Source organism: Girardinichthys multiradiatus, chromosome 19, assembly GCF_021462225.1.
Source record: "Girardinichthys multiradiatus isolate DD_20200921_A chromosome 19, DD_fGirMul_XY1, whole genome shotgun sequence".
NCBI classification, from domain to species: Eukaryota; Metazoa; Chordata; class Actinopteri; order Cyprinodontiformes; family Goodeidae; genus Girardinichthys; species Girardinichthys multiradiatus.
The window spans coordinates 17,759,606-17,831,694 of NC_061811.1; the positions used below are offsets into that span (position 1 = coordinate 17,759,606).

Below are 72,089 nucleotides of genomic sequence, written 5' to 3' on the forward strand. Positions count from 1 at the left end.
GATGTTTACCTCTTATGTTATGATACAATTTATCCTCCAGCAGATTAATGTCTGGATGCTCTGCAAGAGTAAACAGTAATTACTTTAGTCCAGATAGTTCAAACATTAAGCACGGCGTGACTCTGTTAAATGTTGTCATTCTTACAATTTTTCCTCACATTTTAATGCTGGTGGATGTTTACGGCGACCCTAAAAAACACCATGAAATAAACTAGAAGCTGCTAGAAATGCAGAGGAAGATAGTTTCACATTCCATGGAGGTTTGATAAGATAATAAGGAGGAACAGTTTAACAGGTCACATTACATAGTTACGGTTCTGTAAACAACTCTTTGCCAAATAGGTTTCTTTTTGAGTCTAACAGGTTGCTGGCATCATGTGATGTCAACAAGATGTGTTGAAACAATTGCCTTATGCTTTTAGTTGCTGAAGAACTGCAAGACAAGAAAATGTAAAGGATGGTTCTTGAATAGCTATGTTAATGATGCAACAATCAGATTTTTCAGCTGATCTTTGAGGTATTCTGTGGTGATTTCAATTTCGACTGATTTCGACAGATTTATTTTTTTGTTTTAGAAATAAAGGTGCTCCAGGTTCTTTTATTCAGGTTGACATTTTTTATCTTACAGAGAATAAAAGAATAGTGCTTAATTGGGAAGTGAAAGGCATATTATTTTTTATTATTTTTTTACAAATGAAAATCAGAAAAGCATAGGGTGGATCTATATCTCTTGCCCCACGAGTCCAACTTTTGCTGGACTTTTGATGGGGCCAATCAAACACATAAGTTTATATTGATCTGAAACCATTCGATTGTAGCACTGGATGTATGTTTAATGTTGTTATCCTGATGGAAGGTGAACCTCCTCCCCAGTCTCAAGTCTTTCGCAGCATCTAAAAGATTTTCTTACTGTAATATCTAATCTGTCCCACTAAAAAACCCTTATAACCACAGAATGATGCTCCCACCACAATGTTTCCTGATGTGGATAGTAAGTTCAGCATGTTAGTTTTAAACCACACATAATTTTAAATGGTGTTATTTTGTTAAAATGTGTTATTTTGTTCAAAACTGACCACAGCACCTTCTTCTACATATTTGCTGTGTCCCCTCATTGCTTGTGACAAACTCCAAATGGCTTATGGCTTCCAAATTAAAAATTTTCCACTCCATCATAAAGGCCAAATTTGTGAAATCCACAACTAACAAATGTCCAGTCAATTGATACTCCCACCTGAGCTGTGGATCTCTGCAGCTCCTCCAGGAGTACAATGGGCCTCTTGGCTGCTTCTGTGATTAATGCATGGCTTACCTGGAATGTCACTTTCAGTGGACAGCCAAGTGTGGATAGGACTGCGGCTGTGCAATAGTCTATTCTTTTTCAGATGATGGATTGAACAGAGAGACATTCAGAACATGGGATATTGTTTTATTTCTTAACGCTTCTTTAAACTTCTCCGCAACTTTATCCCTTGGGTAGTTCCTCTGTTTTCATGATGCTGTTTTATCTCTAATAGTCTTTAAAAACATTTCTGAGGTTTGTACAGAACAGCTGCATTTATACTAGTATTAGATTACACGTAACTGGACTCTATTTACTAATAAGGTGATGTTTAAAGGCACTTTGGGATTTTATTTAGTGACGCCAAAGTAAACGGGCCAAATATATATATATATATATATATATATATATATATATATATATGCATACAGTATATGTATATATATAAAGCCACACAATTTCAAAAAGGTGTATCTTTTTTTCCATGTTTGTTTTTCCAATTCTTTGTTAGTGTCATGATTTTTACACCCGACTTAACCCACATGCAGAGACTCTCAGAGAACTTTGTAAAAGGAATATGTTTTTATTGAAAGATTGATCAGGAACAACAGGAGCGACGAGTCTAATCTTCCTTACTGTGAAAACACAAAGAGAAAAGATAAATAGCTGAACCTCAGAAACATGAACCAACATAAACGTATCTTACTGGAGATTCCGGAATAACCTGCCAGGGAGAGAATAAATGTCAGGAAAGGAGTTCAGCTTGCCATGCACAGACCAGATCAGGAAGTAGCCTTAGCCACTACGGAGGACTGGAACAGATCAGGTAGGATTCACACCTGGAACAGGTAACAAAGCAAGTTAGAGTTCGCAACAACAGATCCTTCAAAAGATATCCAAGGGAAAAATCATGCAAACATTTCAGAGCTGGCCAGAAATTACCACGGAGGCAAAAACACTCAGGCGCCGAGGTGTTGGCAACCTTCCTCTATATGCTTCCCAGCTGATGAGTAGATGCACAACACCTGTCACCTCAGGTACACTCCTACTGGCGGCACCTAGTGTCGAAAAGGTGTAAGCAGCAGGCAGCAGAACTCCAAATCCTGACACCACCTCCCCCTCAACAGCCGCCTCCTGGCGGCCCAGAAGACGCTGCTTGGTGGGCCCGGAAATCCCGGATCAAAGAGGGATCAACAATGAAGGAACCCGGAACCCAGGAGCGATCCTCCGGACCATACCCCTCCCAGTCAACGAGGTACTGATGTCCACGTCCCCGTCGTCGAGAGGCCACAATGCGGCGAACAGAGTAGACAGGGTGGCCCTGAAAGTCCCAGGCAGGTGGAGGGGGCAAGGCCGGAGGGCAGAGCGTGCTGGTCTGAACAGGTTTCAACTGAGAAACGTGAAAAACAGGGTGAACACAGAGACTAGGAGGCAGACGAAGGCGAACAGATGCAGGACCCACGAGAGAATCAATTACATAGGGTTCAATGAACCTGGGAGAGAGCTTTCTGGACAGGGACTTGAGTGGAATGTCCCGTGCGGCGAGCCAAACCTTCTGACCAGGGAGGTAACTAGAAGCAGGCAGTCTTCGATGGTCTGCATAGCGCTTGTTTCGGGCAGCTGTCTGGTGAAGCGCCCGACTGGCGGCGTTCCAAACCCGTTTACATCTCCGTATGTGGTGTTGTACAGTAGGAACCGTGATGTCCTTCTCCTCCGACGGGAACAACAGAGGTTGGTATCCAAACGAAACCTCAAAAGGTGAATAACCGGTGACTGAGGAGACATGAGAGTTGTGGGCGTATTCGATCCACCCCAAGTGGTCACTCCATTCCGCGGGGAAGGTGGACGTCACGCACCAACTCCTGGTTAAGGCGCTCCACCTGGCCGTTAGTTTGGGGACGATGACCGGAAGTTAGCACCACCTTCGCCCCTAGGGCTTCACAGAAATGTCTCCAGACACGAGAAGTAAACTGAGGGCCCCTGTCGGACAACAGGCAACAGGGGATGCCATGCAGGCGAAAAACATGTTTGACCATCAATTTAGCAGTTTGGAGGGCCGATGGCAGCTTTCTGAGAGGAACCAGGTGGCAGGCCTTGGAGAATCGGTCAATAATGGTCATAATAACAGTCATTCCGTGAGAACATGATAGACCCGTGACATAGTCCAAGGCCACATGGGACCAGGGTCAACCAGGGATGCTGAGAGGTTGAAGTAAGCCTGCAGAGGGTCGATTAGAAGACTTACTTCTAGCGCATGTGGCGCAGGCCGTCACGTACTCCTTGACGTCTTTGTGAAGGGACGGCCACCAATAGCGTCTGGTGATTGCAGCAATAGTCCTACTGACACCAGGGTGAGCGAAGAACTTGGACGAATGAAACCAGCCAATCACTCTGGATCGCACTGATGCTGGAACATAGGTCCTTCCAGGAGGTCCAGTTCCTGGCCCAGGATCATCAGGGAGAGCTCGCCGCACCAAATCCTCTATCTCCCAGGTTAAAGAGCCCACGGTACAGCTAGGCATCAGGATAGACTCGCTATGTTTCTCTGTATCTTCAGGTTCAAATTGGCGGGATAGAGCGTCTGGTTTGATGTTCTTGGAACCTGGTCTAAAAGAAATAGACAGATAAAATCAAGAAAAGAAAAGAGACCAACGTGATTGACGTGCATTGAGACGCTTAGCTGACTGACTGTATGACAGATTTTTATGGTCTGTCCAGACCAACACAGGATGTTTAGCGCCCTCCAGCCAATGCCTCCACTCCTCTAGGGCCAACTTAATGGCCAGCAACTCTCTGTCTCCAACCTGGTAGTTTTGTTCAGCCGGGGTCAATCGACGGGAGAAAAAGGCGCATGGATGAAGCCTTCCATCCTGATCAGAAAGCTGGGAGAGCACCGCTCCCACCCCAGTATCCGAGGCATCTACTTCCAGGGTAAACTGTTTTGTAGAATCTGGATGGATCAGAACAGGCACTTGGGAGAACAGTCTTTTCAGCCGGGTGAAGGCGGTCTCAGCCTCCAAACCCCAGCTGAAGGTCGTCTTTGTGGAAGTTAGCGCATTCAATGGGGCCGCCACCTGGCTGTAATTCCTAATAAATCTTCGGTAGAAGTTGGCGAACCCCAAGAACTGCTGCAACGTCTTCCTTGAGTCAGGTACTGGCCAGTCCATTACTGCTCAGACCTTTCCTGGGTCTGCACGAACCTGTCCCTCCTCCAGAACAAAACCCAGGAAACTGATGGTTGACTGATGGAAGTCGCACTTTTCCATCTTAACAAACAGTCTGTTTTCAAGGAGACGCTGTAGAACCTGTCTCACATGGTGGCGGTGGTCCTCTAGACTCCTGAAAAAAATTAAATATCGTCCAGGTACACAAATACAAAAATATTCAAAAAATCTCTCAACACGTCGTTGACGAGAGCTTGAAAAACTGCTGGGGCATTACTTAGGCCAAAAGGCATCACCAAGTACTCGAAATGCCCCAGAGGAGTCTTAAATGCTGTCTTCCACTCGTCTCCCTGGTGGATTCTGACTAAGTGGTAGGCATTTCTGAGGTCCAGCTTAGAGAAAGCAACAGCGCCATGTACAGGCTCAAACGCAGAAACTAGCAGAGGAAGAGGATATTTGTTTTTAACAGTAATTGCGTTCAAACCCCTGTAATCTATACAAGGGCGTAAACCTCCATCTTTTTTCCCCACAAAGAAGAAACCTGCCCCTAAAGGAGACGAAGAGGGACGAATAACCCCAGCAGCTAAAGACTCAGCAATATATTTTTCCATTACTTTTCTTTCCGGCCCGGAGATGCTGTAGAGTCGGCTGGAGGGTAAAGGGGCACTAGGAAGAAGATTAATGGCACAGTCATATGGTCGATGAGGCGGTAGAGACAGGGCCTGAGACTTGCTAAAGACCATCTTAAGATCATGATACTCGGGGGGAACTCTGGTTAAGTCTGAGAGTTCCTCCTCCATACCTTCCTCACCAGGGGTTGAAGGACAGATGGCTGACTGTAAACATGAATTGAGACATCCCTCAGACCACGCTTCTACCCGTAATTCTGCCCAATTTATGTGGGGAGTATGGTGCTGGAGCCAGGGAAAACCAAGTACTAACGTACTCTGAGCTATGGAAAAAACAAAAAAAGATACTTCTTCTCTGTGATTACCGGACAAAACAAGCTCTAGAGGCAGTGATTATGGGTGATCTCATGAAGAGATAAACCATCCAAGGCCAAAACCCGACGTGGCTGGGTCAATCTTTCTGTGGAAATCCCTTTCTTTGAAACAAAATCAAAATCAATCAAGTTCAGATCACAACCTGAGTCAGCTAGGGCAGATAAAACCTCAGAGTGATGGTTAACAAACAAAGTAGCCGGTAACGTGAAGTGTGGGGTCTTACTACTGGAGGATCGGTCCGTCGGTTGCCCCATCACAGCCGACGGACCCGCCTTTTTGGCTGAACCGGACAACCGGAAATTAAATGATCAGAAGCACCACAATAGAAGCACTGGTTGGCCTCTCGACGTCGTTGTTGTTCTCCAGGCAGAAAGCTAGCTCTCCCAATCTGCATACGTTCGGTCTCGGGGTGGCTGATTTGAGGCCCTAATGACACTGGTAACGGGGATGGAGGAAACGGAGAGGTTCGCTCCAACGCTCTCTCGGAGCGATTCCTCCTCCTTTCCCGTAGGCGAGAATCAATGAAGATAGCTAAATCAATGTACTTATCTAATTCTTCTGGTTCATCTACTTGGACTAGTTCGTCCTTTATGGGCTCGTTCAAAGACTGAAAAAACGCCACCTTTAACGCGCTTGCGTTCCAGCCTGAGGATACAGCTAATGTATGAAAATCGATAGAAAAGTCCACTAAAGGACGATTCTGCTGTTTCAACGCCCACAATTTGCGGGCAATACAGGACTGATCTGAAGCTACATCCAACGTCTGTTTAAACTCCTTAATGAAATCCTCATATGACAACCCGAAACCAGTGCAGTTGGAAAACCTTGCCTCGGCCCATCGGAGCGCCCTTCCAGTTAACAAACTCAAAACATAAGAAATCTTACCCTCATCATGCGAAAAAGCTCGAGGTGACCGGTTAAACACCAACCTACACTGAAGTAAAAAACCACGACATCCACCCATCTCTCCGGAAAACCTCTCAGGATGAGGAGAAGAAACATCTCGAAAAGGTGGTGGATGTTGGGCCTCCAGTGGCTCAGCAACACCCCCAATGGGTGCAGCAGACTCAGAACTACAAGCACCTTGAAACAGTGATGCCAAATGCTCCAGCTGCTGGTTTGTTTGCAGCTGTCTATCTAGGAGGGTTTGAAGAGTAGAACTGTGCGTAGGAATTTGCTGACTATGTTCAGCAAAAGTTCTCTGAAGGTTCTCCGCTGGGTTAGGCTGGCCTGAGTGTTCTGTCATGATTTTTACAGCCAACTTAACCCACATGCAGAGACTCTCGGAGAACTTTGTAAAAGGAATAAGTTTTTATTGAAAGATTGATCAGGAAAAACAGGAGCGACGAGTCTAATCTTCCTTACTGTGAAAACACAAAGAGAAAAGATAAATAGCTGAACCTCAGAAACATGAACCAACATAAACATAAAGACGCTGCTTGGTGGGCCCGGAAATCCCGGATCAAAGAGGGATCAACAATGAAGGAACCCGGAACCCAGGAGCGATCCTCCGGACCATACCCCTCCCAGTCAACGAGGTACTGATGTCCACGTCCCCGTCGTCGAGAGGCCACAATGCGGCGAACAGAGTAGACAGGGTGGCCCTGAAAGTCCCAGGCAGGTGGAGGGGGCAAGGCCGGAGGGCAGAGCGTGCTGGTCTGAACAGGTTTCAATTGAGAAACGTGAAAAACAGGGTGAACACAGAGACTAGGAGGCAGACGAAGGCGAACAGATGCAGGACCCACGAGAGAATCAATTACATAGGGTCCAATGAACCTGGGAGAGAGCTTTCTGGACAGGGACTTGAGTGGAATGTCCCATGCGGCGAGCCAAACCTTCTGACCAGGGAGGTAACTAGAAGCAGGCAGTCTTCGATGGTCTGCATAGCGCTTGTTTCGGGCAGCTGTCTGGTGAAGCGCCCGACTGGCGGCTTTCGAAACCCGTTTACATCTCCGTATGTGGTGTTGTACAGTAGGAACCGTGATGTCCTTCTCCTCCGACGGGAACAACAGAGGTTGGTATCCCAACGTGAAAACACAAAGAGAAAAGATAAATAGCTGAACCTCAGAAACATGTACCAACATAAACGTATCTTACTGGAGATTCCGGAATAACCCGCCAGGGAGAGAATAAATGTCAGGAAAGGAGTTCAGCTTGCCATGCACAGACCAAATCAGGAAGTAGCCTTAGCCACTACGGAAGACTGGAACAGATCAGGTAGGATTCACACCTGGAACAGGTAACAAAGCAAGTTAGAGTTCACAACAACAGATCCTTCAAAAGATATCCATGGTAAAAATCATGCAAAGATTTCAGAGCTGGCCAGAAATTACCACGGAGGCAAAAACACTCAGGCGCCGAGGTGTTGGCAACCTTCCTCTATATGCTTCCCAGCTGATGAGTAGATGCACAACACCTGTCGCCTCAGGTACACTCCTACTGGCGGCACCTAGTGTCGAAAAGGTGTAAGCAGCAGGCAGCAGAACTCCAAATCCTGACAGTTAGGCTTTGGTTTGTGTTGGTCTATAACAAAAAGTCCAATCCAAGTCCAAGTATACAGGAATGTGTGGTCTTTACATGACAAATATGGAAAGATTCAAGCGGTCGTAGTACTTTTGAAAGACACTGTATAGCACCCACCCAGAAAATAATTACCAAAAAATTTTAAAATATATATTTTTCTTCTTGTAATGGTTTAACTGATTTTGTAAAGTGCTAGATTGGACCTTTTTTAAAAACAGAAAAATGAACAAATTTTTTAAATTATGTTAAATGGTCGCGACTTCTTAGCTTCTTCATACTTTTAGCATCCTCTTTCTCTAAGCCATAATTAATGCCATATCTATTTAAATTCAAATTCCCCACCATGCTTGGAGCCTGCTTTTTCTCTGTATGTAATAAGAAAATTTAAGACTCGCCATCTATGTCTGCCTTAGCTAATGTCCGAGTGCCCTGACACCTTGACAGGATGTCTGAAATCGGGTACGTGCTAGAAAATTACTAAAAAAAACTGAGACAGAACTTGACAAATATCATCCATGCTATTAAAATGACCCCTATTGTCATTATGAGCAAAGAGATTAAATTCAACTCATCAGACGTAAGTGTGACAGGTGCCTCAATAGGCTGATGGCAAGCGGCAAGCATAGGAGATTAGCAGGGTACTGATATCATTATTTCCGCCTATCAGGGATTCAGCAGGGAGGCAATTGTAATTTCTAGGCTTATTAGTCCACACTCGGAAAAAGAGAATGCACAGTGATAAAGCTGACTGTGACAGCGGCGCGTTTCACTCGCAAGTGCTGCTACTGTGACACTGACCAAATGCCAGTGTGCCTCTGTCCCTGTAATCCTGCCTAATGGAGGTTAACGCACAATACAGAAAAGGTGATCACCGATAATCACAACAATCCACACATTTGCATTTTTAAGTTGTAAGAGCGGTCACAGAGAAAATAAAAATTAGAGAGGCGTGAATGTGTGGAAATGAGGAGGTGGAAATGAGGAGGTGGAGGGAGGTGGGCTCAGGGCGCACACATACACATGTATTTTAAAGCTGTGTGGAGAAGTAGCACAGCAGTTTTGAAGGTGGCAGGCAGGCAGATCCTCTCCCAGCAATTTCAGACATCTGCCTCTCCTTGGGCAGCCTGTGCCAGCTCCCGGCCCTGAAGAGAGCCTTGTTCCCAGCACACTAAAGCCCAGAAGTGTTTGTCGAGCCTAATAAATATTGCACGGCGCTTCCTCTTAATCTCATTAATGTTTGTGCATGTCTGTTGGTGTCTGTAGATATAAACAAGGGATGAGCATTAAGCCCTTACAAAAAAAAAGAAAAGACAGCTGCCGTCGACGGCACCGGTCTCCTTCCTGGATATACAACTCTTGTCACCTTTCCTCTAAGCCAAAGAGACAGGGAATGGAAACCATTCAGGCATTACTATCTGCTCACCAACACCACAGGTTATCCTCAACTCCATTTGTCTCTGTAAATGCAGGCACGGGGAGCTGTCATATTTGGGCCAGATGAAGATATCTGGCTCTGTTTGGCAACACCTCTCCTTAATTATGCCTAATTTGTAGACCAAATAGTCGCTTATCACTCCCACTGTCTGTGACAGCTTAATAATCTGTAACCCCAGTGTGGGTGAGTGAGAAGGGAGAGCCGGCAGAGCGTGACCGAGACCTTAATATGATTTGTGTGTTTTGGTGTCATGGTTTAACAGTTTTATAAGCCAGCCTGGTGATAAGTATCATGTTATTAGGGAGTTACATATTTGCCTTTATTTTTCTCAAAGGGGAGGCACACTTTGACCAATTGCATTACCACAATGACAATAATCAGGGTCTCTGGGGAGGACAGCAAAGGTAATTTGCATGGAAGCAGCTGACAGCTCTGTAATAAACTTGTGTGAATAGAAGACTTTGTATACATTTCAGAAAAAGAGCACTGGTAAAAAATTAGGCTAGCTAAAAGGCTTAGAGAGCCTCCCAGAAACTGTTAAATAGTTGGTGCTTTGAATATAACACCACTTTCACTGGTTTCAAATGATCTGGAATAGAATTATGGAACATTTCGGTTTTTCTGAAGACCTGTTATGTGACGTTCCTATAAGTAATTGTTCTTGTAGTAGAAAGATTTCTTATTCACAATAAATCATTGCTGTTTGGCACTGTTTTCTCAGCTGAAGAAGGTCTATGTTACTACGCAAAGTAATGTTGCTTGAGGATTTCTTACGATTTCAAGAAAATAACTGTGATATGACATCTGTCTGCTACAGATAAATAAATTATTATTGATAAAGATTTTTTACGGAGCAATGCAGGTACAACAAACTCATATTGGCTGGTTAATTCAATGACCTTTCTGCCAGGGTAGCCAGCTTGCAGTCCACTGCTTTACAGATATTTTGCTCTTATTCTAAAGACTGTATTACCTTAATAAAAGTGATGGTCGGAGACCTTTTAGTTTCCATACTATGACTTTCTGACTTTTGTATAATCAGAAATATTTCAAAACAGCAAATTGTTTCTTTATTGTAAATGTAGGACCCTTTATCAGATAGCTGACAAGCAGTGTGTGGCAACAGGTGGGGGTGGGGCCCAGTGCCCTTACTCTAATCTTTAGTTTCAGTTTCAGTTTATTTATATAGCGCCAATTCACAACACATGTTGTCTCAAGGCACTTCACAAAAGTCAGGTATTTACACTGGTCCCATTCTCTGGGATCTCAGTAAAACTACTTTATGCTGCAGGAACGGTATGTTTAAGTATTTTAATGGTTTTGAAACTGCAACTTCATAAAACCTTGGCACTGGTAAGCAGCTTGAGCCTACTCCTGGTACGTTCCTTCATTCTCAGATATATTTTCTTCATGTGTATTTTTTTCTGTGTAACATAAGGAGGGAGTATAGGAATGGAAGTAGAGTGGGCGAGAAGGCCCTGATGGCCCCGCAATGAAATCTGCCTCAGCTTGCCTCTACCAGCTGCAATTATCATTAAGCCTCCAATGGAACCGGTCCACTCCAGAGACACCTAAAAGCCACCGTAGACCCACACATAATATTGTATTAAATGAGACCAAAAAAATCAATACACAATGCAAATGAAAAGCATGGGAGTAGGATCCACTCAGTATGCATATTTCCTGTCAAGTACACTTTCTGACCCATTGAGCGCTGCTCGCGGCGGAACTCAGTACTTTTGAAAATTACTGATGATCTGTTGTTATGAGCCCCTATCTGCCTGTCTTGCACTATTTGTGATACGTTTGTCTGGCTGTGCCTGGTGAAAAACGGGCTCCCTTCCTCGCCATATTAAAAGAGTTTGTCCATGAACTGAGGAGAATGTGCTGCTTATGTCCTTTTAGTACACGGTAAATGGAAATGTTGATAAATACAGCCTGGCGTGAAGCACTTGTTTTCTAGCGGCTGTGTGCAATGCACAACAAAACGAGAGAGCTAATTTTAAGAAAAATGAGCCTGTGTGAGAAGCAGGGTGAGCAGCTACTTATTTTGTTGCCTCTCTTTCTATTGTGCTAAGATATTATTCCTACGATTAACACTTTTGTGTGTGTGTGTGTGTTCTTGTACTTGGTGCTGAGTGAGAACCATTTTTCGTATTTTTATCGCAATGTGAGGACATTTTCCTGGTCCTCACTTTTCAAATTCCGTTCTTGGGAAAGGGGTTAGGTTTAGGACTAGGGTATGAATTGAGTTATTGTTAGGGTTAGGTATTAACTGGTTAGTGTTAGGGTTAGTGTTAGGGTCAGGGTTAGGCACTAAAAATCAAGGAAAATGAATGGAAGTCAATGGAAGTAACCGAAAAGCCCTCATAAAGATAGTAAAACACGGATGTGTGTGTGTGTGTGTGTGTGTGTGTGTGTGTGTGTGTTCCTGTCTTGGCATCACAGTGAGAACCATTTTCCCGATTTCACCATCAAATTGAGGACCGTTTGTACCAAAGTGAGGACATTTTGCTGGTCCTCACGACCTATTTTGCAATCGGTTAGGTTTAGGACTAAGGTATGAATTGACTTTAGGTTAAGGTTAGGGTTAGGCATGCACTGGTAATGGTTAGGTTTAGGGTTATTGTCAGGGTTAGGGCATAGAAAGGGTTGAAAATGACTGAAAATCAATGGAAGTCAATTGGAGTCAACACATGGTCCTCACTACATATAGCAAAACAAGAGTGTGTGTGTGTGTGTGTGTGTGTTTTCTTGTGCATAAGCAGGGAGTTTGCATCGTTGGGGGTTGCAGAGCGTGTTTTGAGGAAAAAAGCAGAACTCTGAATGCATATGTACGTTTAGTGCACACAGATAAGTGCTTATCATACACCTGTAGCCAGGAGGCCAAATCCAGTATATCTGTGCAGTCCCTGCAAGCGTACCTCGCCGTAGTTCAATCTGCAATCTTAACCGGTAGAGCTACTCCTTCTTTTATAAACTGTGTACCAGAGGGTTGTCAAGGTGGTCCATCAGAGGTCCTTTACACACAAAACAATACACAGTGTAAAATGTTATATAGAGTTTAAGTAACATAATATAATAGTTTCTTTTTCTACATCCCACACATCCTGGGCACAAACTGTTTAGACTTTTACCTTCGGATTGGAGCTACAGAGCGCTATTTGCAAAAACCAGCCACCACAGAGGCAGTTTCTGTCCTCTGGCTGTCTCTCTGATGAACACTTAACAGTCAAAGTGCTCAGATCAATGCCATGCATACGTGTATATATACTGCTCACAAAATTAAAGGGAACACTAAAATAACACATCCTAGATCCGATTAATTAAATATTCTCATTGAAAAACTTTTTTATTAACACAGTGGAATTGATTGAGAAGAAAAAAATACAAAAATTATCAATGTGAATCAAAATCATTACACCATGGAGATCTGGATTTGGGTTCATACTCAATATGAAAGTGGAAAATAACATGACAGGCTGATTCAACATCAGTGAATATTCCTCAATACAAGTCTAAATGAGGCTCAGTGGTGTGTGTGGTCTCCACTTGCCTGTATATAGCCTGGGCATGCTCCTGAGGGATCTCTTCCCAGACCTGGATTAGAGCATCAGTTAGCTCCTGAACAGTCTGTAGTGCAACGTGGCGTTGGTGGATTGACCGAGAAATGTTGTCCTAGATGTGCTCAATTGGATTCAGGTCCGGCGAACAGGCAGGCCAGTCCATTACATCAGTGCCCTCATCATGCAGAAACTGCTGACACACTTCAGCCACACGAGGCCTAGCTTTGTCATGCATAAGAGGGAACGTAGGGCCCACTGCACCAGCATATGCTCTCACAATGGGTCTGAGGATCTCATCCCGATACCTTATGGCAGTCAGGGCACCTCTGGCTAGCACATGGAGGGATGTGCAGCCATCCAAAGAAATGTCTCCCCATACCATGACTGACCCACCACCATACCAGTCATGCTGGAGGATGTTGCGGGCAGCATAACGTTCTCCATGGTGTCTCCAGACTCTGTCACGTCTCAGTGTGAACCTGCTTTCATCCGTGAAGAGCACAGGGTGCCAATGGCAATCTGCCAATTTTGGTGTTTTCTAGCAAACGTCAGTCGTCTTGCATGGTGTTGGGCTGTAAGCACAGGCCTTATATGTGGACATTGGGCCCCCATACTACCCTCATGGAGTCTGTTTCTGACAGCTTGAGTAGAAACATGCACATTAGTGGCCTGCTGCAGGTCATTTTGTAGGGCCCTGGCAGTGGATCTCCTGTTCCTCTTTGCACAAAGGATGAGGTAGCGGTCCTGCTGCTGGGTTGTAGCCCTCCTACGGCCCCCTCCATGTCTCCTGGTGTTCTGACCTGTCTCCTGATACCTATTCCATGCTCTGGACACTGTCCTGAGAGACAACCCTAACCCTAACACTACCCCTAACCCTAAAGGTAAAAGCCTAAACTGTTTGCGTGCAGCATGTGTGGGGTTTGCAGAGATTTTAGCTGCCCTTTTCATGGCCCTAGATCTGTATAAGACCTGGACAGAGAGATGATTCTCTCTGCAACCCTGATTATTCATTGCAGTCTGAACCAGTCCTGTTGTGTGGATGAGTCAAACCACACTGAGATGGACAAAGACAGGACAGACTGAATTATGACAGTGTAGAAGATGACCAGCAGCTCCTGTGAAAGGTTGTGTTTCTTAGGTTGCCTCAGGAAGTACAGTCTCTGCTGGGCCTTCTTCCAGATATTGTCTATGTGTGAGGACCATCTCAGGCTTCAAGAAATGGTGGTTCCTAGGAACCTGAAGTGGTCCACAACCAACACAGTGTTGTTGAGGATGGTGAGAGGGGTATGTGGGGTATGGTGTTCTCGGAATGTCCACCTTCACCTCCACAGTCTTGAGTGGGGTAAGTTCCAGGTGGTTCTGACCACACCAGTGTACCAGCCGATTCACCTCCTGTCTGTATGCAGACTCATCATTGTCTTGGACCAGTCCAATAACAGTGGTGTCATCTGCAAACTTCAGGAGTTCCACAGAGGTGTGTCTACATTGAGAGCAAAGTGGAACAGAAGTCAAATTCCTTGTTTGTGTGCACAAACATGGCAAATAAAGCTGATTCTGATTTTAGCAAACCATTCTCGCTATCCACAATAAAATCCAACAAAAACCAATAAAGATTGTAATTAATTAAAGTTGATTTAAGTAAGGTTTCAGCATAGAGAATGCATAATCACGCTGATCTATTTTATACAGATGAACTTGGACGATTTTCAGTTAGATCAGCCCTGACCGGTGAATGATAAGATACTTAAACATCCTATTTTTCTTACAATCAAACAGGGGCTCTCAGGTCATGCTAACAACCAATGTTAAATTTTCAGCATAGTTTTTTTAAGTAACTTTAATTTCTGTCAAAACTAGATGAAACGGATATAAAATGTCATGTTGAATGACAAAAATAATGACAATTTCTTTTTTTTGTTACATAGTAAAAACAAGGTATGCATGTTGGAGGGAGATGAAATGTAATTTTAATTGTTTGGAATGGTGGAACATGTTTGAAAAATAGCCAAATACACCTAAATCTCTTGCAGGTTTGGACAATAAAATTACATATTTAGCAACTACATGGTGGCTATCCAAAAAGTGTCAAATTATTTCATATATACATTTCATTTATGCATTTTTACAGTACAATGTCTAATGCCAGTGTGACATATCTGATCATTATAGTTTTTGAAACGATAACTTGGAGTTTCAGATATGCAACAATCTGCTGGCTCTGATTTCACAATGTTTCATTCAGAATGTTATGTGAAGTTTGTATATGTTAGAATGCATTCTAACTAGGATTTTTTTTTACTCAGTCAGTCATTTTCTACCGCTTATTCCATAGTGGGTCACAGGGAAGCTGGTGCCTATCTCCAGCAGTCTATGGGTGAGGCGGGGTACACCCTGGACAAGTCGCCAGTCCGTCGCAGGGCAACACACAAACAACCACGCACACACTCATTCATACACCTAAGGGCAATTTAGAGCAACCAATTAACCTAACAGGCATGTCTTTGGACTGTGGGAGGAAGCCGGAGTACCCAGTGAGAACCCACACATGCACAGGGAGAACATGCAAACTCCATGAAGAAAGACCCCCGGCCGGGAATCGAACCCAGGACTTTCTTGCTGCAAGGCAACAGTTCTACCAACTGCGGCACAGTGCAGCCCATTTTTTTTGACTCAAAAAAGGTAATTCAATTAAAGCATAAAAAAACTTTTATATCTAGACCTCACCTATGTATAAAGAAATTATTTTCCTTAAAGAGGTAAGAGGCCCTAAAATCGTTATATTTAGTCGGCTAAGCTTGAAATAAATTCAGTAAAATAAAATGTGGTAAGATTCACTCTAAGAAAATTAAACTAAAATTAAAACTGAAACTACTACAGGTGACTAGAATGTAGTTAAAAACTAGTTAGAATTTGGTCAAAGTACAGTACATCAAATATGGAAGAAAATAACTAAAATATGCTAAATAAACAGTGCTAACACCAACAATATTTAGTGTTAAGCTTGTTACTGTGGGAAGAACTAGCTGTTTTGAGGAAGTTGTTTAAAAATTAAGTCAGTGAAAGCACAACAGTTGTAAGACGCTATTTAAAAAGCAACTATTTTCTACAGATACATGTAGGCTGTTCTCTTCTGAGTACAGAAAGGGGCCATCTGTCACAGTATGTCAATTTCTAGCAGCCTTGGGGATGTTTTGTTAAATGGCAAAGCAGCAAATTAACATTTAGCCAACTTTGCAGATAACAAGAGGGCTGTGCATATTGCAACATTCCTTTGTTTTATCCTTACGAGCTTTCAACTTCTGTCTGTCATGAGATATGCTGGGTTTGGAGATCTCACAGTTGAGGTAAAGTCCTGCATTCTCTAGGAAATACACAATGAGTATGACGTGTACAGTTATCAATGCTAAGTGCGCTAATTGTGCTAATCACTCATATAAGACCTTTAGTTCAAAAATATAACCTCAGTTCAAAACTTGAACTATCTATTTAATAATAATCTTAAATAATCCAGATGATATTTATTTTAAAGCCAAAAATGATCCAGCATCCATGATGTCCCACAAAAATTTAGAGTTTTGATTCAGACCACAAAACAGTTTGTGGTCTGGGGGCCAGTTATCGCTAAACCTTCTTACCGCAATCTTTCTGTATATGTTTATATTTTTATTGCAGATTCAGACAGGAGCAAACATTTTTGTTACTTTTTTATCCTGTCTTATTTAAACAAGAAATTGGCACAAATATTGCAATAAACTATTTTTCCTGTCAGTTAAATATCAAGTTTTAACATCTTGCTTGTTATTCACTTGTCTATTTTTATTTATTTTAGTTAGTCAATTGATGTTGGCACTGTTTTATGTGTGCGGCAGCAAGCATTACATGTAAATCTGAGGATCTCTATCACACAGCTCTTTCATCATCACATAACAGAGATAGGCTGTTTTCTAATTAGCGACCAGCTAAAATGCTTGTAAAGTGAGACTTTAGGTAGGAAGAATACCACTCCCACTCATCGATGTGGTCCCTCACTGTGTGATTCTCCCATTTCCTGCCTTCTTGCTCACACTTTCTCTTTTTTCCAACTGAATATCAGCAGTGGAAAACATTTTGTGGAATTTGTTTTAGGTCAATGGTTATGACGCAAACTCGTTATAGGAAAGGTCAGAGCCAAACACAAACGAATTCTAGGCTGCCACAAGAGCGACCTGTCTCAGAGAAGGATACTTAAAGGACCTTGCCCTGGAAACAGTGAAGGGCAGACCTCACAAGAGGTTCACAGGAGCTCACTGTCAATGTTTACCAGTCAGCCAATCGTATGTCTCACTTCACTGATTATGCACACTTCCCACACTGTGCAGGAGAACCTCCAGTGGGAGGGGAGCAAAGAAGCAGTTTTCTTCTGCACTGTCTAAATAATGATGTCGGAGCAATAAGCAGGGGAGCACACTATTCCCCTTGGAGTTTTGGTTCATGGCCTGGCGCATCTTTGTTAAAGGCTTCTACCTCTAATGATCCATGTCAAACACTACCCTGCTGTAATGGCATATCTCACTTCATCACTTAGACCCCAGAGTGACAATTATAATCACATATATAGCTTTTCCTACTGGATAAGACCACTATTATGACAAAGTGATGCTGTGATGAGCAAAGTGGAGATGGATGAGACAAGGAGAACAAGAGTACAGACAGACAGCACAGCACTGCAAGAACTGAAGTATCAATGTTCCTAACACAGAGTTTAATTCTTCATCCAACTTATTGTTCATTCACCCTATGGCTCCTCTAAGAGTCATATCCTATCCTGTTTAGCTATAGAACACACCATGCCTGTATGGGTGCTGTCATCCCCTACTTGTTTTCAAACAATGGTGGGTTTTAAGTTGTCACACTAGATGTGTAAAACCCTTCTCTCCCACTGATGCGTCTGGGGCGAGGACCACCAACATACTTGGCCTCTTCACCCCATGATGCACCCAAAACAAAAGTCCATTGAGAGCTTCCCAGTTTTTGTTCTTTGACCTTGAGGTAGCAACACCCACAAGACACTGGACACACTTCCTGTGCAGCACTGTGCTGTACATTTATCACCATTTACTTCTGGAGGCATGTCATCTAAGCTCAGAGATAGATGTTGGCTGAATTAGTTGCCCTTTGTGTGCAATTGTGTGGAATTTAGATGCCTTTTTGCCTTCTCCCTGTGTTTTCTGTAAGGACCGAGGTGGCATGAGAGAAGTCAATCCGATATCAGTTGATTTACATGGGAGTGAGTCAGCTCTAGAGTGTGATGAAGCATTTACAAACAGTCTGTGATACTAGATAACCAGTGTGTATAAAAATGCTCTGGGACAACTGTTGTCATAGTATAACGCATTTCACTTCTTGCCATAACCACACACTGGATGGGTCTTTGCAGTGTGCCAAGAAAGAACGACGACTGGAAGAGACTGGAAGAGATATTTCTTCAGTTGAGATGAGGCCATAAAGCAGAACTTATAAGGCGTCATAACCAACAATTTCGAGAGTAGAATAGAAGTTTTCTGACACTTTATTTGGTATACCTGTTAAAATATTTGTTGTTTCAACCGGAAATATAGCCAATCACATGACAGCAAATCAATGCATCTTGCAATGTCGTACTCGTACACATACTCGTCGTCTTCCGCTTTATCCGGGACCGGGTCGCGGGGGCAGCAGACTCAGCAGAGACGCCCAGACGTCCCTCTCCCCAGACACCTCCTCCAGCTCCTCCGGGGGGAGCCCAAGGCGTTCCAAGGCCAGCCAAGAGACATAGTCCCTCCAGCGTGTCCAGGGCCGTCCCCTGGGCCTCCTCCCAGTGAGACGTGCCTGGAACACCTCCCGAGGAAGGCGTCCAGGAGGCATCCGACATAGATGCCCGAGCCACCTCAACTGGCTCCTCTCGATGTGGAGGAGCAGCGGCTCTACTCCGAGCCCCTTCTAGATGGCCGAGCTCCTCATCCTATCTCTAAGGGAGTGCAACCCTATGGAGGAAGCTCATTTCAACCGCTTGTATCCAGGATCTGGTTCTTTCGGTCATGACATAGAGTTCATGGCCATTGGTGAGAGTAGGAACGTAGACCGACTGGTAAATTGAGAGCTTCCCTTTCGGCTCAGCTCTCTCTTCACCACAACGGACCAGCAGAGTGCCTCTCCATCCACCGATCCATCTGTCAATCTGTCAAACCCGCTCCATTCTTCCCTCACTCGTGAACAAGACCCTGAGATACTTGAATTCCTCCACTTGAGGCAGGAATTCCCCTCCAAACTGAAGAGGACAAGCCACCCTTTTCCAGTCGAGAACCATGGCCTCTGACTTTTAGGAACTGATCTTCATCCCAGCCGCTTCACACTCGGCTGCGAATCGCCCCAGCGCATGCTGTAGGTCTTGGCCAGAGGGGGCCAGCAGGACCACGTCATCCACAAAAAGAAGAGACGAAATCCACTGGCCCACAAACAAGACCCCCTCCGGCCCTTGGCTGCACCTAGAAATCCTGTCCATAAAAGTTATGAACAGGACCAGTGACATAGGGCAGCTCTGCCGGAGTCCAACATGCACCGGGAACAGGTTCGACTTAGTGCCGGCAATGCGGACCAAACTCCTGCTCCGCTTGTACAGAGACCGGATGGCCCTTAACAAAGGGCCCCCGATTCCATACTCCTGGAGCACCCCCCACAGGGCATCACGAGGGACACAGTCGAATGCCTTCTCCAGGTCTACAAAACACATGTGGGGGCAAACTCCCATGAACCCTCGAGTACCATGTAGAGAGTACAGAGCTGGTCCAGTGTTCCACGGCCGGGACAAAAACCACACTGCTCCTCCTGAATCTGGGGTTCGACTATCGGCCAAACTCTCCTCTCCAATACCCTGACATAGGCCTTACTAAGGAGGCTGAGGAGTGTGATCCCCCTGTAGTTGGAACACATCCTCCGGTCACCCTTCTTATGAAGGGGGACCACCAACCCAGTCTGCCAGTCCAGAGGCACTGTCCCCGACCGCCATGCAATGTTGAAGAGGCGTGTCAACCATGACAGCCCCACAACATCCAGAGATTTGAGGTACTCAGGGCGGATCTCATCCAACCCCGAAGCCTTGCCACCACGGAGCTTTTTAACCACCTCGGTGACTTCAGCCTGGGTGATGAAAGAGTCCAACCCCAAGTCCCCAGTCTCTGTTTCCACCAGGGAATGCGTGATGGCAGGATTGAGGAGATCCTCGAAGTACTCCTTCCACTGCCCGATAATGTCCTCAGTCGAGGTCAGCAGCCTCCTACCCCCACTATAAACAGTGTTGGCGAAGCACTGCTTCCCCCTCCTGAGGCGCCGGAGGTTTTGCCAGAATCGCTTCGAGGTCAAGCGGTAGTCCTTCTCCATGGCCTCGCCGAACTCCTCCCAGGCCCGCGTTTTTGCCTCTGCCACAGCCCGGACCGCAGCACGCTTGGCCTCACGGTACCCGTCAGCCGCCTCAGGAGTCCCATAAGCCAACCACAGCCAATAGGACTCCTTCTTCAGCTTGACAGCATCCCTTATTGCCGGTGTCCACCACCGGGTTCTGGGATTGCCACCGCAACAGGCACCGCAGACCTTACGGCTGCAGCTAGCATTGACAATAGATGCGGAGAACATAGTCCACTCGGACTCTATGTCTCCAACATCCCCTGGAATCTGGTAAAAGCTCTCCCGGAGGTGGGAGTTGAATACATCCCTGGCCGAGGGCTCTGCCAGGCGTTCCCAGCAGACCCTCACTATGTGCTTGGGCCTGCCAAGTCTGTCCGGCTTTCTCCTCCTTTCTCCTCCTCCAGCGGATCCAACTCACCAAGTGGTGATCATTGGACAGCTCAGCCCCTCTCTTCACCCGAGTGTCCAAAACATGCGGCCGAAGGTCTGATGATACGACAACAAAGTCGATCATTGACCTCCTGCCAGGGTGTGCTGGTGTCAAGTGCACTGATGGACACCCTTATGCTTGAACATGGTGTTCATTATCGACTATCCATGACTAGCACAGAAGTCCAATAACGAAACACCACTCGGATTCAGATCGGGGAGGCCATTCCTCCCGATCACGCCTCTCCAGGTGTCATTGTCCTTTCCCACGTGGGCGTTGAAGTCCCCCAGCAGAATAATGGAGTCCCCGGGAGGGGCACTATCCAGCACCCCGACAGGGAGTGTTATGATTTGGGGTTGTTTGGTTTTTGGTTTCTGTTTTTTTCTTGTTTTTCACAGTTAAGGTTTTGACTCGTTCTTTTGTTATTATTCTTCTTAGATTTTGAATTATGCTTCTTTTATTTTCCTGATCATGCTTTTGTTTATTATTTTTCTGGTCATGTTTTAGTCTTGTTCATGTTTTGTCAAGTTTTGTTTGTATATTAGAGTCTCTGTTTTTGCAGCAGCCACGTTTTGTTCTGTCAGCCAATTAAGTTTATTTGGTTCACCTGCACCATGTTAATCAGTTTTCCACCTGTACAATGCTCCATTTATACACACCTGTTCAGTTAGTAGTCGCGGAAACATTTCTCATGTCTTGCTCTCATGCTCATGTCTAGTTTTCATGCTCAAGTCTTGTTTTTTGATCATGCCATGCCTGTCTTGCCTGCCCGTTAGTTTTGTTCCTGCCTCCTGTAGTGAGTGAGTTTTTTGTTATTAAATCTTTTGCACTTACCGTCACGCTGCCTGCTCATCTGCCTTCTGGGGTCCTATATCTCACAAACCGTAACAGGGACGCCAAGAAGGCCGGGTACTCTACACTGCCACCTGGACTGTAGGCCGAAATGAAGCTCAGGTTCCTTCCCACGCCCAGTGAGGTGACATTTCACGTCCCTAGAGCCAGCCTAAGCATCCAGAAATCGGGCCACTGAGGTCTCCACCTTCGTCTGCCGCCCAATCATCTTTGCACCGGCCCCTGCAGGTGGTGGGCCCACTAGGGGATGGCCTCGCATCTCTCCTTCGGGCTTTGCCCAGCCGGGTCCTGTGAGGAGCAACCCAGCTACCCCTCTCTTACGCGTCCTGGCCCAAGGCCTGGCTCCAGGGTGGGACCCCGGCTCCGCCATACCGGGCAATTTCACGTGCCTCGATCGTGTAGTCCTCATGAGGGTGTCTTGAACCGCTCTTTGTCTGACCCATCACCTAAAGCCTATTTGCCATGGGAGACCCTACCAGGGGCATTTAAGCCCCAGACAACATAGCCTCTAGGATCATTCAGGCAATCAAACCCCTCCACCACATTAAGGTGGCGGTTCAAGGAGGGGCATCTTGCAATCTGAGCATCAGAATGAGGAAGAAAGGGGATTTAAGTGGCTTTGACCGTGGCAGGGTTGTTGGTGCCAGATGGTCTGAGTATTTCAGAAATTAATGATCTACTTAGATCTGAACACACAACAATCTGTCAGGTTTATAGCAAATGGTCTGAGAAAGGAAAAATATCCAGTGAGCAGCACTTGTGTGGATGAAAATGCCTTGTTCATACTTTCTCTTCTTTTATGGGTCAGAAGAGAGAGGGGGTAACAAGGGGTAACAACCAAGACATACAGAATACCATCTATAAAGGTACAACACATTAAACCTCGAAGCAGATAGACTACGGCACCACAGAACCACACTTGGTGCCAATTTTGTCAGCTAAGAACAGGAAACAATTTACACAGGTTCACCAAAAAGAACCTGAAAAGAAGAATGGTAAAGTCTGTATTTAGCCTAAACATGAAAACATGGATCCATCCTGCCTTTTATAAATAATTCAGGCTGGTGGCAGTAATGTATTGGTATAGGGATTATCGTCTCATTTTAGGTCCTTTAATACCACTTTTGTATCACTCAACTGCCACACCCTACCTAAGTATTTTTGCTGAACATATCTGTCCTTTAGTGAGCACAGTGTACCGTTCTTTTAATTGCTAATCCCAAAAGGATAATGCACCATGTCACAAAGCTCGACACTTCTCACACAGGTTTCTTGAATATTACTGGACTCTGGTAGCCTCCACAATCACCACATCCCAATCTATGACAATGGGATATGCTGTGACAGGACATTTGCATCATGGGTGTGTACCCTGCAAATCTCCGGCAACTGCTTGATGCTGTCTCTCAGTAATGACATTTTTGATAGTTGAATGTACAACATAGTACTAGCAGGATACAACTAATAGGGTGGCTGGTGAGTGCACAGTTCCTCTCCACACCTCCTTCGGTTCCACAATGTTAGCTTGATTTTTGAAAGTTTGCATGTGAGCAGGATATCATTGGCTTGATTGGTGATATATGAATGGTTCGATGCAGCTCATCTTTGCGGGTTTCTGAGTTACCTATTTTGTGAAAGAGGCTTTTGAGAGTAGCTGTTGGTGGTCTTACCTTTTAGAAACTGGCTCAGCCAAAAAATGCCTTTTTTGTGTATTTTACTCTGTGATTTTTTAATCTAAAAAAGAAACTAAAAGGAAGCTTTTAACTGAACATCTTTTTGCTGCACCATTTTTATCTCACTTCAGTTTAGACATATTTTCTTTCCTCAACACCAGCCTTGCCTGTCCTGTAGCAGATTTGGCTTTTGTTGCCTGGTGTTAATAGGATTAAAATGGGTTACGAGCTCAATCACAGAGAGCTTCAAACCATCCCTAAATGTAAGTATCTCATGGGCGTCGGGGGGCATTGTGATTCTGCCTTTCTCCCCTTTGGCAGCCCTCCTGGATTGGGGTAGAAGCCCCCGGCCTGGTGGGGGCGGTGAAGGCTTGGCCTGCAGGAAAATCCGCAGGATTATGTCAGCACTCATTACAATGTACACAAAGACCACAGGATCAGTAGGAGCACAAACGGAGCAGTTAAGTCAAATAGGGTGGGCCAGGGGATTCTCCGCTTCCATCATGACATTGATTAGCCTTTGTGCTCTGGTACTCCCCACATTAAGGATACAGCCACCGGGTTACTGATTGGCAACAACTAAACTGAGCACCATATCAGGCATTTTTACTAACTTGAATCTCTATTTTTAGATTTGATCTTACGTTTCAGGTATGATTGGACCTGTAACGATTACCTGTAGCATGTAGGGCAATGATAGATTTTGTTAAACATTCACAAATAGGATAAAATCAATTCAACTTGGCAACACAAATTTGTCGGGGTATGATTCATTGTGCACAACACCCCTGCATAATTAAACAGTGGGTGAGAATGGTCCGGGATCTATTGTGATAATTTGAGGCCACATCACTCTTGAACATTCATGATAATGACTACATCCAATGAAGTTGTATCCATTAGGTAGGCTGAAGTGTCCAGTCCCATATTCACACACACATGAGATTCGCATATGTAACAATTTGCATGATGCTTAAGCAAAAACTGGAAAATTGATAATTAAAAATTATTTTTAAAAATGAGTAAACAGGAAGCAAGTATTATTTTTCTGCTCGCCATTAAAACACCACAGACACATCATGGGTGAAGCGTGTGCATAACAGTGTCACCCTCCAAGGTTGGAAACACAAGGGGCTGCCCAGCAATTGATGTTCTCATTTAAATGGGCTCTCAGGGGCGGTGTTCCACCCTACATTCACATTTTCATAGGAGATGATAGCGTACTCATCCACTCACAGACAGATTCACATTTAAAAACAGAAACACACTTTGCTCATCCATGCACACATAAATGCTTTATTATAAAGCATGCAAATGCATTTGTTGATCAGTGTGCAGACTCATTTTTAGCAGTGGAGAATTGCAGCTATATGCTAGTGCTTATGCATACTAAAAAGGGATGAAAACACCAACAATCATCCTGCTTCGTTGCTGAATCTACTAAATACATGGATTCATTTTACTAACCAGTGAATGTGCAACAGGGAAAATAAGTACTGATCATGTCAACATTTATCTCAGAAAAATGCTGCCACTGACATGAAATTCACACCAACCCAAGTAATCCACATATGCAAAGAAATCAAAACAAATACTGCCATAAATTTGGTTATGTGCAATAAATTGAATGTCACATGGAATCAGTTTTTAGCACATGACGTAAAGAAGCTGTAAAATAGCACAGAAGGCCAAATATATACATAATCATACTTCCAATCAATGTCAATTAATATTGCCTGGTTTGGTCCTAATTGATGTTCAATATAAAGGTTTCTCATTATCAAGGTATTACAGGAGATTCATGTCTTGATGGGTGAAAGCAATTCTGTCATAACCCTCACACCTTATTGTTGTAAAACACACCGATGGCTTTGGTTGCAGATGTATTTCTGGACATCTGAATAGTGTAACATAGAAAGTACTCCTGGACCACTGCGTCCATGTTTTCTCTTTTTTATGTGTCTCAAACCACAGATTGTTGGTGGCAGATAGCTTTAGGTTCTTCTGGAGCTTTATTCCTCTTAAAAGTGAATTACTCCCCTCAACCATCTTCATATATTCAATCATTATAAGGAATCTATAAAGAACAAGGCAGTCTAAGGGTTTCTATAGATAGATTTTTTTTCCAATAGGTGAAATAAACTGAATATCAAAGCATTGTATTTTAACTAGGATTAAATTAGAATGTGTGTAGCTGAATGAATTCTGAATTTTAATCAGTCTCTATGATTGAATTGATTTGATTATAGATATTTTTGTACATAAATTGGTTCTGTTTGTCTTTTAAAATGCATTGAGATGACATGTTGTTTTGAATTGTTGCTATATAAATAAATTGAACTGAACTGAATTTCACAGTGCGCTCTGTTGGGTATTAATCTAGAAGTGGAAAGAATGTAATTTCACCATAAACTGGCCATGGCTAGGTGCTCCTTGCAAGACTTTTAATATTAAAGTAGGCCAAAGTATAATCAGAAGAGTTTGTGTGAAAGGATGGATGAAAATCACGCATCAGCAATACATGGAACTAGTTTTTTCATATAGGACAACTCTTGAAGCTGTCATTACCAAAAAAAGGCATTTCTATGAAGTATTCAATTTGGTGATTGTTTCATATCATTAACCTCACTAGAAATAAATTTACTAAGACAAACATACTGAGAAAAACATTATAATCATGCTTCGCACATCATAGCCATTGCATAGACGTCACAATGGCAGTATGCCCACGCTTAACATCAGTAGCCATGAATAGGGATTTGTCATCCATTTCTGCTGCATTAGGTTAAAAAACAATGTAAATGGTCAACATATGGAATTCATAGTGATCCCTGTTAAAGTAGTTTCTCACTACGGATGTCTGAGGTCCTCTAAGAATGTTACAGCCATATGAGTTTTTCCTCCGTACATATCTGTTTATTCATTTCCCTAGATTGGATCATAAAATCGTGAAATTACTCTAAAATTGCTTTTTTGAGAATGTGCAGAGCATATATATCTATATGTATTTTGCCACCCATCGTCTCCTGTCAGCGTATTCATAAATGTTGCTGGAAATTTTCTTATTTTAGCAATCCTCCAGATAGCCAGAGCCTATTTCCATAGCTTTAAATAATGTCAATCTGGGCAAACCCCGGATTGAAGCCCCTGAGCCGGAAGGCACAATTTCTCCTTTGCCTACAGTCTGATAATTTTCTGAGCTATTGGCAACTTGGGAATTTTGCAGCCTTATCACTTGGGCTCAGCGAAGTTCACTGCCACTAATCGGCAAAGGGATCACTCATTCAAGGATTGCACGATCATGTTTTTTTTCGCAGGGCACTGACAGCTGTCTACTCCACAGCATTAGCAATGCAGATGAATCAACCTAATAGGTTAATGTGTAACACAGGAAAATTAGGTTTAATCCCCACGCGAAATAATCTATCATTTTTAAATTCCTTGATGTTAGAATAGAGGCATTGCCTGTGACTCAATTAGGTGCAATGCGGATCAAAGCAAATTTACCTAGAGCATGTGCCCAACATCCCTAGTATGTGTGCAAGTGAGTGTGGATTTGACAGTGAGGGATATGGCAGTGTGCCTGTCCTCATAATGCTGCAGGCAAACCCTGGGCGGTAATAACACCATCATGACAGGACCTCTGCCTGCTTATTTATTCCCTTTACTTACCTCACTGCTCAAATAATGTCAATGAACATGGACATACGCATGCTGAGACATACACACACACACGCCTGCATATGGAAAAAGAGTAGGTACCTGCAGAGAAGTGATAACTGAGATGGTGTGAGCAACCTCTGTCACAGTGCCTGTGTTTTCAGCCTAATTGGAACTAAGTACCAGACATGTGGGAGCAAATATATGTGGTGATTCATATGCATGCAGTCAGGCTGGGATGCATTTCTTATTCTGAACCAAATTGACTGTGAGTTGGCCGAATCTATTCCAAATCCTTCATCATGCTGTATGATTACTATTAATAAACTGTAAATTTGCAGACCTTACACAGTGTCCTGGAAGGGAAAAGGCTCTTGTAGGTGTGTGTGTGTGTGTGTGTGTGTGTGTGTGTGTGTGTGTGTGTGTGGGTGGGTGGGTCATTAACAGGGTGCAGCTGGCCATTAGGGTCCTAGGGTGGGTGTCGTTTTGCCCTTCTCTCTCACCATAGTCTTGTCAGTTATTCTCTAATGTTTTACTCTGACCACCGGCACTTTGTTAGAGGACAAAAACATTTCCTCATTGCCTCCGCGCCAAGTGTGTGCGAGTGAGGTCGAGACTGATTTCTTAAAGCAGGTAGCGGGTAATGAAAGACACACTCTAAGCCTCCCTGAATTGGCAATTGAGAGACAAGAGAAGACTTCAGAAATAAGCACTGTTTGGGAATGGAAAGCGTCAAAACGAACCAATTACAATCCCCAGACAGTTACGCATGGGGAAAAAATAACCTGCTGAAATCAATGAGGGGACCAACTGAACAATCAGCTGCAACTAGCTATCAACAATGGAGTGGAATATGCAAAAATGCCAATTAAATGTGTTAGCATACACACACTTTTTTCTGTGTGATATCCCAACATCTGTGGCATTAGCCGTGGCTCTCTTTATGTAAAACAGAGATGGGGAAATGAATACTCAATCTACCACTGTGTTTTCATCATTAGTCCGCTCCAACTCGCGGCAGCGGCTGCCTTCCAAGCCGCCTGAGTGGGGAGCGAGAGGAACATTTGTGTGCCCTCGCATGCCAAATTAATTCTTGTCTTGACATCTTAATTCTCAGTTCTTGTGTGTGGTCAAATCAGCCTACTATAGAAAAGCAATCAAGCAATTATTCCCAAATTATATTTGCCCAACACACACTGATTGGTTATTCTTTTCTTATTGAGTAAGCTCATTAATTCTGAGCAGCTTGCTTGTTATGCCTCTGCCATTACTCCTTTCCCCTCTTATCCCCTCTCTCCCTCTCGCTGCCTCTCACACCCCCTGCTCCTCATCATGCACACTCACTCCCAGCTCTCACTCCCACACCCCAACACCCCTCCACCCCCCACTCACGCTCCTCTTTCCTTCTCCCCCCAGCAGATGCACCCTATCTTCCAGCCCCAGCCTGCTGATGTTTTGGAGATGACATACACTACAAAAGCCCCATGATCTGTGGCATTGTCTAGTCGGCCAATTACTATTCCCATCACTGATTAACTTTGATGTGGAACCTAATGAGATAAGGCAGCTTATCAAGGCGGACGCTGATAGTGGTCTCATTTATTCCTGCGCCTGGCACCCTAGCTGAGGGACAAAAACTAATGAGGAGGTGTTTGTCTGCAAGCTCATGTCTTAAGCGAAGTGCGAAATTGTTCATCTGCAGTTCATCAGCTCCAGCTCGAAATGGCCCCGACTTCGCCGGCGTGCAGCTCCGAGACACTCCTCATAACAGCACTGTGGTCGCACTGTGGAACAAGAGCCACCAAGTTTTCTCTCTGTTTCTGACACTCTCACTCCCTCTCCTCCTCTTTCCAGTGTGTTTCTCTTAACAGCTCCTTTCCCCTTCTCCAGGCTCTAATGGTGCAGCTAATTGCTCAGGTTGTTTAGTTGTGAGGAATGCAGGAGTGTCTGTACAAAGTTATTCTCTTTGCCTGATCTTCAAGCGGTGAAACCTTAATTTTCCACTTTGGCCTTCTGTGTCTATTTAGATTATATCATACATTTTTTTTCTTCACACTAGAAAATAAAACATCAGCAATAAAGCCTACTAATATTAAAGCAATAATATGATTTGGTTTTTTTAAGATTCCATCGACATTAAAACAAAATAGTCTGTGTTCAAAGAATGCTTTATGTTATATTTCAAAACAATAATAGACAATTGATTGTAAAACTGACCACCCCAAGACACTAATTATTGTCTTTAATAATTGTTCTCACCAAGAATGACATTACATTGTAACTAAACAATCCTTTTAAATAATTAATTTGCTGCAACCTTGCAGCATTTTCTTATACACTGATAAAATAAACTGGTAGTATTTATCCAATAAAAGAAAAATAGGAAGAATAATTTGAGATGCACCAATCAATCGACTGGAGATTGGCACCAGCCAATTTCTTCCTTTTAAATTTTTTATATTCTGCTGGACTCAAAACAAAACAAAAGCAACTCCATTACAAAAACTTCAGCAGGTGCACAATTTTATTTTCTTTTTTGTGTTCTAGTCCATAAAATGTGTCCTTAAAACATTGGAATTAGCAAAAATCGGCCCGACCTAAAAGAAAACCAGACTGTATTGATAATAATAAGTGGAAATGTTTTTGTATCTTTTCTAAAATGGTGGTATGCAAACATTTTCCCACACAGCTAAGCTGTGCTGTTCCTTAGCAACAACTGACTCAGTTTTAGGTAGCTTAACTTGCTAGCAAGATTGACTTAAACATTAGCTCTGTCACTAAACTAGGCAAAGCTGGGTTTAAACTTAAATTCTCTCTTCAACACAGCAAGCTCTATCAACAATGACAGATCTTTAATGTTAGTATGCTGATATCTTTATTCATAATACAACCCACATCATTTATCAATCTTACTGTTCTGTGCTGGGCACCGCACATGACGAATAAGAATAGCTCACAGTTTCGTAAAATATTATTCAAAATGTTGGAGAGATTTGTCACCAAATAAATGGCCAATGTAATTTTAATTGGTACTGTATTTAGAATTTAGAATAGTATTTAGAACCAAACATGCTTGGTTAAAAATTTAATAATTTTAATTAATTCCCTCTAAAATACTTTTTCTTAGTGTGGCAAGGGGTCAACAGTGATTGGTAGGGGATTAAAAATACTACCCCGACATGAATTAAATTGTGAATTCTTCTGCGTGGACTGTGCAAAGAGAGACAGGAAGTGTGTGCCTTTTGATTTGGAGTATAAAAGTAAATAATATTTGTACATCTAACACATACTCGAAGTGAATGAGCAGCCCCTGAATGTGTTTCTATGAGCAAGTGGAGAGCTCTACAGACTTTAAAGCCGGAGCCCAATTAAGCCTCGCCTCATCGGGAGAGGGAGAGGAGCTGAAAGCTGAATACATAAGATAATGTAGCCGCACTAAAGCAGCCGGCTCGCTCAGTGTAAAATTAGACAGGGAAGGGAAAATCTTGATAAAGGGAGAAGAAGAAAAAGACAGACAGTACGAGAAATAAGAGGAAAAGAAGTTCCTTTGGGCCAATTTCCTTTGAAACTGGTTTACCAAATACAGTTATTCATATTCAACACAATTAATAGTGTTTATTTCTTGTTCAGACAGCACATCATAATGAGCAAAAGGGAACGAGAGAGAAGAGGATTCCTTTCTCCTTCCAAATTGTAGCCTATTTAAGGACAAAGCGTTACCCTTTTAGTTTCCCAAAATGGGAGTCGCACTCGTAAAGAAAACTGTCGACATCCAAATCTTATTCACGGACGCAGTCTCCAAATGCTAATCATAATCTGCAGATGTTGACCACTGATACATCTATTTATTTATTTATTTTTGAAAGCATGTCTGCGCCCATTTGGACAGCCTGTGAAATTTGAAACAAAGAGGGAAAATCCCTTCTTTTTGAGGGATGCTGAACAAGCCGCTGCACCGACATCTGCACCATTCTCACATTAGTTGCCTAAAACCAGTCATTGCACACACATGGGTGCACAGACACACAATGCTCGTGCACAGAAGGGAATAAATACAGACGAGCACACATCACACCCCTCTCTTTTACTTTTTGCTCACCTGTTCTGTCTGGGTTGTTTTAGAAAACCTCTGATGTGTCATCAGACATTGGTTTCCATCTGAACAGGAAGGGAAAAAAAGAAATACTTGACAGAGAGTTATATAAAAAGAGGGCACTCTGAATTTTTGACATTCTTTGCACAGCTGCTTCAGAATGAGTAGGATGGAGAGGCAAGGAAAAGCAACTCCAAGATGTGTTTTTTGTTTACTTGCTGCCTTTTCTCCCCGTCCTCTTTCAGGGAGATGGAGGCTAGCGCGAGGCCACAACTCACTCATCCTTGTATAGAGCGACTCAGTGCAGGGGCAAGCAAAAAAAAGAAAAATGAAAGAAATTGGCATGGATAAATGAATTGTGGGATGTGTTCTATTCATCTAACCTCAAAAAGGATAACCCCGTTTTTCCATTTAGAGACCAAATGCAAGGTGAAACTCTTCTCAGCTTGTCAGCAGGTGACATTAAATGTGGCGCATCATTTAATAGATAAATAGATACTGCTGGAACTGCACGGCCAATTTATATTTATTCAAATTCATCTGTGTTTATTTTTGTGTCACACTCTAATTTTTAAGCTACAAGTCAAACTTTGATGTTAAATTCATCAAACTCACATTAGAGTTCAGTGTGGCACCTACACAACATGCAATAGTCAGTTTTTCTATTTGCCTTATTATTTTGTTGAAAAATGTTATTTAATTTAGATTAACTCTACTATGCCGAAACAGGCTCCCTTGTGCACATGTCTCTTGTGACATCACATCAAGCAAAAGGGAGCTAATCAGAGTTCTTTTTAGTAGTTAGTTTTCATTTTCTTTCAGAGTTGTTAAATTAATTTCCCTTGAATGGTGTTTACTGAAGGGTGTTCTGTACTGCTGCAGCAAAATGTTTGACATGCATATGAGAACACTGAGTTGGAATTCAGGAACATTTGGCAAAGAAAAACACATGGAAGCAGTTCCTGAAGAAGACAATCATGGACTGGAATGAAATTCCTGGAATTCCTTAAAATGCTTCATGGTCTGCCGAAATCTTTCAGAAGTCTCTTGTCTGCCGTAGTGTCTACCAATGCCAGCAGATATCCTCGATTCTTGTGTCTCTTGTGATTTCAACAACTCATTTGAACATAAAGCAGAATAAGCTATTTTTTCTTTAGATTTTAGAAAATTCTGCAGTGGAAATACACGTTTCATTACACTGGTGTTTTATCATCAGTACACATTTTTAGTGTGAAAACATACATGTTCATACTATCTCTGATTTGTCCTAGCTACGTATTCTCAATCTTTGTAGAATAATATAGTAACAAGAAAAAGAAAAAATACAATTAAACACTTAATTTTATGATTATTATTTAAGAATGTGCAGGAACTACACTGCCCATTCTGGCTCAGTTAGAAATCAATACTTGACAACAAAAGCCATGGATTGAGGTGGCACTAGGGGGGTGAGTATTCTGTTGCTGTTTGTAATATTCATGGAGGCTTGGAGCTGCTTTAAAGATTTACATTTCCAGGCCCACTGTTGGATCCTGCTTCTCTTTGTTGATTTTATTCAGTCTCTTCCCCAATAAACAGTCCTTGGGGCTGATACCGTGCCAGGTTCTGTCTGAAACAATCAGTACTCGTGCCTTTTTCTCTAGCATGCCAATCCAATCAGGAGCCGAGCAAAGACAAACGGAACCGTGCAGCTGTCCTCCAAACAAAATGAAGCACTTCCGGGGCCGGCGAGGAGGGCCAGCACATCGGGCGTGCCCTAAATCAACCATTGTGCTCTCACAAAGCATCCGATTGTGGGCCAAGTGACACCCCTCCAGGCCTTGTGTATACTGTATCTGCAAATTACACACCTTCGCCAAGCTCCAAACCCTGTTCCTTCATCTGTTTGATCCCTCCATCTTTTGCAGGAAAGAAAACACTCCCCCTGATACAAATAGATGGAAGAGCTTCAGTACTCTCACCCATCATTTTTCCAGTCAGCAGTAGACTCTGAACATCTAGCCACCAAGGCACTCAACATGCCTCAGCATTCTGACTGGGTGCTGAATAGGGGAGTCTACAGTTTAATATTCAGCACCGATTCATTAACATTCTATTGGAGCTTACAATAGACACTGGAGAGGCTCGGGCCCTCTAGTACCCTGATCAAGGTCAGTAACCAAGGAAATAAAATCTGAATTGCATCCTGGCACACAATTGTCCTCTTAAGCCCGGTCATATAAGAAAAAAAAAATACTCCAAATTAGCTTTATTCTCAGCTGAAACACCTTGTCATGCTTTAGAAATTTCAATTATTTTAATTTAAAAACATTAAAGGCAAATTAATTATCAGGATAAACTAAAGTTTTTTAAAAACATGTAAAAAGGGGGCTGTTGAGGCAGTCACTAAAGCTCCTCAGTAGCTTTACAACTAATGCCAACTATACACCACCTTGTCTGCAAAAGGTCATTTGCACTATTTACATCCCCACACAAATGGACACACACAGAGTTGAGGGAATAAATCCAGCAACCGGTCGATTATATGATTGGGTGCTGAGACAAAGGGTGAGCATGTTGCAAACACGCTCCCTGTCAGTAGGTTGGCTGTATGTGGGCAGACACAAAGCCTCATTAAAATACATACAGAGCTGGTGCAGCTCCGGTGGGTGGGAAAGATGCTCCATCAAGATGTCGTTACAACAAGGCTGTCTCCACCCACTGGCATGTATCTCGCTCACACTGTCCTCCCCCATGCCTGGACGGCACAATGGCAGCCTCTTTTATAAGCAGTGTGGGCCATTCCCTCTATTCCCTAGTAAGGTCAGGGCCTAATCCTCGGGGAGTTCTCGCATTGTGTTGTAGCAAACTGAGGTCAAACTGTTTCCAATGAGGGGGTTTAGTTAAACATCTATTAAGCAGGTCCAATGTGTTGGGGTGAGCTTTATTTATGAGTGAAGCTGTTGTGCTCAGCTGTCCCCAAACTTAGCAACATGTTGAGTTTAGAGTGTTTAGGTCTTGTCTCAAAAAAATCAAGGCATACCCTAGGCTAAATAAAACACTATGACCAGAGGTCCACCAGTGTGAGCATGGATGTGATGTATTTTTCTTATAGTTAGTTACAAAGCATTTCAATAGCTCATGCCTATCAGCTTCTTTACCACTAAGAGGCGCTAATCTGAGGGGGAAAAATAAAGCGGGGTAAAAGTGTGGCTATGCTGTCAGAGATGCCATGTAGCCCCCAAACTCTCCTGTTAGTGAGGCTGACATTCAAAGAGAGCCGGGACGCCGACAACAATCCCACAACCTCCTGCTGCGAGAAGACATTTCGTATGGTGGCCAAGGGCTTTGATACTGCTCTTGTGATCCTCGCTGGCGTGGTCTTTGAGAAAGCACACACACAGGATCCAGAATACAGGCCATCGCCATTATATACCAACTGAACATGGAGCTTTCTTATATATTCCAGAATTTTCCATTGTTATTGTGATGAAATCCCTCGATTTCAGTGAAGCATTAAAACGTGTTTGGAATTTGACTTACTGTGCGCTCTTTATGTGTCCATTTCTTGAATAACTTTCTTGTAATAGCAGTAGGAAAAATAATTATATGTTGCACTACCCTCACACTGCCGATTAATAGCAAAACTGCCTCTCTAACAGCACAATGTGACTGCAAATAATAGGCAGTAAAGCAGGTTACTGACTGTACAACCTGCTTTAAAGAGTAAAGGCAAACAAGCTCCACTAATTACTAGGAACTATAGAGTCATTTTTATTTTTTCTGTGCGAGGTTACTTAATGGTTGCCTATTACTTCACTCTTTCTGAACCAAATGCTTAAGATAATGACCAGTTACTAATTGGTGCTTATACCTTATTTCGGTTTGTGCAGAATATAATTGCAGCTATTATGGCACTAAATAATTGTTGGAATTAGCATCTTTGAACAAAAAAAACCAAAAAAAAAACATGGTGCTTGAATAATTGTAGGGTGCAAATACTGAGGAGAGGTCTTAATGTCACAGCACCACCAGTTGATTCATCATTAACTAGAGGGTTCAGGGCAGAGGGAATGCCCTGCCTATCATACAGCAGTGGCATCTTCCTCACCGGCTAATGGAGCCACTGATGGGTGCAGTCTTGTGTGCTTCATTCCTTTGAGACATTTCAAGTATGTTTATGTGCCTGAGTTGCAATGTTGATATTTGTGTATGAACAACCTGAAGTGCATGGGCAAAGGGAGGTAAGCCTATATTGCATGCTGATCACGTTCTCCATCCTTCAGCAGCTCCCTCCTTTGTGTTGGCCCTTCCGTCAGCTGTTGACTTCCTAAGTGTCTCAGACAGCCGTGTTTCTGTCTGCGCCTCTGTCCCCTGCCTTGTCCCGCTCACATTTCTGAAGTCCACTGACTGCTAATGGCTGTGTGCAGACAAAGAGCCCACTCTGTGGCCACTCTGCCCGGCCAAGCCAGGGGCCAGGGACAACCAGGAGGAGGAGGAGATGGGGTTGGAAGGGAGGACTGGGTTTGGGAAAAGGGAACGGCTGAAGCTGTGAAAAGCAGTCGGCACTGCCTGCCTCTTTCCACTTGTATCACGCTTGTGTGACAACACTCCTCTGTGCTTGTGCTTGTTTTGAACTGTCCTCCCCAATTAGCACTAATAAGTCACAAGCATGAGCGAGCATGGAGCGCCCAGTCACCCCCACATTCCCAAATGTGTAAACAGATTTGTGCACAAAACACAAACACATGCATTCTCTCTTCCCCTCAAGCTTAGCCATCCATGACAAATTCTAGGAGCAAAACACCGGTAATAGACAGAGAAAGCCCAAAATCAAAGAAAAGCAAAAAAGTGCCATTAAAAAGTCCAAATAAGTCGACTAAACAGGTATTGCCAAAAAAATATTTTATTATGGATCTTGTGGAGACACACACCTCATAATTTTGACCTTTCTCTTAAGTAGGCTCTTTATTCTCCCAACCACTTTAGCTGATATTCATGATTTATCCAAAATAGATACTTTTTTTTAGCAATTAGAGCAGCTTTCTAAAAAATAAGATGGTTTCCTTCAAAAATAAACATTTTTTCTAGCCTTTGAAACTGTTATAAAATCTGCCATTATTGTAATGACGGTCATTTGCACAAGTGTTGTCTCCTAGAAGTTATAAACGAAGCGGCATATTTCAAAATGTATAATGTTTTCCCTATCGACTTTGCAATTTCTTGCATAATCCACTTCATACTGACTGGTCAGTCTCTGGTGAACTGTGCTGTGTTCAATAAACACATTTTTTGTCCTTCAAAGAAGCTGATTCAGGACTAGGACTCATTACCCTGTTTGGACTGTGGTTTCAAGAAATGATTTTGAACCTTAGCACATCATCTATTTTTAAGTGAATCTCTGCAAGGCTTTGTCTTTGTTTTTTCATATAAAATCTGGTGCAGAAGAGAAAACTCTCCATCCTGAGAGTGACCTCCTGGTGGTTCTGAAAGAGTTTTGACCATCATTGCTCAATCTAACATCATGTTGAAGGCCCACTGCAGAGTCAGAGTCTGAAAGCTGTACGTATGTATGCAAAAAAGCCAAATTTCTATGGGTCTATAATGCTATAATGCGTTAGCATACCCATATGTTGCAACTTTCCAAAGTAACTTCATCATTCCTATATCTGTAAATCTTCTTATAAGGGGTAACTTTTCAAACCAAGCAACTCAAACACTCTTATTTGCCTTATCCAATGACTAATGGTGCTTTGTGTGAATAATTTAATTCTCACATGTAAACAGTCTCTCACAGATCAAATACAGAATAACGCATGTGGGAACACAAACATCCACAACCTAAACCGGTTGAATATAAGCATAGTTGGATCTTCATTGTTCCAAGATTGGGAGGATGATCTAAAGAAATGGACTCTTATTACATATACTAGTATCAGTCAAGATATATATTACCATTGACAATCTAAAGGATTTTGAGGCACATTGGTGCTTAAACAGTAAAAAGGTTGGTCACTTTTATTGAAAAAAGTAAGACACAGCCTCATGCCCCCCATAACCAGACTTGGGGCCAAGCCAGGGCCTTAACGCTACACATCACTGAGCTTGGATTGTAGGGTTATCTTCAGGATAAAATAAAACTGGCACACTCCTCTTTTGTTGTGGGACCAAGGTAATTTTATAGCCACGCACGTGCAATATTGAAGGTAAAGATATAATTTGTTTCTATGTTGATCTGGCATTTACTATTGTTTAAAATCTACTGTTAGACTAGGGCAATCAGAGATAGAAAGGCCGGGATTTCATGTGTCAATGAATTGGAGATCATAAAAGGACATAAGTACGCTACTCATTATTTCTGATATATATCCTTTTCAGAAGCTCAAAAGGATATTTCTTCCCTTGTGGTTAATAGTAGCCCAACCAAAGCGTAGGGGGAGGATTATTCTTCAACAAAGTGAAAGGATCAAACATTTAGGGCTTTCAGTAGTTCCTTACAGATTAAGTTTAGATATTATAGCCACATTTTTTTTTATTCCTCATATGTTTAAAACACAGTTGCAGGAATAATCCCATTTCACTTTGGGTACAGGTTTAACAGGCACATGCTAAAGCCAAAAGTTTAACTTCATCTGACTGTAGGCAGGACTGTAGGGGAGCAACGCAACAAGTAATCATATTCCGACATGTCTGAGCTTCGCAGGGATATGTCCATAACTGTGTGATAATTGAAACAGACAAAAAAGAGCTAGTCGACACTGTTCTAACCAATTTATTCACATCTTTAAAGATGTGATTGAAGCTTTTCACTCAGTTCACTGTGCAAATGCTCAGCTCAAACTAAAAGCTAATGTCAAATGCAAAAAGTAGGGCAGGTGTGCTTCCAAAGTATGTCACAGCATGGCTAATAGTTCATTAAATTAGCCGAAATGCATTTTTTTCTTAAATTCATTGAGGGATACTGGAACTTTAAATAACACTGAACCCTAATAAATGTTTTGGTCTAAAATTTGGAAGTACTTATGAAATAATTGCAGCAGTTTTTTTTTTTTTTTCCCAGTAGCTACAGTGTTTTGTTGTAAGAAGTAACATGCTGCATGGGGAGGGAAGCCAAAAGAACTCTGGAATAATGACTTCACATGTGTTTTCTCAAAGTAAAGACTTAGTCAAGCTCGGCTGTGCTTAACTGTTTATTGTTGCCTGCTTGTTTATTGTCATGCAGAAAGCAGAGGAGGTATTAAAGGCAGATTTCGCCCTTATTTTAAAATGTGTTGCTGAAGATTAGAGCTCTCGCCAAAACGCTGTGGAAACACTTAATTGATTTCCCTTGTACTGTTTACCTCTACTGTAGCCCTCCTGGAGGCCAGCACGCGCGCGCGCACACAGAGTACAACCCTGGCCCCATTTACGCCAACACAGGCCTGCCAAGAGCCTCATTAGTATTCACAGCAGTGGCATTTGCCAGCCCAAGCGTTGCTGTGGTGATGCTGCCCACACAAGTGATGATAAATGGTGCTTTCAGCTTCTCTGCCTTCCATAGAGCAGAGCAGGGAGCTGAGGAGTTGCTGGCTGGGACCCAGCTCCAGCTTCGGCTACAGCAAGGCCTCATCCTCAATGCTCGGCAACCGATGCATGACAACACGAGCTCAGGGCTGCTTTAAGGCTTTGGGTGCTGGGGAGTGGTGGGTAAGAGGGACTGGGTGCCGTGTGGGTTGTGCAGATTTTTTTTTTCAGTGGGAATGTGTGTGTGTGTGTGTGTGTGTGTGTGTGTGTGTGTGTGTGCTCGGAGAGGATGAGGAGAGGGGCCTGTTGGGAAGAAGTGTATGCTTGAACTTGTCATTGTTGGCTGAAAACGTGATGTCAGCTTCAGTGTTTCTCAAGTGTGTTTTGTTTCTGTCTTTTTTCACTTCAGTGATAATCTGATGTCAACTCGGTGGCATAAACTTAAGACTTAAAAATGCTACAAAATCTTGTTGACTCCTGGAACACATCTCGGAGTATTGTGTCAGAAATATTTCACTAATTTAAAGTTTGAATGCAGTTAAACAATTACAGCAGAGAAAGAGACTACTACTTAAATTTTTTATTTAAAAAACGTTTTTCACCTAACAGCAAAGACAACCACACCTAAATATTTGTTTTAAAAAGCATTTAATATTCACTTTTTAAAATAAAACATTTTGCTGAATATAATTTTTTCCACACTTCATCAATGTGATTTTGGTAAACAAAAAAAAACAATGTAAGAAATTATCCCTTCAGTCTCTGAAGTGACTACAACACCTCCCACTCTGATGTTTCTTTTACTGCAGGCTGCTCTGCGAAGGCCATTTGAGCCTTAAATCTGCACAGAACGAGGAAGGGTTAAGGTATCCAACTACACTTGTTTCCAGCCCCCCACCCCACCCCAAGAGCCCACGCATACAGATGTGGTAGTAGCAATGAAGACGAAAAGCCAGAGCTGAAATCCCCCTGATCCTTGTTAAACACTGGGAGACCATGTTACTCCCACATTACGGTGCAGCGATACGTAGCGCATTAGGGCCAGACTGATTTGAAATCATACACGGCTTACTAAAAACAGTGTCGATGAACGTGGATGTTGTCCTTGCTTTACTGTCTGATTACTATACAAAAGTGTAGGCAAAGTGTGTTTGATAAATGCATGATATCGATCTATTTGTAACTTTTTTAAATTCTTGAAAATATTTTGAAAATACTTTTCCGCACAAAAGCCTATTCATGTCCAGATTTGGTGGTGGTATTTTAACTGAAATATTTAATGCTTTGTTGGAAAAAATGCCAAAACAACATTGTGTCAATAATGCAATAATACATATTTTGTCAGTCAAGGCTTAAAATTAAAGCAACAACAATACTGTGTTGTTAAAGGCTTTTAAAAGAAGTAAACACATTTTTTCACTACAACTTTCATAATATAATGTTTTCACTCCAAACTTTCAACACAACTCTGCTCTTCATTAACTTTTCTCCTCTGACTGAAGTTGACTTTTAGTAGTGAGGATGTCTGATTAAATTACAGTTCTTCTTCCACCCTCTTTGACTGGACTTGGTGATGACCACCCCTTCAAAAGATGGCCTGACCCTTACAGAATCAAGCCTGATTACCCATCTCTAGGACACTAAGACGTGCCCAACTTCAAAAGTAGCAGAGACAATCACGGGTGGGGTGGTGCATTGTGGCGGAGAGGTGAGAGAGCTGTGTCGGCTTGGGCCAGACTGAACTGTCTCAGCCAGGGGGCCAGGGCTATTAAAAGATAAATGTATTTCTCTATTGCATTATTCATGATGCAAGGAGATGGGGAGCTTAGTTCAGCAGTGTCTCCCCCCCGCCCCCAGTGCACCCGCTGCACCTACACCCTTATGCAAGAGAGGGTGGGTGCAGAGGGGGTGATGGGGTGGCAGCTGTAGAACAGTGAGGATGAGATAGAAAGATAATGCAACAGTATGTATTACCACACACGCATACTAAATAATTTTTTGCATGTAGACCTGAATAAACCTGAATGAAGACAACTGCAGAGTAATTGGATTTAGAAATATTTCAGTCTTTCTACACTTTGCACATTTGCAGTAAAATTTCTTACAAGTGTTTTTGTTTCTCCATTTTCATGCTAATCATATGCACACACACAAACCTGGAAGGGGCATCAGACTGTGGTGCTGAACAATCTCTCAGCTGCTCATTAAGTAAAGCAATTGTGCAAATACTTTGGAGACATATTGGCCTTCTATATCAGAGTGAATGGCAAAGTGAGCCATTGTCCAACTCATCTCTGATCTGCAGGAAAAGCAGATTAGGATGACCCTGGTGTTACTTGTTTGGAGATCAGTTGCTGCTGAGGAAAGCCAAACAAACAAAGGAGATTGCCAAACATCAGAAGCAACTAAGAACCCTCTGGTATTGTATGAAATTTAATACAAATCAATTAGTCAGATTTTATTTACTGAGCTCTTCTCGTACTCGTACTCATACTCGTACTTGTACTCGTCTCGTACTCGTCGTCTTCCGCTTTATCCTTTATCCGGGACCGGGTCGCGGGGGCAGCAGACTCAGCAGAGACACCCAGACGTCCCTCTCCCCAGACACCTCCTCCAGCTCCTCCGGGGGGAGCCCAAGGCGTTCCCAGGCCAGCCGAGAGACATAGTCTCTCCAGCGTGTCCTGGGCCGTCCCCTGGGCCTACTTCCAGGGGGACGTGCCTGGAACACCTCCCGAGGAAGGCGTCCTGGAGACATCCAATATAGATGTCCGAGCCACCTCAACTGGCACCTCTCGATGTGGAGGAGCAGCGGCTCTACTCCGAGCTGAGCTCTTCTCATACAGTCAAATGTGAGGAAACACCTGAAACAGATAAAAATAACATAAAAATATTACAAATATTACAATATGTTTTTAACACTTTAGTCTGAAACAAATGAAAAACAGACAACAGTTTTAAAAACAGACAAGTTATTTGAATGCTACTTTCAAAGCTGAACTTTCATCATTTTAATTTATTTAAATAAAAAAATGTAATGCACCCCAGTTAACCATCGGGCTAGTGATTTGTAATCCCTGCCTGATGGGAAAAAGGCATTCGGGATTTATATAAAACAATAATATCAACGCAAGAATTAAATGTCAAGAAGTACAAACAATATTCATTTTAAAATTTTAAACATTACCTGAAGTCTTTTACTTTTCTTCATATTTGATAAATTATGCTGATCTGATTATCATACTCCAAAAACAGATGGGATACGTAAACAGCATTGTGCATTTTTATAGAGATAATGTAAAATATATTTAGCAGGACATTTACTTGATGTTGCAGATTTTTGATTAAAGTGCTAACTTTGTTAAAGAGGCCTCTTTGATACATGCAATGATTTGGGCTTAACTATAGGATAAATACATATAGCCAACAAATAAAATGCCAATTCATTGATGATACAATTTAACATTGAAGAAAAACTAGAATTAAAATATAAATATAAATATTAATGACATTATTATTAAATCAAATATGTAATAAAACAAAAAGATACAATAAAACACTACATAATTTGATAGACAAATTAAGAGATAAAGTAAAGTTTGGATTAAAAAAGAATTAGGGATTAAAAAGGATAGCCTATTAGAATATATGTTTTTAATGCCTATAGAAATCCTGTTACTCTTTTTTTCTATTAGGTATTTTTTTCCCCTACATTATCTTTTAAATTGCAGAAATGTGGGGTAAAACCCATTACCTGGTGTTATGCAAAGATATTTGTTTACCTTGTAATTGAAGACAAAAATATCTGTTTGTATTTTTCATCAAATGCTTTGCAACTTGTTTCATAATTGAGCAAACATTGAGCAATTTACTTGTTTGTTGCCAGGATCTATTTTCTGTAGTTAAATCCCACTGACAATCAAAATGTTCCCTTTATTTGTTGGATACAATCATAAAGGAAAGATTAAAACTTTTTAATTGCATATAAATACTTTTATGTCATTTGATGGTGCTCATTTATGAAGCTTTGATTTTTATCTGCCATTTTAATCGTAATGTAGTTCCTCTTGTGTCCATCAAAAGGTACTTTTCCTTCAGCACAAGTGCTGCCCTTTTCTTATTTTTACAAATCAGAGATACATTATGCCGCCAGAAAATGCACTCTAAAGCTCAGGAGGGATGGACAATGTCTTTGGCGGAGTGGAGGGTGGTCTGAACACATCAGCACTTATGACTCCATGCTGGGATCATTTGTCTCCAGACAAGAGGGCACAAGGGTGGGAAAAAAAGAATCTGGGACTGTGGTGAGGTGTGTGCAGTGAAATGTTTGTGTGTGTTATGGTCAGATGAGTGTGTTTCCTCTTTTACTCTGTCTTGTTTATGTGGACCACAATTCTTGCTTTGCAATTTTACACACATTCACTGCTTCAAATTAGACACAAGAGACAAAAAAGGCTTCATATTTACGCTTGTATGTCAAGGATTACTTGTTCTATTGAATGCACCCCCCCCTCCCCATTATCTGCTTATCACTCTCTGCGCTCTTTAATCTCTTTCTTGTCCCTGCTCAATGGCTTCCTCTCACTGTCTCCCCGTCACAAACGTAGCCTTTCTCCTCTTCTATTTTTTAACACTTACAAAACTGAAAAGACTCGGCCTGGTCCGGGCCACCTGGAAGCACCAGTGGAGCTTTCTCCCAGGGCCTGGCTCCCTGCCACTAGCCAGCTGTAGCATTGTGAGTGGCCCATCTCAGTTAATTCCATGCATTGCAATTGTTGCCAGGCACTGTTTACAGCCACCTCCTACTTCGCCTGGGTAGCCTCTCCGATTGTCCTGGGGCCTCCCTTGTTTAATACTGTTTTGCAAGTTATTAAGCCCTGGAAGTCCATTAATCACAGTTCACGGGCTGTGTAAGCCCACACAAGGCAGGCAGAGGTGGGGGATGGGGAGGCACACTCGCTATCCTCAATGGGCTTAGACGGTGGTCCATTCAGATCCCTAACGAGATCATTACCACTAACTAAATACAAACCTGACCCCATGACCTGCTGGGAAATTACGTAGGAGCTCCCTGGTGCAAGACATTAATACAAGCCCCCCCCATCCAACACCTCCATCTCTATCTCCACCCCACCCATTTCTCTGCAACAGTGCGTAAACACCCACCCCCAAAGTCTCCCATGCCACCAAACCCAACTCTACATCCCCACCCCCTTTCTTGTCCTTTCTCACTTTCTTTCCAATGGATAGAAAACTAAACCTGTCATCAAAAGAGCCCTAATCACTGCTGTGATTGTGGTAAACCAAGCCTGACAGACATTTCACTGAGGCCTCAATGGCTACATCAGTGCCACCTCCCCAAGCCAGCCCCCCACCCCCTCCCTCCTTTCTCTTTCTTTCTCTTATCCCGCCCTGCTCTCTCTTTTCACCAGGCCTCTGGCCAATGAGCAGCAAACACCCGGGGGCTTTTGAGATTACTTGACACACTGTGTCCACTTTTGGGACGGAGACCACCTGGTAAGCTCATTTTAATACAAACCCAGTTCAGTCTCCGTTCTCTTTTCCCTCCACTCCTCTAATTCTGTCTCTCAAGCCAAGCTACCACCATCCATTCTGTCTAATCCAGTGACCCCCACAGAACATTCCGGTTTTACACTCCTCGGAAAATGTTGGATTTGGGCGGATTACATGCTTCCAGTTCTGTTTGGAAGCACCTGTGACTGAAAGTGGAAGCAGGGACAAAAACTGACAGTGAAATATCAAGTTTCCCTCCTTTTCTTTTGGTGTTTCACTTTCTTTTTTATCATTACGTCTCTTATTCTTGACACCTGTCTGCAACGTTTCCACTGGTCAGGGCTTGTTAGACTTTCAATCATGACAGCATGGTAGTATATAGCCCAAACTTCGAGAGGAGGGGGGGTTAGAAGGTACAACAGAGAGGGAGTGGGTTATGTGGGTAGAAAGAGATGTTGCTTGGGGGTTTCCTTTAACTTTCACTTCAGCCTTCCAGCTTATGTTAAGATGTTGTCACTTTCACCATCTCAAGTGTTGCCACTTCAGATCCTGGAGCTTAGTGTTTGCAGTGGTTTGGAGAGTGGGAGGGCGTTCGAGGGAGGAAGTCTGGAAAAATTTCCATTTTAAACATTTGTAGCACAGCAACTGGCTTACTTTCAGCAACCCCTTTTTCCCCTTTTCCTTCATTTCCCAACTTCCTGTCTCCTTTTTGCTTCTTTCGTGTGTCCCCCTTTCTTCCAGCCACTCTTCAACTTACTCAAGAACTCTTAAAAGCAGCATTTCCGCCCTGAATTCTCCTGCCAAGTTGATGAATTGGATCTCACATCCTATTCGGTTATGTGGGTTCTTAATTGTTTCACTCTTCTTCCTTCTTTTTTTTTCCCACAATGTCATTACGCTTGGTCGGTGCGTGCAGTTGTACATGTGCATAATTTAAATTAGAAGTAATATCCTCCACTTTAATCCTTGATAAGATCTCAATTGTCCTATGATATGAAATGGAGATGCAGCAACAACCAGGGAGAAATTAAATTGAAATATTAATTTACCTGGATATCATCCTTCAGTGAAATGTGATCACTGAGTGAATAGCTGGGCACCCTAGGAAATTCTTAATTGGGTCGTAATTTTATGTTGTATTTGCTTAAGTGTACTTTGTATTTGTATTTTTTCTTTGAAGTCAGACTGCCTTCCAATCTTTCAAAGTGGTCTTGATCAGCAGTTCTCCAGGCTTTCTGCTGGTCTTTTACTTGGACTTTGCTTGCTTTTGTTTTTTAAAATTTTTTGTCCAGTCCCTGTACTTGACCAAAGTAATTACCGACTACAAGTGGAAGCCAAAAAACATGTCAGGGATTAAAAAAAATCAGCGAATATATATAGTTTATCAGAACATAATGTCTTTAATGAATAAAACAAAAATCTAGCAAAGAATTTAGCTTGTGTGATAGACACAAAGTACCTCACTATTGTAAAATGAGGAAATGGACACATGCATTTCACAAAAACTAAATCTGAAAAGTGTGGGGTGCATATGTAATCAGCCCTGCTGAGTGTCTGTAGAACCACCTTTCACTGAAGTTTTGTATATATATATATATATATATATATATATATATATATATATATATATTCTCATACTCGTCGTCTTCCGCTTATCCGGGACCGGGTCGCGGGGGCAGCAGACTCAGCAGAGACACCCAGACATCCCTCTCCCCAGACACCTCCTCCAGCTCCTCCGGGGGGAGCCCAAGGCGTTCCCAGGCCAGCCGAGAGACATAGTCTCTCCAGCATGTCCTGGGCCGTCCCCTTGGCCTCCTCCCAGTGGGACGTGCCTGGAACACCTTCCGAGGAAGGCGTCCAGGAGGCATCCGGTATAGATGCCTGAGCCACCCGAACTGGCTCCTCTCGATGTGGAGGAGCAGCGGCTCTACTCCGAGCCCCTCCCGGATGGCCGAGCTCCTCACCCCATCTCTAAATAGATACTTAAACTCCTCCACTTGAAGCAGGAACTCCCCTCCAACCTGAAGAGGACAAGCCACCCTTTTCTGGTCGAGTACCATGGCCTCTGACTTGGAGGAGCTGATCTTCATCCCAGCCGCTTCACACTCAGCTGCGAACCGCCCCAGCGCATGCTGTAGGTCTTGGCTAGAGGGGGCCAGCAAGACCACGTCATCTGCAAAAAGAAGAGACAAAATCCACTGGTTCCCAAACCAGACCCCCTCCGGCCCTTGGCTGCGTCTAGAAATACTGTCCATAAAAGTTATGAACAGGACCGGTGACAAAGGGCAGCCCTGCCGGAGTCCAACATGCACCGGGAACAGGTCTGACTTAGTGCCGGCAATGCGGACCAAACTCCTGCTCCGCTTGTACAGGGACTGGATGGCCCTTAACAAAGGGCCCCCGATTCCATACTCCTGGAGCACCCCCCACAGGGCATCACGAGGGACACAGTCGAATGCTTTCTCCAGGTCCACAAAACACATGTGAGTTGGGCAAACTCCCATGAACCCTCGAGTACCCTGTAGAGGGTATAGAGCTGGTCCAATGTTCCACGGCCGGGACGAAAACCACACTGCTCCTCCTGAAGCCGAGGTTCGACTATCGGCCGGACTCTCCTCTTCAATACCCTGGCGTAGGCCTTACCAGGGAGGCTGAGGAGTGTGATCCCCCTGTAGTTGGAATACATCCTCCGGTCACCTTTCTTGTGAAGGGGGACCACCTCCCCAGTCTGCCAGTTCAGAGGCACTGTCCCCGACAACCACACAATGTTGAAGAGGCGTGTCAACCATGACAGCCCCACAACATCCAGAGATTTGAGGTACTCAGGGCGGATGTCATCCCCCCCGAAGCCTTGCCACCGCAGAGCTTTTTAACCACCTCTGTGACTTCAGCCTGGGTGATGAAAGAGTCCAGCCCTGAGTCCCCACCCTCTGTTTCCACCAGGGAATGCATGATGGCAGGATTGAGGAGATCCTCGAAGTACTCCTTCCACCGCCCGATAATGTCCTCAGTCAAGGTCAGCAGTCTCCCACCCCGACTATAAACAGTGTTGGCGAAGCACTGCTTCCCCCTCCTGAGGCGCCGGAGGGTTTGCCAGAATCGCTTCAAGGCCAACCGGTAGTCCTTCTCCATGGCCTCATCGAACTCCTCCCAGGCCCGAGTTTTTGCCTCTGCCACCGCCCGGGCGGCAGCACGCTTGGCCTCACGGTACCCGTCAGCCGCCTCAGGAGTCCCACAAGCCAACCACAGCCGATAGGACTCCTTCTTCAGCTTGACAGCATCCCTTACTGCCGGTGTCCACCGCCGGGTTCTGGGATTGCCGCCGTGACAGGCACCGCAGACCTTACGGCTGCAGCTACGGGCAGCAGCATCGACAATAGATGCAGAGAACATGGTCCACTCGGACTCTATGTCTCCAACATCCCCCGGAATCTGGTAAAAGCTCTCGCGGAGGTGGGAGTTGACTACATCCCTGCCAGGCGTTCCCTGCAGACCCTCACTATGCGCTTGGGCCTGCCAAGTCTGTCCAGCTTTCTCCTCCTCCAGTGGATCCAACTCACAACCAAGTGGTGATCAGTGGATAGCTCAGCCCCTCTCTTCACCCAAGTGTCCAAAACATGCGGCCGAAGGTCTGATGATACGACAACAAAGTCGATCATTGACCTCCTTCCTAGGGTGTCCTGGTGCCAAGTGCACTGATGAACACCTTTATGTTTGAACATGGTGTTCATTATGGACAATCCATGACTAGCACAGAAGTCCAATAACAAAACACCACTCGGATTCAGATCAGGGAGGCCATTCCTCCCGATCACGCCTCTCCAGGTGTCAATGTTGTTTCCCACGTGGGCATTGAAGTCCCCCAGCAGAATAATAGAGTCCCCGGGAGGGGCACTATCCAGCACCACCGACAGGGACACCAAGAAGGCCGGGTACTCCGCACTACTGCTCGGCCCATAGGCCGAAACAGCAGTCAGAGACCTCTCCCCAACCCGAAGGCGCAAGGATGTGGCCCTCTCATCTACTGGGGTAAACCCCAACACGAGACGGCTGAGCTGGAGGGCAAGAAGCAAACCCACACCAGCCTGCCGCCTCTCCCCGTGGGCCACTCCAGAGTAAAAGAGAGTCCAACCCCTTTCAAGGAGATGGGTTCCAGAGCCCACACTGTGCATGGAGGTGAGCCCGACTATTTCTAGTCGATATCTCTCGACCTCCCGCACAAACTCAGGCTCCTTCCCCCCCAGCGAAGTTATATACTCACTGGGGGGGAAGCGAGTATTTATATATATATATATATATATATATATATATATATATATATATATATATGTGTGTGTGTAGGAAGTATAAGAATATTTCAATCGTTTGCACAAGGACCTGGTATATAAAATTTACAAGTCAAAATGTTGCCAATATACACGCATGAACATACTTGTATTTTTAAATTATCCACTCTGGAAAAAAGAACTACAAATACAAAATTACTCACAAAATCTCACAGCATAGGCTAGTTGTTGAGTGTCTACCTGGCACTGCATTGATTGTTCCTCAACACTGACCAATTGTAAGCTCATAATGATGATCTCTGGCATGACAAGTGATTTTAACCTGCATGTGGGACACCCCCGCAGCGTGCCACAGATCAGCTGCCCCACGTAAACAAAAACATTAGGAGAGCGTTCCACATTTAAGAGCACGCTAATTACAGTCATACCTATCTGAAGTACTTGCTGCTGCAATTTGCTCAGATCACCAAACCTAGAATACCTCTCAGGCAAACAAATAAACCCACCCGCAACAAAGAGATAAAGCAAATAATAAAATGGGCACGGGCGCTATCAGAACTCGCTAGGGGCACTGTGTTTGAAGTAGGCTTCAAATAGTATCATACTACTCTACGGCATGGAATCCTAGAGTTGTTCACATCCCCTGCAAGGAATAAATAATTCTGAGTGCTGTAAGTGATGCTTACAGGAAAACAAATAGTTTACATTTAAATGGCAGAATTGTGACATACATGAATGTAACATTTATACAAGATTACAAAGCACCTCCTACAATTATTGGCACACCTGATAAGGATGTACAAATACATATTTTATTGCAGTAGCATGATCTCACACTGAACAAATGCTGTTGTTCTGTAACTGAGCTTTTTCCTTGTTTACCATCCTCCTCATTGTGTACGGTGGCCAGCCTTGTTCCCCTCAGTTCCAGCTGTTTGAAACTTTTTGATTATTGCTCTGATCAGAGCACCTAATGCCATTTCTTGATGAAGATCAACACACATCTGCTCCTTTGAATGACATATTTCCCATTATGGAGATTGGCTAAGACAGATAAGCATCTATGTCACATCATACTTATACCCCAGGAAAACAAAGACATGGAGGACCAATTAAACGTTCCTTGAAACCCTGGTCAATTAAAAATTTATTAAATTAAAGTAATGTTTCAGTTAAATTTATTTTTTATAGGTTTTTTTACATGTGCTAATAACTGTGGAACCAACGACACTGTAAAAGACATTTTGTTCTTAATTTTTGTCCTTTTTCTCCATTGACTACATGGACTTAAATTAAACATTTTGATTTTTCAAAATTTTTCAGCGTGAAATTATGCTTCTGCAAAAAAATAATATATCTTTTAGGACTTTTTTTACACATATTTAGAAGTGAAAAAGTGTAGTGTATATTTAACATTACAAAAACAAAAAGAAAAGTTTTATAATTTTATAGGAATTGTTAGAGGTGACGAGTGTGACAAGAGGAATTTTGTGAAAGAATTCTAATATTTCTTAATATAGTACTTTTTTCACCACTGGACACTACTACTTAAATTAAAAGTGGGGCTTTTCTAAATATTTTCCGTGTGAGATGATTGTATTGCAATAAAATATTTTATTTTTAAGATTTTTATACATCTCTACCAGGGGTATGTGGCAATAAATGAGGGGGGTTGTCGTTTTATTTTGCATTATAGATCAAAAGCCAAAAATGTATTTTGTTCTAATCCATCTTTTGCATTACGACAAAGATCTATTGTCACAATATTGTTCATTTTACAACCTGAATCTAGAACACTTACCCAAGTACTAGTTCTTATTCAGCATCCTTCAACTCATTTCTGGCTTCAACCTCATTCCTTGGCCTATAAGCAACAGGGCTGATCCACAGCAACAGATGGGAGGTGGAGGGGTAGGTGGGTGGATGTCACCGCAGCCCTCTCCAGCACTCCAGGTGAATGTGTTTTTCCGGCAGTGGAGGAAATGAAGCAAAAATGATGGAGTGTTTGTTTTCTGACATTTTGTGTCTCTCTGCAGCCTCATCAGGGCTGAGCCTCGCAGACGTCAAGTGTTAATTTAGGGCTCCTGCAGAGCGTGAGCCTGTCAGCGACGGGGCTCGGAGGAGGGAGGTGAGCTCTTGCAGAAAATGACCCTTCTGGTCTGATTGTCTTCTGGCCTGCAGACCAGCGCTGAGAGGAAAAACAAAGACATGGGGGAAAAGAGAGAGGTGGCTGAGTGCTAATGCACCTAGCAGCAATTAGAGAGGCTTACCTGGCCCACTTTGCCCACTGTGAACACATTGGGCAAACACGCACATATACACACAAAAGGTACACACCTTAAAGTGGCTCTGCTACCTCAGACACACACACACACACTTTCATCTTCATATTCTTAGTGAATGCCCTTCAGCCACCTTTTCGCCTAATGATTAATTGGCATGAGCTCATAATATTTGCTGTATTGAGTGAAACTTAGACAAAAAAGAAAAGCCCCTCTAAAGTTTACAGCAACACATTAACCACAAAGTGATCCATGAAATTGCCTTTTTCCCTCCTGTAGGGTTGTTACTCCAGTATAGTCAATGCCAGTCACAGCGAAGCTTCACCAACATTATAATTACATCATGACCAAATATACCCAGTGGTGGTTTTTGATATGGGCAATGTGGCTCATCACCCTGGGCGCCATTCTTTAAGAGGGTAGGAAAAGCTCCCAAAAAAAGAATGGATCTTGATGGCTGCTGATAGGATTGTCTCAAGCCAACAATAATTTGAAGAATCTTGAGAAAATATCCATTATTTTTAATGTTGGTGGAAAAAAGAATAAACCTATCTATGATCTCAAAATTGTGGACAATTTAAGTAGTTTGGACACTTCTGACTGATCTTTGGCCTGGTAGGCCCTACAGGACCAAACCATGCCCACCAAAGCCTCCAGCACCACCACTGAGGAATACAGTATGTCACCATGACTCTAGTAGCAAACTGATAAAACAACAGAAGGATTTTTCTGGAACTTTAGTTGGGCGGCAGAAAAAAGCTTCAAAGGTTGAGACCAGTGCATCATGGATTCTTCTAACAGGAGAATCGATTAACTCTAACAGCAAATCTATGGTGTCCAGCTGAGCCTTGAAATGACACAAAAAGTGTTTGATGATCTAAAAATAAGCTATGCTCAAATTGATCTAAAAGCTGCAGTGAAATTTGACGCGGAGACAATCGGTATAAGCTTGATCTCTGTTTGATCTCAGTAATGTAATAATATCTGTGGTTTTGCTTTTAGACTTGTCTGACCGTTTTGCCATATTCCAACTGTCTTTGGTTAAGGTTAAGAAAAAAGAGCTAAACAAACAATTTTTGGAAGTCATAAGTTCTGTTTGCTATCAATGTTTTCCTGTTAAAGGTTTTGCCAGGAATTATAAACAAGATTTCAACACGCCCTAGTTTACAGCTGAGTTATTGAAGTTTTTCAAAGAAAAAGAATAAACTATACAAAACATATATATCACAAATCCCACCCATCTTACCTATTTTTAAATCTTATAGGAATAAATATAATCACTTTATAAAAACTGAAAAAATAAACATTTTTGTGAAAAAATTAAGTTTTGTAAACATATGAAAGCTTTATTGGTGTTAGTTATGAATTAGCTTAGAAAATTCCTGCTTGCCATGGTAATCCACTGGAAATTATACAAGGAAACTTTTCTGTGATCTCTTTTTTTGAGCCCCCTGATATTCAAGAAAGAAATAATACATTCGATGAACTTAGCACATTTTCTGCTGGTCATGATAACATCCCTGCCTTTCTTGGCAAACAGGTAAAGCGGTTCATATTGAGGCCACTTCATAATATGTTTTTCTTTATATCTGAAATCAGAAATTGTACTAAATCATTTCAGAATTGCTAAAATTATTCCTCTGTTCAAGCCAGATATTCTATTTTGTTTTAATTACATCAGACCTATATCTATTCTATCATGTTTTTTAAAAATACTAGAAACATTTGTGTAAAAAAGGAATCTCCAGCATCTACACTATAATTGAATTCTTTACAAATACCAATATGGCTTTAGGAAAAATGCCTTCACATATATGGCTCTGCTTCATCTGGTTGACAAAGATACCTCTGCACTTGAAAATAATTAATTGTCGTGGGTGTTTCATTGATTTATCAAAAGCATTTGCTATTGTGACTCATCATATCTTACTGGAGAAACTTTATGAGTGTGTATTACACGGTTTTGCTCACAGATGGTTAAATAACTATATCTGCAACAGACGGTAATTTGTTATCTGTAAGGGTTACAATTCTAAGAGCTAAGATACTTTGTGACCTCAAGGTCTTTCTCTGGTGAATTACTCATTTTTCCTCAAACTTGCCTGGAAGTTAAGATACATTTCAAGAAGTCTGCAATTCAGGCTCCTTAACAAACAGAATTTACCCTTCAGACAGATAGCTATTTAATTATTTGGAAAACTATTATATCCTATTTAATTAAACTGATAAGTATATTTTAAGTAGCTTATACATTGCTACAGTTAATGGTCCACTGTTTATGAGGCATTATGATTTCTCTACATATTAGGTAAGGTAAGGTAAGTTTATTTATTTTCAGCAACGAGACACTCAAAGCGCTGTACATACAATTACAATACAATCACAAAGAAAATAAACACAGATACAGACACAGAAAAACAACTGATAAAATCAAACAACAGAGGTAATTAAAAAATAAAATAAAATAAAATAAAGAGAATAGAATGATGAAAGGAAAATTGGACTGAAAACGTAACTAATCATGCTTAGATGGTACAGTCAAAGGCCACTCTAAACAATTAAGTTTTTAATCTCGATTTAAAGCAACTTAGGGTTTTGGCGCTTTTACAGTTTTCCGAGAGTCTATTCCAGATTAGTGGAGCATAAGAACTAAAAGCTGCTTCTCCGTGTTTGGTTCTGGTTCTGGGTGTGCAGAGTAGATTTCAGCCAGAAGACCTGAGAGGTCTGGGTGGTTGATACACTGACAACAAGTCTGTAATGTATTTTGGTGCTAAGCCATTCAGCGATTTATAGACTAACAGAAGTATTTTAAACTCTATTCTCTGAGCTACAGGGAGCCAGTGTTGGGACTTTAGAACCGGGTGATGTGCTCCACTTTCTTAGTTCTAGTGAGGACGCGGGCAGCAGCGTTCTGGATCAACTGTGGCTGTCTGAGCGACTTTTTAGGCAGACCTGTGAAGACACCGTTGCAGTAATCAGTTCTACTAAAGATGAATGCATGAATTAGTTTTTCAAGGTCCTGCTGAGACATTAGTCCTTTAATCCTGGAGATGTTTTTTAGGTGATAGAAGACTGACCTTGTTACTACCGTTATGTGCCTCTGAAGGTTCAGGTCTGAGTCCATCACTACACCCAGGTTTCGAGCCTCACTGGTGGTTTCTAGCTGTATTAACTGAAGCTGTGTGCTAACTTTTAAACGCTCTTCCTTTTGGTCCAAAGATTATTACTTCAGTTTGATTTTGATTCAGCTGAAGAAGATTTTGACCCATCCATGCATTGATTTCTTCTAAGCATTTACCCAGCGCTTGAATGGGTTCATGGTCACCTGGTGACATCGTAAAGTATAGCTGTGTGTCGTCTGCATAGTTATGATAACTTACGTTGTTGTTTATTAAAATCTGAGTTAGGGGGAGCATGTAGATAAATAGCATGAATAGGAGGGGCCCTAAGATGGACCCTTGGGGAATGCCACATGTGATTTTTGTGCTCTCTGATGTAAAGTTACCTACTGACATAAAAAAGTCCCTGTCCTTCAAGTAGGATTTAAACCAGTTGAGTGATGTACCAGAAAGGCCGACCCAGTTTTCCAGGTGCTCTAATAAAATGGAGTGATCAACAGTGTCGAATGCTGCACTAAGGTCCAATAATACCAGCACTGTGGTTCTTCCACAGTCTGCATTTATACGGATGTCATTGAACACCTTGACAAGAGCAGTCTCTGTACTGTGGTGAGCAGGAAGCCTGACTGGAAGACATCGAAGCGGTTGGCCGTTGTTAGGAAGTTGTTTAACTGCTGAATCACAGCTTTTTCAATTATCTTACTGATGAAGGGGAGGTTTGATAAAGGCCTTTAGTTCTGTAGTAGTAGCTTGTCCAAATTGCTCTTTTTCAATAGAGGTTTGATAATTGCTATTTTCAGGGCCTGGTGGAAAACACCTGACAAAAGGGACGTGTTTATTATTTGTGTTAAATCAGATGTTATTACAGGCAAAGCTTTCTTAAGGAAAGCGTGGGTAAAACATCGAGACAGCAGGAAGAAGAGCTTAGTTGCTGCCCAAGTTTTTCCTGGACATGCTCATTTCTGATAGAGTTACCACTGGGGCGCAGACTGTATCACAGAGAAGTGATTTGAAGGTCCTGATTAGGAGGAGATAGATTAGGAGGTGGTGGAGCTCTGCGGCATTTGGAAGATGTTGGTTTAGTAGCAGGGCCTCGGCCACGGGGGGTGTTGAATGGAGAAGATGCCAGAGCCATTTGGGTCCCAATTTTAAGAGCTCCTTTCATGTTATCAGAATCCAGTAAAGCAAAAGGCAGGCTCAATGGGGAGATGGGAGAGTTCTGTGCAGTCTGGGTCGGTGTCTGGGTTGAGGGAGGTTTACCGGGGGTGTCGGTCTGGGTCTGGGTATTAGTGCAAACCCTGCATCAGGTGTAACCTCTAGTGAGGCATCTATGTCCGTTCACAGTAGGATTTATTGAAACAAGAACAAATGGTGAAGAGACAAAAGAGGAGCTGAAGAAGACAGCGAGGACAATGACCAGGCGGAGTAAGAGAGGCAACAGGAGGACAGAAAACTAAATGATCTGACAAGGAATGTTAAAAGATAACTGACATCTAATTGCTGGGAAGGTGATCAGTGATGTGGAAAGCAAGTGAGTCTAATCAACAGAATGCAGAAAAATGACTAATGAGCTCAGAAAACAAAATACTGAGATCTAAAGGTGACCCAAAAGTACACAGTAACTCAAAGGCTAAAGGCAAATATTAAACTAAGAATCTAAACCAATACATAAAGAACAGAACACAGGTAAGAACCAGTAGTTCACAGTATGGTACACTGTAAGTGACAAAATAAAGCAAAAACAAAAATCAAAATTGAAAATTGAAAACCAAAGTGACAAACAGAACACAGAGACCCATGGATCATGACAGTGGTAGATCTGGTTAGTCATGTTGGCTGCTGTCATTTTCAGCACAACTGTATATAGTGGTGGCTTTTAAAATGGGCCACATGGGCAGTTGCCCAGGGTGGCATTAGAAAGCATAGCCCGCATGCATCAGATGATTAAATATAGCCTCTCTGTCAGCTGTGTCATGACAAAGTTTTTTATTGATTTATGTGTGTCCATTTGAGAGGGAGTTTCTACCCACATGCAATGAGATGCTTGCTGTGGAGAATAATATGGCTAGGTTACAAGCATTTTGTAGACTGCACTGCATTTCATTCACCCCAGAATTTTAGATCATTTCTTGCATCTTAAGGGGATAAGAGTTTCATCTGGGATTCAACCAGATCGGCATTTATGCAAGAACCACCACGAGTGTAGTCCAGGCCGTAACAAAAGACTCAGTGCTTTTCTTCTAAAAAGGCAAGTAGAGTAAATCAAATTCGACATGTGATAAAGAGGATTTTGAGGACTGTTACACAGGAGAAAAAGGTTAATTCTGTAATTATTTTAGTGTGAAAAATAAATACCGTAGCCATTGCCATATCTGTCATTTCCTAATTCAATCTGAAATTCATTTTCTTTTCTTTTTTTTTTCACTCCACCTTGCCCAATTCAATCACTCAAGTTCATCTGTCTGTGTTATGCAAATCTGAGCGCCTGAGACTGAACCCATCAGCCTCTCCCTTCAGCTCCTGAGCGAAGGGGCTGATAGAAAAGATGAATTCTTCCGTTTCAATGTGCTTCCCTGTTTTCACCCAGTCGTGTAGTATCAAGGCTAGCTTTTTACATTTTAGCCAATTGCACGGTGCCTGTCGGGTAGTCGAATGCATGAATAAGGAGGAGGATTCACTCTCTGTCACTCTCTTTCTACCTCTGCAGTGAAGCAAGGTCTATGTTGACGTCAAGGACAGTGTATACTGGATAAGATCATTTTGACAAGGTGAACAGAGGCTGATGTTTTATTTTTTTCTCTCAAAAGGGCAAGACATGTTTTTTTTTTACTTTTCTATACCCATGTGCAATTAGCATTGGCAGATATGTTAAATAGATTTTACTTCCGCTTCTAATTGACGACTGTTTTGCTTAAAAAGCAGAGCTGAGGCTGTTGTCTTAGAGGCATAAAGACGTTACGCAATTATTCAGACTTATCCCTAGGAGTAAGTCCAGGCAGCCAGGGACACAGCAGGTGGCTAATAGACTAGCTCCCGGCAGCCACCCTGAAGCTTGATGCTTTGTGTCGAGGCCTTGTAAACTTCATGCACATTAAAGATCACATGCCACAATTTCACAGTACAGCAGGGGGACCAGGCCCCCACCATCCTTTGCCCCCGTTTGCCTAGTGATGGATGGTGTTGACAGTTACAAGCTGAGTACGAAGTGGAGCAATGCATAGGTCAAGGTTGAAGCTGCCAGTGCGGTGTGGGTGACAATGAAAGGTCTCCATGGTCGAAGCGCGCCACACAAACTATGCAGCCTGTTAGCACTTTGTTCATTTAAAGCCAATTTTTTTATTGCCCTGCCAGAGTCATTAAACGCAAAACAGGGCATAATTGACAGAACAGGGAATGGCTGAAGAACATGCACCAGAAATCAGTCATGTTAAGAAAATATACAATGCTTTGCAAAAGTGTTCATTTTTATTTAAATTTTTTTTTACATTTTGCTACAATACAACACATATGTTACAGTATTTTCTTAGGATTTTATGTGACAGATCAACACAAAGTAGTGCATAATTGAGAAGTGTAACAAATTATTACCCTTTTAACACCAGATTTTCTCACACGTATTTATTTATTTATTTATTAACTGAGTCATTTCATTTTTTTCCAGACATGACTGTCCACCTAAATTGAAAATCAGGCATGAAGAGCATAAATCAGAGAAGCAGCCTAGAGATCCATGATAACTCTGGAAGAGCTGGAGATTGACAGCTCAGGTGGGAGAATCGGTTGACAGGATGACCATGAGTCATCTACATATCTGGCTTGTATGGAAGACTACCAGAAAAAAAAGCCATTGTTGAAAGAAACCTATACAGGCCATGTTTGCATTTTCTCACAAGCCACGTAGGACAAGGCAATATTTGGAAGAAGGTACTCTGGTGAGATGATACTCAAGTTTAACTTGGCAGTGGCAATATTATGCTGTGAGGTTGCTAAATGCCCGGCAATCATAGAAGAATACCTGTTAGAGGCTGCAAAAGGGAAGAGACTGGGGAGGAGGTTCAACTCCCAGCAAGACAAGAATACTAAACATACAACCAGAGCTAAAATGGAATGGTTTAGATCAAAGCAGACCTAAATATTATAAAGCATATGTCCATAATTCCCATCCCATCTAACTGAACCTGAGCCAATTTACAAATAATGGGTGAAAATTTAGTTTTCTAGATGTGCAAAGCTGGGCCCATAAAACTTGTGGCTGTAATCGTAGCCTAAATACAAATGCAAGACACACTTATAAGATATTTATTTAAAAAAAAACTTGTATAATTTTTCGCCCTCCATTTCATAATTATGCACTACAGTGTGTTGGTCTATCACATGGAATCCCAATAAACGGCTTGTAGACAGTAGTTGGAACGTGACTAAATGTGACAGGAAAATATGGGTACTCTCACAAAGAACAGTATGTTAGTGGTTGACGCATCCTGTGTGGCACTGCTCGTAAAGCAGTGACTCCCATCACATTGTCCTGCAGGAGGGAATTTTCTTTTTCAACACAGCACTTCAGGATGAAGACATTTCTCCTGTCATTTTCGTCCAGTACTTCAGTGTAATTCTTTTTTTTTTCTCTCCCCTCCATTTTTTCCCCAGCGACTGCAGTATGTGGCAGTCTGAATTGTGTGTTATTACCCAGCAGGAGACAATATCATTACCACATATTTGCTGTCAAGGGTCTGCAAAGAATGGTGCTGTCTCGGGCCTCGGTGATCTAACAGCCTCACACAGGGCTCCAGAATTACCCACTCCTGGCTTGGGGAAGTCAAACACTACCAGTTAGAGAGGGGAGTAGACAAAAGAGAGGTAACCCGACCCACCCACCCACCCACCACCATACACAAACGCATACAACTCCTTTCTCATCAAAATAGAAGGGGACACACATCTTCTGCACCAAACAGAGGATGCTATTCCCCCAGCGCCTAGATAGAAATATATGTTTGGCTCAAGTGCTGAATGATACGAGACTGCAAGGTAGATTTGGACCTGACAGTGTGTCATTTCAGATAAATAGACAATTTGTAATCTCTCAGGTGTGCTATTGGTGATGGATGAGTTGCTGATAATTACCGGCACTCATATCAACTTTTTTCCTTGATGCATCTGAAATCTGCACGCTCAAACACAAACAATATGGAGTGTGTCAACGTGCAGAAACTGACAACATGCATTTTTTTTCTTAACATATCAGATTGTGACGCAAGGTTAAAGCAATTGACAGAGTTTATGTGGATGTGTCATGTAATGTGTTAGGAAAATAACTTCAGAATAGACAAACAATCCTTTCATAAAAACTACTATTCAGACTTTGTAACAATGTCTTTCTCATAAGACAAATAGAATTGCTATCATTTCCGTTGACAGCGTGCAACAAAGAGTTTATGCATACTGAGTGACAAAGCCATCTATTTTCTTCCTGGAAAAAAAGAGGCAATACACACTTTGGCAATTGAACCGCAAATGCGTAGTGAAAAGTTCTAACTCCCCCCCCACCCCGCCATCCGCCATCATTTATACAAGTCATAGAAATATTTGATTGCTCTTGCATATCTCCTCGCACTTAAGGAAGCAGCCAACCAATACTCAGCCACGCAAACAAAGCCCAGGACTCTATATGAGCCTATCATTTAAGAATCCAAGCCAATCAAGCTTGCAAACAATCAGGAGGGGAGAGAGGGAAAGGAACTGGGTGAGAGTACTTTGAAGATGTTAGCCGAGGCCCTTATTTAAGGTGAGATGTGGCTGTGCCTCCTTGATACATATCTGCACTGAAACAAGGAAAGAGTCCTTGAATTTTTCATAATGCTAGCCAGCTTTTTAAGGACAACACATTCACATTCATAAATTAAGAATCTGTAATGGTAAATTACAAGCATGCTGCTACTTAATAAGAAGAGGGATGTTTGAAACTTTCAAACTATTAAAGCAACAGCATTATGCAAGGCATTTATTCCTAAACATATTGGTTTTATTTTTGTTTTTCAACAACTCCAATGTGATGATTCATGTACAGTGGCTTGCAGCATCATTTATACTCCTTCAACTTCTTTACCTTTGGTCCAATGGCAACTTCAAATTCCTGTGTATTTTACTGGGATTATCTGTTAGAGGCCAACGCAACGTAGCACAGAATTGTGAAGCGGAAGGAAAATTATACATACGTTTAAAATATTTTTAGAAACAAAAATCTGACGTGCATATGTAGCCAGCCCCCTTTGTCAATACTTTGCAATTACAGCTGCACATCTTTTGGGGTATGTCTCCACCAGTTTTGCACATCTAGAGAACAACATAGCTCAAGCTCACTCAGATTCCATGGAGAGCATCTATAAAAAACTAATTTCAACTCATGTTTAGGGTTGCCGTCCTGCTGGAAGGTAAACTATCTTCCCAATCTCAAGTTTTTTTGCAGCCTCTAACAGGTTTTCTTTCAGGACTGCCCTCTATTTAGCTCCATTCATCTTCCCATCAACTCTGACCAGAAGCCATGAGCCTACAGATGAAAACGCATCATTATACAACCACCACTATGTTTCAACGTTGGGATGTTGTGTTTAGGGTGATGTGAAATTTTAGTTTTCCTCCACACATTGTGTAATGCTTGTGGGTCACATAATTCAATATCGGTCTCATTTGACTGTAGCACCTGCCACCACATGACTTGTGGAGTCCACAACTAGTAACTGTCCAGTCAAAAGAGTATCTAACTTCAGGAGTGGATCTCTACAGCTCCTTCAGAACTCTCAAACAACAGTGTCGTAGCGTTAGCTTGTACCACAGCTGGCATGTTTGGCATTCCGTCTTTTTCCTGCCGTTCTGTGTCATAGAGAAAGTAGGCTATCTCTAACAAGAGGGTCGCATATGGTTTATTTCCCAGGGGTTGGGCCATACAATTTCTATTTTCAAATGATGGATTGAACATGAGATGTTCAAAGCTTGGGATGTTGTTTTATTAACTAACCCTGCTTTAAACTTCCCCACAAACGTATCCCTGACCTGTCTACTGTGTTCCTTGTTCTTCATGATGCTGTTTTCCAAACGTGCCAGCCCTTAGCAAAACAGATGGATCTATCCTGAGATCAAATTGCACACAGGTGGATTTTTACTAGTTTACTATTTAGGTGTCTTCTGATGGCATTTTGTTACATTCGATTTAATTTAGGGGTATCAAAGTAAAGGAAGCTTAAAACAAATGCATGCCACACTTTTCAGAGATTTATAAGTCAAATAAGTTAGTCTTATTCGATAAAACTTTGTTTTGCTCTATCACACAAAATATGAGGTAAATACATCAAAGTTTATGGATGTAAGGTGAGAAAATTTCTAAAAGTTTAAGGGGTATGAATGCTTTTGCAACACCGATTGCAAAGAAAGGATATGAAATAGGAGACTAAGGACAAGGCAAGATGGTAAACCACTTTTTTCCAACAAGAGCAGCAAGGACTCACTTAATTTTACTTTATTTAAAGGTAAACCACACAGTAAGCTTACTGAAACTGATTTTAATTAATGTAGTCTTCCTGGATTCACCATTCTGCAGTTGATATCCAGGATCATGCATCAGTCAGATCTTGTATCAGAAGTGATATGAAATCTGAACAGTCACACATTACAAACATAGAGCACTCAAAGACTTTAGCTGATAGGATGACATGATAACGTTTTGAAATCACTGCCACTAAATTAACCTGATTCTAATAGGATCTGAAGTAGATAATGTGGAAAATTACTGTTTTCTTTTCAAGACGATATACAAAATGGAAAGCGCTACAAATTGATTCCTATTTCCTCCCTTGATGGTCTCCCCTCATCGGTGCATTTTCATAATTTGAGATAAGGCGATATGGCATTAATATTCCCCTATCTTATCTTGTCACATCCTGAAATTGTTGGAGAGGCTATGATTAGCTGAACAATAGCATGAGAAATGCACTTTATGAAGGCTATCCAGGTTTTTTATGACAATGAGTGGAGAGGCGGAGAATGGTCCTGGATAACAGACTCGTTCCTGGATCTTGCTTTGCCATGGTCTGGGCCAGACTTTAGCAAGAGCTTACAGGGCAGTAGCCTGGGGCAAGCTAAATGTTCTTTTCTTATTTGTCACTTGTTTTTTATTGAATGGATATTTCACAAACACAGTACTATTTTAGACTGTTTTTGGATGAGGTGGTTTGTTAGAACCTTTGAACCCAATTATGTCAGAAATAGTGATGCATTTCAATTTGTCTCATAGGTTACACCTAGGATGTGGGAATATCGTCACACCAGTGTTGAGCACATTCCAGTTGTGGAAAATTGGTGTGAACTGCTCTTCGCTTTGGTTCTACCTGTAGCAGCAATGCAAGACAATAACAATGCATTTCTATCCATGTATATAGTCGCTGTATGACCATATTCACAAACAGAGGCAGTTTGCAGTGTCATTGAATTTAATTATTCAAAATAACTGGGTTGCACTGGTAGGAACTGTACTTGTGTGTTTCTGTATAGCTGGAAAGGAATTTTACTAGTGTTATTGTCTTGAGGTGACATTTGCCGTTTTCTGTCGCTAGGTAAATAGACTGAATTGAATTAAATTGAACTGAAATTAACTAACAATACATGCACACCCAATGTTGGGCGTTTATGCAATGATCAGCTTTTTATCATTGTTTACGGGTCATGTAGGAAGCAGGAAGCCAGCATCAAGCCAATGGTGCATGGAGGACTCAAAAAGTGCAGTGTTTGGGACTGGTTAAATGCACCATTAAGCCTTTTAAAAAGAGCTCCACCCGTCAGAGACTAAAAACAAGTGTGGCTCTCTGCCTATCAATGGGCACCACTTAGGGGAAACAATGCCCAGTTGAGGCCAACCAGTTTTCTCATCAATGAACATCATAGATGAATAAGACCTGCTGTCAGCTTTGTTTTGACTCCAAAACACACAAAGCCCTGCTGAATATTATCCTAGTCCTTGTCCTCCAGGCTCTGCTAACAGGTGCGGCGCCTTTTTCTCAATGCACCATTTGATGAGACCACGGACAGGCTCGGAGTGGTAGGGGGCTTTGGTCTGCATCCTTTTTAATCCATGGTGCTATAAAAAAATTGAAATACAAAAGTTTGTTTGGCTAAAGTCAAAGCCCTGGAGCCTGGGACTCATCCGTCTGTCTGCCCAGGCTTCCCTCTCTTTTGGAAAAAGTTTCAACTCTTTTCTGCTTTTTATGGCCACAGCATTAAAGAAGACTCAGGAGGATCCGATTCCCAGTAACTCCCAGACGAGAAATACATACAGTTATGGCAGCCTCAATGTAAAGCATGAGGGGAAAAGGAGTGGTAAAAAGAAAAATGTCAGCTGCACACTGAACAACTGCCAGCATCTAAACTCGTACTAATACTTCCACTGCTTCATGAGATTACAGCTCCTCCACTCAGGGTCACAGAAAGGCCTTCAGCCCTGCAAAGTAAGAGGAAGAGAGAGAGAGAGGGGAAGAGTCAATGTTGAGCATTTTAATCTGGAGTCACAAAGATAAGATGCATTGGCAGATCAATATGTGCTCTATGGTGGCAGCTCCATGAGAACTCGCCTCTCTTTCTGTGCACCGAGAAGACTTTGCTCTCTGCGCCCCATGGCTTCATTTTAACCACAGACCACTGTTATCTGCAGCAACTGTCTCTTGGTGACATATCTCACTGGGGATGCTTTTAACCCCTTTAAAAAAAATTTAAAAACAGTGAATATCTAAAAAAGATCGGCTGTGAAATTTGCCTCGGAAAATCTCTCCAGGAATCACACGGTTTGAATATTTCACATCCCATCAGTCCTAGCTAGCTAGCTTTGGGGGGATATCCAGAGTAGTGATTAGATAAAAAGAAAGCTAAATTCTTTCTCTTGACTGTGGGAGATGTATAGCAATGGTATTTGCACTCTGCCGTGTCTGTGTGACTGAAGTTAAGAGTACAGGCGGCATTCAAGGTGTAATTTTTACTTTATTTGCTCTCCTTTGTGTTGTTGCAGCATTCCATCATTCCAGCATCATCAGATGAGCTGTTGGTGGTTAGGCAACTTCAAAAAGAAGACAAAAACAGATAAAATGAAATTTCTCTGTGCTTTTGAGAGCCTTTTTCAATAAATACAGAAACACCTTGAACTCCCTTAATTTTCAGCTTAATAAACACCTCCAAAAGCATGCCTTAATGTTTTTAAAACACATAAGTGAGTTATTACTTGTTGCATTCATTTTTGTATCCAGGAACTTGTATTCTTAACAATCCAAACCCCGTCCTTCACATTTCGTTTACGGTTGCTGATGGTTGTCTCCTGAACAGGAGAAAGATCATTAAAAAGGGGTAAAAAAAAAAAAAAAAGGCAAGTTATGGTCAGGTTTGTTTTCATCCTGGGCAGCAGTTCAAATGCAGCAGTGGCCTTGAGCCAGATGTAGCCCTGACAGGTAACAGAAAATGACAGCACAAATTTGAAAAAAAAAAAAAGTGTGCATTTGTCCTGTAAAAAACAACTAAAGCCATCTTAGTAAAGAGTATGCACAGCGAGCTGTGTGTGTGTGTGTGTGTGTTTGTGTGTGCTGTGATGTGACAGCAGACCTCGTTGAAGACTAGCAATCACTCCATTCAGCATCTGCTGCCACACAGCTCATATTGTCATTCCCCAGTTTAAAGGAACCTTGAGCGGCTTCAAAGATCTTTTCAAAGCCTTAATCCTAATAGGTCGCGGTTTGTTCTGTCACATCAAAAGAGGGGGTAGGGGTGGGGTGGGAGTGGGAGTGGGGTGGTGGTGGGATGAAGGGGGGGGGTAAATGCGTCGGGGCTGGCAAAGATTCTTAAGGGTGGAAGATTGGCAGAGGATTTGCAGTGCGGGGAGGACTGAAATCTGAAATATCGGACACAGAATGCCTGCTGTAATAGATATGAAATAGGTCTTCTCAACAGCATGAAAGGCTGACATTTCCAGAAAGTTTGTCATGAGAAGGCCCTTTTATTCCCCTTCATCTATCTGCGTTTGTACTGCCACCTTGTCCATAGTGGAAATTCGCAAGTGTCACTCTAACGGGTTAAAGAATAAGATTGGACATTTAAGATGTTTTTTCTCCCCCTGCTCCTTCCTTTTTTATTGAATGTTTAGACATTCCAGTGAGAGACCAATTGAGTCAGAGCTGTTCAGAAAACTGCCTTCTGCATAGCACTTAAGTAAAAAAAAAAAAAAAAAAAACACCATAGCCACTTGTTTCCTGGACTTGTATTAAACGGAGCTGAATCAAACACTGCCTTGAGGTGAAATATTTTCAAATTCCCAACATTAGAATCATTATTAGAGATAGAGGTCCATCTGCATACATTAGAATACATTGAAAAGTTTATTAATTTCACAAATTCAACTCAAATTGAAACTAATAATATTAATGATGTCATTATGGGTGAGGGTCTTTGTAGAACCAATGTGCAAACAGGAGCGTGGGAGACAAAAGATGCGTTGAATATTTAATAATAATTAGACAGATAAAAATAATGTCATGTAATGGCCTACACAAACCTTTTGTGTAGGTCATAATATATCTTGAGAGTTGTCACTGGCACCCTCCGCAGTCAGATTAAGCAACAAAAGGCCACTGCTAAAGAAGTTAGTCATTCACAGAGTGATATATTTGTGCATGGAAAGTTGAGTGTAAGGAAAAAGTGTGGTCAAGATAGGTGCACAAGCAACATGGATAATCACAGCTATGAGAGAATTGGGAAGCAAAGCCCATTAAAGAGGTTGATTAAGAACACCTGGACCGAGACTGGAGTTAGTTCTTCTACTGCCACTTCACACTGGTATATCCAGGACTAGGATTGCAGTCTTTGTGTTAAGCCACTCCTGAACCAGAGAAGACCAGAGACAGTCACTGGCATGTTTTGCGGCTTACCCCCCACAAGGAGGGCAGGCCACAAAAGATCAGTGCTAAAGAAGCTGGCTGCTCACAGAGTGTTGTATTCAAATGTCGTAATGAAAAGCTGAGTGGAAGGAAAACCTGCGGTACTCAAAAGTATACAATCATCAGGGATAACTGCAGTCAGAGTTAATTGTTTCAAGAGCAAACACACAGAAACATATCCAGGACATGAACTGCAACTAAACCAGAGACAACATTAAAAACATCTTGTCAAATGTCAAATTAATTTCAATAAAATATTTTAGAGGCTAAGGCTAAGCAAAGTGCTTTACAGTCAAGCTGAAATAAAATGAAAAGAACAAACAAAATTATATATTGTAATATCAGCAAAAACTCATTTTGTATTGGAATCAAATGCCAATGTATAAAGATCAGTCTTGTGCAGTAATTTCAATGTCTATGTGGTCTAAGAAAATGTGTACACAAATCTGTAAACATTTCCATAAAGTTTATATTTTGTTTGGAAATCAAGGTCCCAGAGTTTGGAGGATGAGTGGAGATGCGTGGAATTCAAGTTGCTTGAGGTTCAGTATAAAGTTTCCATAGTTAGTGATGATTTGAGGAGCCATGTCATCAAGAGTTTTTGGAGCACTTCATGCTTCCTGCTGCTGACAAGCAACATGAAGATGCTGATTTCATTTTCCAGCAAAACTTGGTACCTGCCCACCCTGCCAAAAGTATAAACAGGCCTACCTGGTTTAATGACTATGTATATACCTTTGCCTGAATGGCCAGCAAACTCGTCTGACCTAAACCCCAAAGAGAATCTGTTGAGATTGTTGTCAAGAGGACTATGAGACACCAGAGCCAATAAGGCAGACAAGTTAAAGGCTGCAATTAAAACAACCTATAATAGTGGCCTCGCTAATGAATCTAAATGAGTTTTATTTTTGAATTGAATTAGTGAAATAAAATATGTATTCAGTGATGCTCTAATTCACTGTTGGCACCTGAATATGCAATACAAATCTCTGGAGAGATTATAAGACAAGAAATCTTGTTGATGCCCTCAGTCTGAAATACCTCCGTGACATGGATGATAAAGTTCAAATCAAGTCTGCCAAAAGCATGTAGTGGCTGTGAGACGTGCTAGACCTGAGTGTCACTTATGTGTTTACTCCTCACCTCTCTGACACTTTATCAGCTCAGAAGGTGTCTCTTTCGCATTTCGTCCGATCGACTCAGCAGACAAAGAGATGTTTCCCGTGTTTCAACAGCGCACAAGTGTCCAGCTAATTAGGTGCTCATGGGAAACCAAGCATTGATTTTCTGTCAGTGCCCCTGCAAGATAAAGCAAACTGGGCTGTTTGTCTTGTTCTTCCAATGCACCTTGTGCCATTAATAACAGCGATTAAAACAGGTCTGGGCAGGGTTTGAAACATAAGCAAAGGACACTACACCCATGGGAACCCATATATGTAATGATGCAGTTTAATTGTTGGCAGGCTTTTATGAAATAGGTGGTAATCCGCCTCGCTGGGAGTCAACAAAGTTTGTCGAGGACTGAGTTGTCGAGGACTGAGTTGTCTGACCAAAAATATATTTTTTCAGCTCTGCAAAGGCATGAAATCCCTCTTGTGCTTGTTATTTCACACTCCTAGGGCCGGTTGTGGCACAGTAAACAAACAAATACATGTGAAATCACACAAACCACACACATATGTGCACAGTGTACTGAAAAAGAAAGGAAAACTTTCTAATGACCCCACATTTTCAGGCTAGTCTCTCACGAAGAATATCTATAAACCCAGTTAGCATTTACAACACCCTACATCATATAGAACAAGCTATGATCTTTTTTTTTTAAATTATCAACAAAACAAAAGTCCTACAAAAACCCGATTTTGAGCACATGGATAGTCGCTGTGAATAAATAATGGTTTCACTATCACACTGGACAACGTGCCAGCCACCTGCTAATCCAACCACACACAGGTAGAGCCAGCTGGGGTGACTCAGGGCCGCAGAAGCGGCCGTTCAGTTTGCCAGCAAACTAATCAGTGAAAGGGATGAACTCCAAGCTTGTCAGAGGGGTCACAGATGTAGGTGGAGGAGGTCCCACAACACAAGCCACAACAGAGTGACATGGCTTGAAGAATGGGAAGAAAAATCAAATCCCCCGGTGTAGGAGGTTGGAAGAGCACAACCCTCAAGGAGGTGAAGGAAGCTCTGCTGTTTGCTGCCCACACGTTACATGAATGTGTGGCGGTCTGAGGCGAGCACCTTCAGCCAGGCTGTGATAACCGGGTTCACGCTCATGAATGGATAGCTGCTGATGGACATTTGTGGGAGTACATGCTGGGTCCGTGCATGCTTTGATAATTTGATTTTCTCATTAGAAACCAGTAATGAAAAACAAAAAACATGTGTTTATTTCATTTTTGTTTTAAAATGCAAAATATTAAATTGCAATGGGGGCCATTTTTCCATTTTGTGGTCACAATGGATGAGTAGGAGTTTAAATTTGGTTTGGGTTTCCTTTTTATATTTTAAAGAATATCACAGATAAAGAGGACATTTTTATAGCCTTAGAAAGGAAGCATTAAAATCCATGTTTTTTTCATATTTAAAATAAGAAAACATAAAATCACCAGTAAAAAGAAACAACCTTCACCCAGAGACGTCACTGCTTTTATATGGTATGGGGGCGTGTTTTTGACTTAAGGTTCATCTGGAGTCTTTTTTTTTTTTTTTTACATACCTATCTGAATCAAAACTCATCAAAATTTAAAATATGTGTTTATTTCATGTGTTGTTCACCCATCAGTTTTGTTGTTAAAGAAAACACTGATTAGCAAAAGCAAGGTGTACATAATAAACCTGGCGGAAGAGCATATTATAGTTGCAGAATATATCAAACAAACGCATACTTTAAAAATGTAAAAGTCTGGACATGGCTTTTAAACCTTGTTGCATTTTTCATTGCATGCGAACCAGATATTGAAAACAACTGGTCCTTACCATATATGGGCAGTGTCGTGATGTCACAGGGTGAAGGCTAAGGCAAGTTGAAGTGTAGAGTGATTTCATATTTTCTCATTCTTTTTTGACCACAAATAATGACAAATGGCTTGTATTTAAATGTATTATTTTGTATTTTAAAATGAAAATATAAACAAAAAACACTTTTATTATTTTATTAGTGGTTTCTGATAAGAACATCCTACTCTAAAAGTATTCCATGTAAAACTGTGACTGTTGTTCATTTTTCATTAATGGTTTTTCTCCAATTGCCAAAACGTGCACAGACCAGGCAGTGATGTCACAGGTTAAAGGTCTAAAGGAGGTGTGAAAGGTGCCCACATGTGAAACAAATAACTTGTATTTAATTTATTATTTTGTATTTTAAAAGTTACTCTAGTAAACACCTCTCCATTACTGATTTCTAATAAGAAAATCCAATCAAACCATGCTGTATTGTGATCAAGACTATCATGACTTGACATTGCACCTCAGATGCAGTTTTTAATTGTCTCTCAAGCACTGCCCTAGTAGAACTAGAATTCATTTTGCTAGATAAACGACACGTCTTTGAAATTGAATTGAGCATTTTGTCTTTAAATTTAAGAATACGTGTGTGTCTCAGCCAGGAGAAGCATTATTACAGCTCCTTAACAGATCACCACTGGAAACCAGTCGGTATCGGCATTTAAAGGTACAAGACTGCAATTCAGGAGGTAATTTCACATCTTAACAGAATCCAATTAAAAGCACTGGCATTTCAATTAAACGTCCCCCTGGCTCCTCACTACAGTGTCACAACACAAGTGAAATTGGAATCAGATTACGGAGGGAATCTGAAGAAGTATTTTCGCATCGCAATAAGGATCATGCATTCCTGATAGAGGACTCTGGTCATGCATACTGCAGGGGGAGGGGGAAAATATCTTTGCCAACATTATTCATTTAAATCTCCCTTCTTATTAATTTCACAGCAGATTACCTGAGGAGATACCAAATGCTGTCAGCAACGAGTTTTAATTAAGTGTGGGGTATGTTGCCATGAGTACCTTATGTGAAACTGCTGCCTTATAATGCTCTTGTTTTAATTACTTCAGAGTGCCCCCTCATTAACCTTTTATGGAGATGTGCTCCAAAAACTTCAGCGTGTATTCAAACACTACACCTAGGATGCCCACATTTATATCTGCTTGTTTTATATTAAAACAAAAACCTCATGATTTCTCAAAAATAAAAAGTCAAAATAAAAGAAGGTAAAATGTTGAGTCAAATTGTGCTTTAAATGTCTCCATTGTAATGATTAAGGGTTAAAGCTAATAAGAATCCAAATTTCAGTTTCTTAGAAAGTTTGAATATTACACAAGACCAATCCCAATATACCTCCAATAATGTTGTGTTATGGCTATATTGTGGCATAAAGAAACTAGGGGAAGACTGTTAACTTGACAGTTATTCACACCCTCTGAAGGAGGGTAAGCCACAAACTGTTACTGATATATAAGATGGCTGTTCACAGAGTGCTGTAGCCTAGAATTTAAATAGAAATTGAGTGGAAGAAAAACCGTGATAGAAAAATGTGCACAACACACTGTGATAGACTTGAGACATTTAGGAAGCAAAACCTATTAAATTCTTTAGGAGAGATTCACATTTATATCCATACCTCAAAGCTAACATTGATCAATTTTCTCCAAAACAATTTTCATATTTAGTCAAATTGTACTTTGATCTATTTAAATGCGTTGATTATGGCTTAAAATTCATAAAAACCCTATCTTCTGTAAGCCATAGAAGATCGTTGTTCAAGAAGCTGGCTGTTCACAGAATGCTGCACCCAAGCATTTTAACCAAAAGTGAAGAAAATCTGTGGTAGAAAAATATGCACAAGCAACAGGAATAACCACAGCCTTTGAGACCTTTAGTAGGCAAACTTAATTTAACATATTTTCAAAATAAAATTTTCAACCTTTCTATTGCAGTGATTATGGCTTACTAATGAAAACCCAGACTTCAACCAAAAAAGGTCACTGTAAGAAGCTGGCTATTCACAGGGTGCTTAATGCAATAATAAAATTAATTGCAGTTGAGAGGAAGGAAAAAGTGTAGAAAAAATAGACTAGGATTGTAAAACAAAACCCATTGAAGAGTTAAGGGTAGATTCACAAGCCGTAAGCAGCGACGGGAGTCAGTGCTTCAAGAGCCACCATACACAGACCTCCATTTATGTAGGTACAATGCTCATGTTTTAATTACTTCAGAGTGCTCGTCTATTAACCCTTATGGAGATAAAATACAATAAAAAGAAATACTACACCTCAAAAGATAACAAATTTTGTATCAATTTCTGTACTGTTATAAAGCAAAAACTTGTAATTATTCTAGAAAATGATTTCAAAATAAAAGAAATAGTCATAATTAGTCAGATTGTGCTTTGAACTTGTTAACTTGTTGCTCTGTGATGACCCCTGGTGGGAGAAATACATTGAATTTATAGGACTTTATACATTTCGTACAAATATTCTACAACACTTCTGAAATGAAATATATTTGAAATATATTATACATAGATGTTTTTATCGTTTATTTCAGTCAAGTCATTTGGTTCTATGACTTTTCAATCTTTAAAAGGAGCCTCACATAAAGTTAGCTCCAGTTTTACACACAGTTTTCTGATTACGTCATTGTTCCGCACTTAAAGCAGCAAGCAGCTGTAGGTGGCCAGACAGGACATTTCCCATTTAAAATTGTTTTGTTATTAATTTGTTTCATAATTTTCCCCATTTAGATTTCAAAACTCGTACCAAAAAAGAAGGCCCCACTTACGGGTCTCTGGTCCAGTGCACACCCTCGTCAACTTAATGTAGTTACACAGAAGACATTAGCTTTTAATGGCACTTAATTGTCCAAAAAGGAAATCCATAACCACATAAGGAGAAAAGTCAAGTATTTCCAAGCTCTTTATAAGAACAATTTAGAGCAGACAAGTGCTTTTCAAACCTTGGCTTGAAATCAGTCCGGTCTGGTCAGGGGGAAGGGTGTTTATTTGTGAGCCTGCAGTGCCACCGTTTGGCCAATGAGCAAACTTTAATCCACTGCTGTATCCTGGCACTTGGCACTGAAATTAAAGGCACAAATATTTAAAATAAATGCTTTCACCCAAAAACAAGATCTATAATCACCCCCAACTCACCACAGAACTAGAGAGCATAAAACCATAACATTACAATAAATTATTTTAAAAATTCAGCTACACTGAACTATTTCCAGGTGCAGAATTAGAGAGGACAGAAAACATCTAGGGCAACTGTTATTAGTGATGGATTATTCTAGGTCCATATCATCTTGGATAATGAGCAGTAGCTTGCATTT

At 41.9% G+C, this 72,089-nt stretch overlaps 2 long non-coding RNA genes across 2 annotated transcripts in view; both read right to left on the reverse strand.

Annotated features, from left to right (window-relative positions):
- Positions 1 to 6,746: 6,746 nt before the first annotated feature.
- On the reverse strand, positions 6,747 to 7,631 carry LOC124855184. The gene is made up of 2 exons (XR_007035027.1): positions 7,548 to 7,631; positions 6,747 to 6,814 (listed from the first exon to the last, which is right to left on the reverse strand). It is a non-coding gene; the product is annotated as an uncharacterized LOC124855184 (long non-coding RNA).
- Positions 7,632 to 66,894: 59,263 nt separating this feature from the next.
- LOC124855174 overlaps positions 66,895 to 72,089 on the reverse strand; it is a 16,946-nt gene continuing 11,751 nt past the window's right edge. The window contains exons 3-4 of the long non-coding RNA XR_007035024.1: positions 71,718 to 71,835; positions 66,895 to 67,040 (exon numbers count right to left, since the gene is read on the reverse strand). This is a non-coding gene — a long non-coding RNA (uncharacterized LOC124855174). The remainder of the gene's footprint in view (positions 67,041 to 71,717; positions 71,836 to 72,089) is intronic.